The 72,089-nt window shown below is 37.5% G+C and overlaps 1 protein-coding gene and 1 long non-coding RNA gene across 3 annotated transcripts; one reads left to right on the top strand and one right to left on the bottom strand.

Annotated features, from left to right (window-relative positions):
- Window positions 1-31,956: 31,956 nt before the first annotated feature.
- LOC113329921 lies at window positions 31,957-32,525 on the top strand. The gene is made up of 2 exons (XR_003349998.1): window positions 31,957-32,157; window positions 32,237-32,525. It is a non-coding gene; the product is annotated as an uncharacterized LOC113329921 (long non-coding RNA).
- A 4,902-nt stretch (window positions 32,526-37,427) lies between these two features.
- LOC113329906 lies at window positions 37,428-40,475 on the bottom strand. Of its 2 annotated transcripts, none has more exons than XM_026576745.1 (7): window positions 40,226-40,475; window positions 40,055-40,107; window positions 39,475-39,550; window positions 39,029-39,114; window positions 38,581-38,733; window positions 38,399-38,464; window positions 37,428-38,315 (listed from the first exon to the last, which is right to left on the bottom strand). In XM_026576745.1, the coding sequence occupies exons 1-6, from the start codon at window positions 40,380-40,382 to the stop codon at window positions 38,420-38,422; spliced, it is 570 nt and encodes a 189-aa protein (XP_026432530.1). In that variant the 5' UTR covers window positions 40,383-40,475; the 3' UTR covers window positions 37,428-38,315; window positions 38,399-38,419. The 2 variants fall into 2 exon arrangements, with proteins under 2 accessions (XP_026432530.1, XP_026432536.1); XM_026576751.1 differs by having other exon boundaries at window positions 39,475-39,544.
- Between the last annotated feature and the right edge of the window lie 31,614 nt (window positions 40,476-72,089).

The following is a 72,089-nucleotide window of genomic DNA, read 5'->3' as shown; positions in this document are numbered from 1 at the left end:
GGTCTATATCCTTTGGTTGAAAATTATGTGAAAGCCAGATATTGTGACAGTCAACTGCTTCGTCGAAAGGTATCATGGTGAAACAGCTACTATGCACTTCCCGTTTGGCGAGATGACCTTGATCCCTGATGATGCTCAAAACATTCTAGGCTTGAGTGTTGCCGGCAAATCAATTGCAAAAGGAGATCATTGTCCGGAGCTAGAATGGTCGAAGTTGCACGCTCTTACTAACAAGTTGTTTGGTTGGGACCACAAAACTTCTGTGGAAAGCTTATATGTATCTAAGACTAGTAGGACAAAGACCATCAAGCTGACGCTGCTTAAGAAGAAGTTTGAAGACACGACGCAGAGAAAAGACAAGGATGGATGGGGCCCTGCACAGATTCGTTATACAGCCGTTGCATACCTGATATTCATCTTTGGGCACTAGGGTGTTCCCTGACACTAGTGGCAACATGGTTAGTGCAAACTACCTTCAATACTTGGATCTGTTGGAAGAGGTCTTTAGCTATTCTCGGGGCACCGTGGTAATGGCACATTTGATGACGGAGATGAGAAGGGCCTCTAAGGAGGTTACAAACCAATTTGTCAGGAATTTCACTCTACTCCAGGTAATTTTGTTTTTAAACTTATGTTCTTATTTATATTGTTCACATGTACCCTTATGATGAACTTAGAAATAAAATTTACTGATTTTTATATGTATCATTTCACATTTGTATAGGTATGGGCTTATGAACATTTCCCAACATTGTTCAAGGGCAACTCCTTCTTGAAGATTATACTCATTGATGACCCCGAGGAGTTTAGAGCCAAGAGATACCAGTTAAACAGTCATCCGAAGCCTGGTAACAATCGTCGACTGATAGATATGATATTGGCTCTGGATGCGATGACTACCAAAGATGTTGTGTTCGACCCTTACAGGGAGGCTAGAGAAAACCGCCAATATTTGAGGTTCTATAACGTTGCATTTTACAATGGGCCTTTGTTCCACCCAAAGGGATACGTTATGGCTGACCTTCGACGTGTGATGCGGAAACTTATATATAAGCAATTAACCCTCTTCATAAAAACCTCTCATTAAAGGTATCTGCTTGACCTTACTGTGTCTATGTCAAGTTCCACAAGGTTGAGGGTAGAGTATGATCCAATTCCAGAACCAACACATTGGAGGGATAGGGAACCACGTCGTTTGGTAGATGCTACTAATTTGGAGCTTGTGAACAACCGTGATGAAGCCGATCCCGCCTACATTGATAATTACTTGGAATGGTCACATCCTTTTGTCGTGCGCCCGGACGACGTCGAAGTTCCACCCTAGAAAAACCCTCCCGTTCCAACTCCTACAGAGGCACCACCTACGATGGCCCAACTTCATAAGACAGTTGGATTGCTAGTAAGTATTGTTAGTTGCTTAGTCGTTTAATTTACACATAATTTTATATCAGCAAATATATACTAATTATGTGTTGTATGTATGAAACTAGCGGTGTCGGCTTCGTAAGTTGAGGAAGCTGTTAGGTTGCAAGTACGACGAATGAGAGGTGAAGTCGTGGAGAAGCTTGATAAAATTGAAGACCCAAGTGCAAGAGCTTTGTTTGGGGAAACAAGGAAGGCTCCCGTTGCCAAGAAGCAGAAGACCAAGTGATGAACTCTATAGTTGTGTTTCGTTATTTGGATGGTGGTTTATGTTTTGAACAATTTCTAACTTGTTTTTGGTTGAACTCTTTAGTTGTTTGGTTTACTTTTGGTTTATGATACCGTGATGAAGAACATTTAAGCACGATTCAGTTGTTTGGTTTATGTTGAACATGTTTAGATTTCTAGTGAAATGTTTTCTTTGCAAGTTTTCTTTACATCAGAGTTGCCGGCATTGAAACATCTAGGTTCTAGAGTGCCGAGACTGCTTCCGGCGTGTAACAGTAATTATAATTCTATGCCTCCACTGGTACCGGCATTAAAATATTTTCCTAAAACCATACCGGAAAAAGGGGATGAAAGGGTTCAACTTCCTGTATAGAATTTGGATAGTACCGGCATGGAAGTATTTATTGAATCTATGCCGGAAATATGTGTTTTTTTAACACTTTGCTAGTTTTTCCTGAAAACCGGCATTGGAATATTTATTGAATTTATGTCGGAATTCTGATTTTCTTACACTTTGATAGTTATTCCATAAAACCGACACTGGTTTGGATAAAACTACAATACCGGTATTGATTATAAATCCGTTCTGAATGCTCTTTTATTTCATTCATAAGTAATATATTACATTGAATTTGAAACTTTAAATTAAAACATACTAAAAAACATGGAATGGAGCAACTTTGTTTAAAGATGATCTCATAATCTATTTCCATCCCTTTTCAACAATTGCGGATCCTTTGAGCCTTTCGCAAATATCTTCGAAGATATCGTCTGGAATGAGGGTGTCAAGGAAAATCTTCATTGGTTCATCTTCTCTGTCAAAATATTCCTTTCCCTTCATATAACACCCATCACACCCATCAATAGACTTGTATTGGCCCTTGTGGTTTTCTCTTGATTCTGATAGTGCAACAGCTTTGTCAAACCATTGAAACTCATCGTACTTTGGATAATTCAAACACCTTATAAACATTCTTCCATTTTCAGCATCATCAGTTTTTGCAATCCAAAACCGGCGTGTCCCATCACAGCTTCTACACTTTGAATAAATAAAAGGACATTACATTGCTAGATGAGAAGGTGACTTGCAAATTTGATAGCTGCAATGATGACTCTGTAAGAGAAGATTATATTAGTGATACGTCATAGTAGAGAAGATTTTAACTGTCCATATATAGTTAATAATGTTGAATCTATTTACTTTACAGTTAGAGCTTGATGATGAATCTCTCATCGGTTGTGAATCTTTAATCGTGCTAGATTGATCTGTTTTTTGGTGCTTGCTTTCTTGAGAGAAGGATTTTTGTTATTTGGTGGGTGATTTGTGTAGATTTTTACAAGGAATGGGAGGGTATTATATAGAAATGAATCTCCAACGGTCTTATTTTTCAATAAACTAGCCGTTTTTTTTTTTGAAATTCAAAATTACCGGCATGGTCGCAATTATATATGCAATGCCGGTATGACGTACTGGCGCTGAACCATGTTGTTCAACCATGTCGTTAATAGTTGCATATTTCTCTGTGAAGAAATTCACTTGTACCGGCATAAACATCTAACGGTGTACTATACCGGGACTGGGTGCCGGCATTCTATGTCACATTTACTTCAATGCCGGAGTTTGGGTGATTTCAAAGAAACTAGTCGTTGAGGTTTTTCTCTATATAAAGAGAGCTAATACTTGGACCCAAAATCCAAAAACTCGTGTGTTATTATATATCTCCTTGAGCCTCTTAACTTAGAAACCCTAAACCTTAGAAGAATCATCTATAAATAGCTTAGTATAGTACCTAATCCCACATACAACAAATGGCATCGTTCGACTCCGAGGAAGATTTAGCAATCACCCAAGCATGGTACGCCGAAACTCGTCCTTCAACTATAGATAACAACACGCGGGATTCCATGTGGTTGAAGATTTTTAACAAGTTTATTCACGATTACGGTAACCCGAAAGGAAGAACTGCTCAACAAATCGAGCAACAACACGATATCATCCTAAATGCGGTGGTTGAGTATCTAAAAATGAAACACCGGATCGATCACGCTACCCGCAATAGATTGTCCCCTCAACAACTTGTAAGTATCTTTATGATTAATTCGACACAATCCACTCTTTTTCAATTTTTAAGTACAAACTAAGTTTTTGTGTTGTTTTTTGTAGCATGAAGCCGTGAAAACGCGTTACTTACAGGAAAAGGGAGAACCATTCATGTTTGATGCCAATGTGAACCACATTGTAAGCAAAGTCACGGAGTACCACCAGCTGGGTGAATCGGAGACGAATTCTTCCTAAAAAAATTGATAGGTTTAACGGTATTTGGTTAGGTTTTTAGGGTAGTTTTTGGTAAGGTTTTGTGGGTACATCTCTATGTAAACCCTCACGAGACTATACCTCGTCCACTTGGGTCACCAAGTGGTTCAAAGGCTTGATGCACGTGCTAAGTGCATTTGTGCTTCCTGCGACAAGGATTACATTTGAAATAAATTATAGTTCCGTCTTACTTTGTTAACATAACTCAATACCGTTAGGTTTCCGGCATAGATACTATATACTATCCTATGCCGGAATTTAGTGTCAAAATGATGTGTGCAATAAACCATGTTCCGGCTTTAAACTCATATAAATTACAGTGCCGGTAACCGCTACCGGCATGGTCGAACATCTTCCGTACACTGTCGGAATGGAACATTCAATGCATAACGGCTATTTTTTTAAACCATAAACCAGTAAAGACCATTTTCGACGTGGGATCTAAGTTACTGACAATTCCAGAATGATAAAGTGGAAAAGAGCCGTTGTGTCCTCATCTATTTAAAGGAATCGATGCACCCATTGCACTTGATACCTCAAAAAAAAAAGTGAGCTCCAACACATATCTCTGATGGAAAATCAATCACCAACTACCGACTTCATCAATGGAAAAAGAAAAACTTAAGAAGAACAAATTATCCACTCCGATAGGAAATGAATCATCATCCACCACCAACTCAATTCCCATTATACTAGAAAAACTTAGAAGGAAGGAGCAAACCACCAAGTCAATTGCCGCAATGGAAGAAGAGATACTTAGAAGGAAAAGAAAAGAAGAAGAGGCAGCAATACAAGAAAAATATTGCAAATAAACTAAAGAGATAATCGAACGTGTAAAACAAGAGAAGATAGAAGCGGATGTTGAGGAAGAAACCGAATGGATTAAGAATTACTTCATAGTATCGGATTTGCCGGAAGATCACCGCCCTTCAAAACTTTTTTGGGGTCTTGTTTCCGATGGTCCTTATATGTCGAGGTTATATGACGGTAAGTGAAGGAAACTCGAAATGGATTACGGGGATGAGTTTGTAGCGAATCGGACAATTGCCCTCATAAAATTATGTCGCAAATACAACGAGTTCCTCGCAAGATACAGAGAGAAGGTGGCAAGCTCAGGAAGCATATACCAAGTGGAGAAAAGAGTCTTTTAGGCATTTCGAAGCCGCTTTGTTTGTTGAATCTCGTTACAAGAAATAATGTTAGTTGCAATTAACTTAAGACATTTCATTTTATGTGGAACGTTGTTTATGTGTTTAATGTTTTTTTAGTTTATTTCCTTAGTATTAATATGAAGGCCAATTTGGGTCAGTTTGCTTGCTTAAACCTTTTGGTGGTGCGTTAATAATGAATCAAGAATCACTACCGGCATAGATTGTTAATGACAAATCAACGTCGGCACAGTATAAATAAATTCAGTTAAATTCGTCAGACTTCCGGCATAGATTGTGATAGTTCGACAATGCCGGAATTATGAAGGTTTGTTACCATTGTAACTGTCGCCCCAATTATCCTTATTCTTTTCCATTGTAACTGTCGCACCAATTATCCCCCATTGTAACCGTTACAAACTCCCTCATTTCATTTATGTGACGGTTACAAACTCCATAATTACATAAAATTGACGGTTATAGAATGGGAACGGTTCCATCTTTCTATTTCTTTGTTTTCACTTCGTAATTCCAAAAGAACTTCCAAACTAAACTCCATCCTCTGAACCAAATTCATTCAATTCTTCAAACCCAAAGAAGAATGGGTCCTCGCAAACCTCCTGAAAAACCAAAACCTATTCCTGGTGGTAAATCGAATCAGAAGCATCTATTGAACAAGATGATGATGAGGAAATAACAGAGATGATGAGGTAAGTGATGTCTATGTTTATTTTAGCATTTTTAGGGTTTATTTCGTAATATAAAAAACACAAATTGAAACTTGCATGATTATTGTTTGTACTAGGTAAAAGGAAATTTGAAATTGAATTTAGTGAATTTGAAATTGAATTTAGTGAATTGAAATTCCAATTTTTAGTTTCGGCATACAATTAAATTACAATACAATGTCGGTTTATATGTCCTATATCCCCCTTTTATTGCATGCAAGTTATTAGAATACTGGCATAGAAACCCTCTAAGTTTAAACGCTGGCACTCCTGCCTGCAGTAGCGTAATGTTCACTATCCATGCCGGTTTTGGTTACCTTATTTTATTAAATCTCTGTATACAATTCCCATATTACTGGCATGGAATTTTATTTACATACAATCCCGTTACCGCAAAACCGGCATGGAAGTTCTTTAGAGTACAATGCCGGTACATATGCTGGCAGTATCGTTATGTTCACCTGCCATGCTGGTTTTTGATTACCTTATTTTGTTAAATCTCTGTAGACAATTCCCACATTACCGGCATAGGATTTTATTTACATACAATGCTAGAACCTTTAAACCGGCGTAGAATTCCTTGGACCACAATGCCGAAACGTGTGCCGGCAGAATCGTTATTTTCATCGGCCATGCCGGGTTTGATTTCCTTATTTTGTTAAATCTCATTTTGTACCTAGGTCCAAAGATGCAAAATTGAAGAAAGGAAAGGGAAAAGTTGTTGATGAAGGACAACCTAAGTCTTCTCGGCCTCGACGTAGTCAAGATGATCCAGAACGTGGTAAGGTCATGATTCAGGAGATTCCCCCGGAGGGAGACACAAGCAGCGATGATGATGCTGAGTGGGAGAAATTTGTACCTCCTGATCCCGCAGGTGGCTCATCCTCACATGGCTTAGGACAACCTGAAGTTGAAGCCGGTGAGAAAAAGGAAAAGGACCCACCAAAGCACCTCCCAAAACCATATGATATGCTTCCAGAATGCAATGATGGAAAACACTGGGGTCAGCGAGAGATCCGAAACTCTTATTTGACTACAAGGACTCTTGGGCTTGTTGGATCTATTCAACTTATGTAAGACGTTTGATCTTGTTGTTATATTGTTTATATATGATCAGGTGAATTGAAGTTTGTTTGATGTGTTTTTATAGGACCACAAGAAAGCCTTCTGTGTTTGCCTCCATCAACAAATGGATACATGGGATTTGGAAGGGGAGTGTGGGGTTGTTCAAGCGGAAGTAAGAGCATCTGGGTTGTATCCCGCGGTAGAAAACTATGTGGCCACTGATCAAGTGACGGCGAATTGCTTCTTGGAGAGGTTTTTTGCTTGAACTGATACCATCCATTTTCCTTTTGGCGAGATGACCATTATCCCTGAAGATGTCCAAGGAATATTAGGTATAGAGATCCTTGGAAAATCCGCTAAGAAAGAAGATGACGGTAAGACCCTAGAATGGTCCAAGATCTATGAGCTTACTAAAAAGTTGTTTGGTTGGGACGAGGCAACGACAAAGGCAAATATGTATGTGTCAAGGAATACCATGAAAAAGACTATTAAAGTCGTCAAGCTTAGAGATTTGTTTGGGAATACGATGGGCAAGGAATTGAATGCCGAACAAATTCATCAAACTGTCGCTGCTTATCTTTTGTTCCTCTTGGGCATCGCAATATTCCCTGACTCTAATGGTAACATGGTGCATATGAACCACTTACAATACTTGGATCTCTTGGAGGAGTTTCATGAGTATTCATGGGGAACTGCTTTCTTGGCACATTTTTTGGCGGATATGCGTATATCTTCTAAGGCGACTGCCTGTCAATTTAATGATAATTTCACTGTATTACAGGTAACGTGAACTAGTTATTTTGTTTTCCAATTAGTTCTTTTCTTATACATTTCATTGGAACGATCTTTCATTTGTATAGATGTGGGCTTATGAACACTTCCCAACATTGTTCAAGGAGTACAAATATTTGGAGTCGTCAACTCATGGTTTGGACCCACGGGATCCTGTAGCTAAGAAATACTTTTTCGACAAGAAACCGAAGCCCAACAACAGAACTCGGTTATTCGCCATGAGAGAGGCTTTGGACTCTATCGCTGTCGAAGATGTTGTGTTTGACCCATATAGGAACGAAAGCGGAGTTCACTTTGCAAGGCATGACAGTGTAGCATTTTACAACGGACCATTGTTTCATCCAAAAGGATTTGTTATGCATAACCCTCGTCGTGTGATGCGCCAACTTGGGTACAAACAGAAAAACTTACGGGTAAATCTGATGCCAAATTCTCTCATGACTTTCCTCAATGCCTATCAGATGAACAACATACGCTGGTAGTGTACAAACCAACTCCTCTAATTTTACATTGGAATGAAAGGGAAGAACAAAAACTAGTGTTGGATAAGGTTGGTTGGGAATTGGCGGAAAACAGTTATGAGTGAACCAAGATTCCTCAGAAGTCATTCGAGGTACTCCCATCCTTGTATTGTACGCCCGGCCACCGAAACAGTGCCTCCACAAGCAGAAACTCCCTCCACAACTCCTGAAAAAGTTATTGTACCCTTCTAATTTCCAATCAACTAAGGGCAGATCTATAGGGCATACACGAACACATACTTCAAAAGACCCTCATGTTGTTGGTACGTAATTCTGATTCACTTCCTATTATTTGAATGTATATCTATAAACTTATAAAAGTTAACATACTAATGGAAAAATATGACAACAACGTTCGCGGCTAGGAAAATTGGGATTCTGGTTTAAACGCAAGAACAAGAAAGGAGAGGTGCTGACCCCGGCAGAAATGAAGACAGTCGAGGAAAAGATAGACAAAATTGAAGATCCAAACACAAAGGACTTGTGGAAGGAAACGAAGAAGAGGGTTCACAAGAAGCCAATGACCGAGTGATCTAAGATGTTTGTTAATGTTTCTTTTATAGTATTAGTTATGTCTTTGAACAATCTACTGTCGGTTTATGTTTGTTTGTGTGTCTTGCTAAAATTTGAACATCTTTGTTTCATTTTTTTTCGGTTTGGAACATCTTAACTTTACATATATATGGTTTGTTAAACAATCTAGTCTTTGCTTATGTTATTTTGTGTGTCTTTCTAAACTTTGGAGATGTTGATTTCATTTGTTTTTGGCTTAGAACATATTATATTGGTTAATCTATGTCAAACATTGCAATTTTTATGTTTTTTTTTCAGAACCGGCACGGTCGAAATTGTAACAACAATGCCGGCATACTGATTTATTTTCCGGACCAAAGGAATTTAGAATTCTAACATGGATTCGCTTTTCCAGACAATGTCGATACTCTTTCTTTTCCTCACACATAAGTGATCTGTGTATACTTCCGGTATTATTAGGAAGTTAAATTCGACGCCGGCACTAAACCTGATATCTCTGTGTACTTATGGTGCTTTTCCGGCATAAAAGAAAAAAAACTTTCTAAGCCGGGATCAGTTCCCGGCATTGTAAAGTTTGAACTAAATCATGCCGGCATGTCCATAGCATATGGTTTAATGATTACAATTCAAACTTCCAAAAAAAAAAAGGTTGCGTAGTAGTGAACCACACATTTCCAAATTACTCTTTATCACTTTCTAATTTATGAATAGGAATTTCTCCCTTCTCCGGGATAATTGATAGCTTCAACGCATCCCACAATTGGTGGTTCTCTTCATACAATTTCATCCATTCCTCCGAGTGATTCGGGACTATATCCTTGTTTTTAGTCAATGGACAAATCGGTGGCAATGGACAATTTTCCTTTAGCTTCAGAATAATGAAATGATTCTCGTTCACGAACGCCAAGACAACTCTTCTCTTCTTAAGAGATCCTTCGCACTTTTTCCACTTTGGCGTATAAGTTGTTTATTCGGTGGGAGAAAAATAATGAACAACACAGTTAAATGTATCCGCCACAAGATGCCCACAAACCGGCATTTTCATCCAATATTCAGTATGAAGGAACTTCATCTCGTTCTATGTCCCTAACACCCGAGCATGTAAACTATCAAACCCTTCCTCATCATCTACCAATTGTTCATAACATCTCTTCTTTTTCATAAGTTGTTCGTCCATCTTCTTTCTAGCGTATCGGCATGGTGTCATCCCTTTACTAACCACCATATCAAAGATTCCTAATTGTTCGGTCACGACATGATAGCCACAATTTCCATCTCCATCGACATCATCTGTATATATAATATACTCGCGAATAACCTCGGGAAGTTGCAGTACATATGACTCTATTTTGGTATGGTAATGTCTATGAGTCTTACATGTTTGGGAATCCTTAAACATCTTCATATTACCAACTTTTATCTTAAGTATATCCAATCCATCCTCTGCAATCTCTACATTTCCAACGTCTTCAGTATGTGATGGGAGTCCGTACTTCCTTGGCCTACCTCTTCGCCTTTTAAAAGAGACTACACCATCATCGTGTTCTTGATGACTAGGCATTGGTCGCTTTCCTTTGCCATCACCTATCTTTGGCGTGGCCTCGCAATTTCCAGCTTGATGTACTTGACTTGATGTAGGTTTCTTATTCGGCCTTTCAGTTTTGATATGCAAAGCCGCCCCTTCAACTATGGGTGTGACTTAGGAATGCTCCCCCTGTTCAATCATTGTTGGTACCTTCCTAGGAATACCCCTTTTCTTTGTAACCTCGACTCTATGCGTGGCATCCGCTTCCTCGGCTTGTTGTTCTTGTTCCATCGATGCGGGTACCTTCGTCGGCCAACCCCTTTTCTGTGGAACCGACACTTCATCGGATTGTGGTGTGGATACGGAATTCCCCGTTTGTGTTAGACTTAATGGAAGTTCCTTCCTCGGCCTATCCTTTTTCCTTGGAACCGGCGCTTCCGCGAACCCTGCTTCTGAAAGCTCACATCCAGTTGGGTCTCGTTTCTTACTTGCCTCGTCTTCACATTCGCGTTGACTCATTGCTTTCAATTCTTTCCTTTGTTTTCTCCTAGTCATTTTAGTTTGTGGTCTACCGGGCGGATCTCCCTTTCTTGGTGTTAGAGCATTGCTCGGTCGAACTCGCATGCGTTGTTATCTCAAGCATGTTTGTCAATATTAGTGATCAAAACTATAAGTCTTGGATTAGGATAGAAAGTATAGTTGAGCTCAAGACTCCATGACAATCATCATACAAGACGAAGGATTACTCAAGGAACTGGTGGATCTTCATCGACTAAAAGGTATGTGGAGACTTGAACTTATCTGTCACTCAAAAGTCTATTTACTCCATCTCCTACTCTCGAGACAAAAGTCGTTTTGATATATAGACTTTCATTATACACATTTGCTATTTCGAGCCGAGTTTATCTCGCCTATCTATTTCTCGAAATGTGTGTTGGTAAGCTTTCGCTTTAGCCGAATTCATATTTACCAAGTGATGAATGTCATGTTATGTTTCAATCACTTTGAAAATTGCTCTGACGAAAAATGATCTGTGAATAACGGCTATATAACGTTCTCTGAGAATGTTTCAATGATTGAAATGAGAGTTTAGATTACATAACCATTGGTAGGATATAAGCATTATTGCGGAAACACATAAATGTGATGTGTGTCGTGAGTGCAATCAAATTAATAATCTTATTTCCACACAATTAACTGGTAATATAATGGAAGTAAGGATCGTTACCACGAAGAGCAGTGAGTTTTAGTTGTCAAAGTGTCACAAAGATATGATCGAGGAATCCTTCTTTGTATATAAACCATCAATGAGTTATTATACTTTCCTACTTGTCGTTAATCATAGATTATCACCAATCGTGGAATAACAGCTAGCTCAGTGTTGTTCCATAAATTCCTTTTATCACTGAGTACGGAAGCTCTCCAATATTAGATTCTATTCGTCTAACCACCTAGTAGTAGCTCACTCAAGGTGTAATTAGGTCGAATGATTTATCTTTTGTGAATTTATAGGTTGATCCTAATATTTAGACTCTTAGCTCAAGGTCAACTTTTTAGTCTTTCTTATACACACAATCGCTCCATAGAGTCCCTCTGCAAGGTTTCGTGTTCTCTACTTGTTTAAAGGTTATTCGACGATTACTTATCTACTAACTCAATACTAGCAATAGATTGAATCAACAAATCAATCCAGTTGGCCACCTAGACAATCTACCAATCAATCATAGATATTAATTAGTATAAAAAAACGATAATCATATGAAGAACTTCAAAGTAGATTAATATAATAACTCAAATCTTGATTACAACTTAGAATTCATACTCAATCAATAGGTGTTTAGCTACTCATGGATGTAGAAACATCCATGATATACATATGATAAAAGTAAGAGATAACGTTACGATTGATAATCGCTCCGTCTGATGTTTCTTCACTCCAAACCCTAACAATTTCGTGACCTAGTGATATATTGTATGATATTCTTTCACATAACCTAGTACATTTTTATAGGTTTTCATTGATTGGCCTTCACGTATTGGGTTTGGTTCAAGAATCCGACCCAAAATAACAGAATAACGTTCCCAAACGTGTCCTTAGGTCTTCCAAGGAGTAAATACACGTTTCCCCTTTGCTAAGTGCGCGAACCCAGTCCGCAAACTTCAAAATCCAGCAGAAAGTTTTGGAATTAAGTCTATGAACCCCGTCCGCAAACCCAGTTCGCGAACTGTACTGTCTTCGATATTCAATGGAAACTGTTTTGGCCACAACTTCTTCATCCGAACTCGGAATGACCTCATTCTTTTTATCTTTCAATTCTCTTCAAGATGGTGATGAGAAATCCTTAATTTGAATGAGTTAAGATCGGTCTTTGTCCTGTGTCTTGATTATGAGCGTTTTTCCCCTTTTCGTCGCACTTCTTCTGCTTGTCTTGGACTTGGGCACTTGAATACTTGGAATACTTCTCTTCCTAGCTCTTTTCAGCACTTTGTAGATCCTTTGTGGATGATTCACCTAATAGAGACAAATAAGAGAAAACAAGAGTAATAATACGAATACATACAAGAATAATAGCTAAAACAAGTATGGAATGGATACTAAAATCATACGAATTATGCACTTATCAAATTCCTCCACACTTAGATTTTGCTAGTCTCGATCAAACTAAATAAAACTAATCCTAAATACAACAACTCCATCTCGTTGAGGATACAATTACTCTTAGCATGAATAACATGCCTTTAAACCCCTAGGTGTCCCTAGTGGACGAGTTATAGTCTCGTGAGGGATTACAAGAGGTATTCCCACAAAACCTACTCCAATTTCTCGCCTTGGAAGAACTTCTAAAGATATACACAAAGTAAAAGGCCAAATATTTAGCTTGCATAAGTTCTTTAGTTCCATACATTCCAATCATCACACATAAATAATTACTTAGTGTGTCATTCAACCTGATCGCAAAACTCCACTAACATAGTCATTTTACTTGTTGCAACGTTTATCACAACACTCGCATACTGAAATCACATGGATAGATAAGATAATGGAAATGGAAAAGTGAAGTGTGCAAGTGTTTATTTAAGTGAAAAATGTTACCCACAATACTTGTATGAATGTCGTCGAAGGATATATATTTATAGCGCACTAGTTGAGAGAAGCACCCATTTAACTCGACCACATGATTAGATACTATAAGTGCATGTTCCTTTTCAGCAAGTACATGATAGTTTCCTTGGATCATGCACTCCACGCTTGCTTAGGCGACGGAGACAGGGACAACGTTTCACACATACTGCTATCAAAGTGTCAAGAACCTCATCAATAGTCTTTTGACTTGCCATATAATGATGATATGGTTTTTGTTTTCATCGACTATGATTATCCGCGATTCCGGACCTATCATTTATTAGTGTCGAGAAATGAAGAGGAGCGTTATTTATATATATATATATATATATATATATATATTAATCATCGGCTCACTCTTTACTCTTTAAGAGTGTAAGACAATTGTCTTATGGGGCTTTTATGTACTCAACCAATGATTACCTTGCTACAACATCCACGACAGTATCAGGATCCCACCAAATCACTTTAGAGAAACATAAAACTACAAAAATAAAAAGAAAGTGATTCAGTAATGATTAATTGTGAGGATGACTCTTTCAAACTACTACCATATCTTAGTTTCGCATTCAATTATGAACATATATTAATTAAGGATTGTGGAATGATAAAGTGGAACTCAATCTAAAGTCGTAAGAACTGTTTCAACCTTAAAAGGTTTAGAGTGTCATCGTAAATAGCTCAATATTAACTCCAAAAGATGAAGTCTCAAGAATTCAAGAAATCAAAGAGTACGATTTTTTTTATGTGTATGCATAAAGTATGAAACTAAATGCTCCCCCACACTTAAACTCAACATTGTCCTCAATGTGCAAAACCGAAAGTTCTGATTTCTAATATAACAGCCCTGAAAAACTCAAAACTGTACCAATGGGTAGGGAACTAAGAAAAACATCCTAAACTAAAGTTGTTTTCCTACGTCTTTTCTATAAGGTGTGAAAAGGGCTCAGTGTTTCGAAAAACGGTCTGACTTTGATGGCCTCCGGACTGACTGATATGCAATCTGAAAAGTTCTGGAAAATTCCAAAACCCAAATGTCCAGGCCTATATCTCAAACTTAAAAGACTCCAAATTCAAATTTTCTTTTTGTAAAATACAGGTATGTATGTCCTATTTAAAAGTTGGGGTCAACCACTCAAATCGGACTCCGAATGAATTCGCGAGAGCTGTTTTCGTAACAAGCGCGCAGCCAGAATTTTCTGACAAGAATTCGTCAAAACTTTCATTATAGATATAGGACTTGTAAAATATAAGATGGGAATGCAAAATATGATATGCAAAACTAAGAAAACTAAAAACAAAAGGTATATAGATACAAAACCGATGGGTTGCCTCCTATTTAACGCTTAGTTTAATATCCCCATCCCGACTTGGATTTCTCCAAACTATTTCTCCAGAGGAAGTAAATCATGAAGCTCAATTTCTTCCATGTTCACATAAGCAATGCTTTCATAATGTGGCTTCAATCTATGCCGTTCACCTTTAAATTTGTTCCATCTCTAAGACTAGAAATTTCAACTGCATCATAAGAGAAAACATTAGTAACAACAAACGGTCCAATCCATCTGGACCTTAGCTTCCCAAGAAATAGTCTAAGACGAGAATTAAATAAAATAACTTTTTGTACCACAACAAAATTCTTTCGAGAAATCATTTTGTCATGGAAAAGCTTCGTCTTTTCCTTGTAGATACAAGAACTCTCGTATGCATCATTACGTATCTCCTATAGCTCATTGAGTTGTAGCTTCCTTTGTTTCTCCGCATTGTCATAATACATGTTGCACATCTTTATCGCCCAATAAGCCTTGTTTTCAAGTTCAACCGGAAGATGACAAGCTTTGCCATAAACTAACCGATATGGAGACATACCAATCGGTGTCTTGTACGTCGTTCTATATGCCCATAATGCATCATTAAGCCTATAACTCCAATATTTCCGTGTAGTGTTCACGGTTTTCTCAAGAATGGATTTAATCTCACGGTTTGAGATTTCAGCTTGCCCACTAGTTTGTGGGTGATACGGCGTACCAACCTTGTGTGTTATGTTGTACTTCTTGAGTAGAGCATGGAAGGATTTCTGAAAATGCGAACCTCCATCACTGATAACCACTCTTGGTGTACCATGTCTAGAGAAAATATATTCCTTCACAAACTCACACACAACTTGAGAATCATTAGTAGGGGGTGGCTTTAGCTTCCACCCATTTCGACACATAATGCACAACAAGAAGTATATAATATTTTCCATAAGAATTGACAATTTGGACCCATAAACTCTATGCCCCACACATCAAAAATCTCTACGGTAAGAATAGGATTGAGTGGCATTTTATTTCGAACACCTAGATTGCCAGTTCGCTGACATCTATCACAAGATTTGCAAAAAATATATGCATCCTCAAATAGGGTAGGCCAATAAAATCCACTTTCAAGTACTTTGAAAGCGGTACATTTAGAACCAAAGTGACCACCACATGCATAAATATGACAAAAAGTAAGAATAGATTGAAATTCAGAATTAGGTACGCACCTGCGGATGATTTGATCAGAACCGTATTTCCACAAGTAGGGCTCATCCCACGCGTACTGCTTGGCTATTGTCTTAAGCTTAAGCTTTTGAAAATTATACATTGTACTAGGTACTTGTCTTGTAACCAAGTAGTTCACTATATCCGCGTACCAAGGTGTTGAATCTTCAATTGAGAAAAGTTGTTCTTCTGGAAAACAATCTTGTAAAGGAAGTTCTTCTTCGGAAACAACAAGTCTACTAAGGTGATCAGCAACAATATTTTCAACACCTCTTTTATCCTTTATAAATTTTTGTAAGGATCGTTCCCACACAATTCGTGTCGTGAGTGCAATCAAATTAATAATCTTATTTCCACACAATTAACTGGTAATATAATGGAAGTAAGGATCGTTCCCACGAAGAGCAGTGATTTTTAGTTGTCAAAGTGTCACAAAGGGGGGTTTTGTTTTATATTGTGAACAAAATAAATAATCAAAGCAAATAAAATTGTATTGTAATCAATAGAGAGAGATATGATCGAGGAATCCTTCTTTGTATATAAACCGTGAATGATTTATTATACTTTCCTACTTGTCGTTAATCATAGATTATCACCAATCGTGGAATAACTGCTAGCTCAGTGTTGTTCCATAAATTCCTTTTATCACTGAGTACGGAATCTCTCCAATATCAGATTTATTCGTTTAACCACCTAGTAGTAGCTCACTCAAGGTGTAATTAGGTCGAATGCTTTATCTTTTGTGAATTTATAGGTTGATCCTAATAGTTAGACTCTTAGCTCAAGGTCAACTTTTTAGTGTTGTTTATACACACAATCGCTCCATAGAATCCCTCTGCAAGGTTTCGTGTTCTCTACTTGTGTAAAGGTTATTCGACGATTACTTATCTCCTAACTCAATACTAGCAATAGATTGAATCAACAAATCAATCCAGTTGGCCACCTAGACAATCTATCAATCAATCATAAATATTAATTAGTATAAACAAACGATAATCATATGAAGAACTTCAAAGCAGATTAATATAATAACTCAAATATTTTTTACAACTTAGAATTCATCCTCAATCAATAGGTGTTTAGCTACTCATGGATGTAGAAACATCCATGATATACATATGAGAAAAGTAAGAGATAACGTTACGATTGATAATCGCTCCGTGTGATGTTTCTTCTCTCCAAACCCTAACAATTTAGTGACCTAGTGATATATTGTATGATATTATTCCACATAACCTAATACATTTTTATAGGTTTTCATTGCTTGGCCTTCACGTATTGGGTTTGGTTCAAGAATCCGACCCAAAATAACAGAATAACGTTCCCAAACGTGCCCTTAGGTCTTCCAAGGAGTAAATACACGTTTCCCCTTTACTAAGTGCGCGAACCCAGTCCGAAAACTTCAAAATCCAGCAGAAATTTTCGGAATTAGGTCTGCGAACCCCGTCCGCAAACCCAGTTCGCGGACTGCACTGTCTTCGGTATTTAATGGAAACTGTTTTGGCCACAACTTCTTCATACGAACTCGGAATGACCTCATTCTTTTTACATTCTTTTTATCTTTCAATTCTCTTCGTCGCACTTCTTCTACTTTTCTTGGACTTAGGCACTTGAATACTTGGAATACTTCTCTTCCTCCCTATTTTCAGAACTTTGTAGCTCATTTGTGGATGATTCACCTAGTAGAGACAAATAAGAGAAAACAAGAGTAATAATACGAATACATGCAAGAATAATAGCTAAAACAAGTATGTAATGGATACTAAAATCATATGAATTATGCACTTATCAATATGCATAACTCCTTATTCCTTGAACCAAAGTTTGCGAACTTTGTTGATCAAGAGAAATGGAAGTGGCGTGAGCCAAGTCTGCGAACTCAGTCCGCGAACTTGCGGAACTTCTCGGCCCGAGATTTTCTGATGGAGTTTGTGTACTCCTTCCAGGAGCTTAAGTCCGCGAACCCAGTCCGCGAACTTGAGCAGGTTATATCTAAATTCGGATGTTCTTGAACTAATGTTTAAATAAACTAAAGAATATTTTTTCAAACCGTGGATATAAAATTCATGAACTGATTCGAGTGAATCAAACCGATTTTTCTTCAATTGTGTCTTGTGTAGTTACATAAGATTTCCTTGCAATTGAACAACTCTCTAACTAGTTCATTTGAGTCATTTGAACTAGTTATGGTGAAGAAGAATAAGGTTGATATGAGAGTAATCATATGGCTAACCTTTTGGTTGACTTGTTGAACCAACAAATATTAATTTTTGGGTACGGTTCATAAACCAAAAATTGGACATTTCATTTGTGTGTGACAAGCTATGTTTTCGATCTAACGGTTGAGAAATATTAGCTTGAATCTAATCGGGTTTTCATCTAACGGTGAATATTGAATGCTTTGTTACTAAGCTAACATTGATTGCAAACCCTGATTTGAAAGTGTATATAAGGGAGAACTCTAGCAACTGGGAAACCTAATCCCCACACATTCTGTGTGATACTAGTTGTGCTAAGCTAGAGTCGATTCTCCTTTAACCTTTGGTTTCTTCTTCTAAACCAGGTTAACGACTTAAAGACTTCATTGGGATTGTGAAGCCAGACCGATACTACTTTTCTTGTAGTTGTGTGATCTGATCTTGCATCTTCTATCGTTACGAGTACGATTGTAATAATTGACTCGAGATTTTATATCTCCGATAGGCAAGATAAAAAGTAATCACAAACAAACTTCATCTCATCGTTTGTGATTCCACAATATCTTTTTCCGCTGCGTCGATTAAGATTATTGTGAGGTGATTGATAATACTAAGCTGTTCTTCGGGAATATAAGTCTGGTTTATCAATTGGTTCCTGTTCACCTTGATTTCTATCAAAAGACTGAACAAACTCGTAGGTTTATCTGTGGGAGACGGATTTATCTATTATCGTAAACTTTTCGGTGTGATACAGATTTGTTTATTAAAGTCTTCGACTTTGGGTCGTAGCAACTCTTAGTTGTGGATGAGATCAGCTAAGGGAATCAAGTGCGCAGTATCCTGCTGGGATCAGAGGTGTAGGAGCATAACTGTACCTTGGATCAGTGTGAGATTCATTGGGGTTCAACTACAGTCCAGACCGAAGTTAATTTGGAGTAGACTAGTGTCTGTAGCGGCTTAATACAATGTGTGTTCAATCTGGACTAGGTCCCGGGGTTTTTCTGTATTTGCGGTTTCCTCGTTAACAAAATTTCTGGTGTCTGTGTTATTTCAATTTCCGCATTATATTGTTTTATCTTTATAATTGAAATAATACAGGTTGTGCGTTAGATCATCAATTAGAGTAATCCAACCTTTGGTTGTTGATTGTCATTGATTGATCCTCGGATATTGGTCTTTGGTACCATCCGAGTTATTCCTTGTAATTGATTAGGACTCGCTGATTTCTATTAGCTTGAGTAAATTAAATCAAGAGAGAGATATTAACTCCTTGAGATACTTTTACCTAAATTGAGTATGACTGTCTAGTTGATTCTCTAGAAAGTATTTTGGAGTTAGTCCATACAGATTGCTAAGAAAAATATTGGGTGGTGTTGTTAGACCCCCTCTTTTTCAATTGGTATCAGAGCAGGCAAACACGTTCAAGACCTCACAAGTCTGTGTTTGTAGCGATCTGGCTCTATGGACAGAGGTGTTATCTCTATTAACGTACCACCAGTCTTCAATGACTCTAATTACTTATGGTGGAAAATTGCTATGCGAGCTTTTCTTCAAGCGCGTGATTTTCAATCATGGGTATATGTTGTTAATGGCTATGATCCTCCCGTTGTGGCAGTTGCAGATGTAAACGTTCCCAAACCTATTGGTGAATACAGCACTGCTGAGATACTTGCTGCAAAGTAGAACTCCGACTGTTTAAATGCGATCATACATGCCATTACCCAAAATCTTCAACACCATGTGACTAATTGCACTAAGTCGCAAGAAGCTTGGGATATCTTGGAAACCGTATTCGAAGGTAACTCCAGTAAAAATGAAGCTAGGCTTCAAAACCTTAATTCCGATTGGGAAAACCTTCGTATGGAAGATGAAGAAATATTTTATGAGTTTAATCACAAAGTGTCTGAAATTGTTAATGCATCTTTTGCATTGGGTAAGACTATTCCTGAAAAGGACATTATGATGAAAATTCTCAGATCGCTGCCATCTAGATACGATTCTAAGAATCATACCATCGTTGAGGGAAATAACCTTGATAATATTTCCAGAAATACGCTGGTTGGGAAGCTTAAGATCTTTGATCACGAATATTCATCAAAAACTAAGGATGTTGCATTCAAAGCACAAAAGGACACTAAATTACTTGATAAGAGTAAAAAAGTGTATATCTCTGAAGATGATAATTCTGAGACAGATTTATCAGATGAAGATATTGACAAATCAGTCTCGATGATCACAAGACAGTTTAGAGATATTCTGTTGAAGAGAAGTAAACGGTTCTCCAGAGATAAGCCTAAAGCATCAGTTAAACCTCATAATCGTATTCCTCCTAAAAACAGGGAAACAGGTGAAACTGATGATGAGGATATGCCTCAGTGCTTTAAGTGTAAAGGATTTGGTCATTTTTCAAACGAGTGCCCAAATCGTAGAAAATACACTGGGAACAAAGGTCTTGCTGCAACTCTTGATGAAATGTCTGACAGCTATGATTCTAATGAAGACGAGAAATCAAGTGTTGCACTTCTTGGTGAAAATATTGATTTTGATAACTGTAGCAATACATACATCAATTTCAATATTCTTTCAGAAGATAATCCAACTAATCTGGATGAAAAAATTGACCCATTTCTTGGAAACTCTGTTTGCAATATTTCAGGTTCCACCATGTGTCTAGCTGCGTGCACATCTCAAAAACCTGATTTTTATCCTAGTTTGACGTGTTCGTATTGTTCTCTAAAGGGTCATGAACTTTCAAGGTGTTACAAGTACAAACACCAATTGAGACACGTCAACAAACTTCAACGAAGAGCAAATCATTTATCAATGAAGCTTAAACTTGCTCAGAAGACCGCTGAGGTATGTGGGATCTTATCTTCGTCTAAGAAGTTAGTTTCCAAGGATAAACCAAGACCATTAGAGAAGAAAGTATGGTCGAGTCGGTTTGATAGACAAAAGTCTGAGGATTCGTCTCAAGAGGAAAATGGTGGACAAATTGTTGTTCACCACAACGCAACTTGATTGTGTTGATTTAGAAATCTTGTCTCATGTGCCTGATCAAAAGAGACAATGATTTTGTATTACTCAGGCTTTAGGAAAAGTTTTTTTTTCTTCTTTACTTAGTTTTTCTTCGTTTTGTCTATCAAAAGCAAAAGAAAGGGTATTATCGACAATTCTACTCTTCATAGGGTCAAGAGTTGATCGTGTACGAACCTAGTTAAAGGTTTCGAAACCCTACATTCCTGTTTTCCTTCAATGTGACTTCTTTTTATCTCAAGACTACTTGTTGAGCAATTTGTGATTTCCTCTTACAAACCCATACGTATGGATGCTCCAAGCATGATGTCTTCTGATGGAAAAGATGTTAATATGATTGTTAAGCTATCAATCATGGAGGAAAATAAAAATCTCCGCTAGCTCCGACATTGAAAAGAAAAAGAAGGAATGTGAGGAAGCCAAGAGCCGTTCCTTCAAATTCTCAGAAGTTTTCTGATGTTCTTGAAGTGTTGAAGGAGATGCAAAAGGAGATTCAACAAATAAAGGCTTTTGTGTATAAGACTCATGAGATTCAGAAGGCCCTGGTTCGACAACATCATCCAAGAAGGTTTATTGATATAAACTCCTACATTAATGAACCTTATGTTCCAATGGATGTTGACGACAAGGAGTTCGGGGACGATAAAGAATTCTTCAAAGGTCTTAACATCTAGTAAATCTTCTATTTTTCTGTTTTTGTTTAGAAGAATAACTAGAGGTTGGAATAGCCATTATTGTGATTACACATAGCTATGTCCAACGTTTTCATCTTCATGTTTTTATATTTATTGGTTTAAATTCTAAAATTGTTTGAAGATGATTTTTACAGTATTAATCTTTATGGTTTTATATATTGCAATATTGTTATGGGATATATGTGTTTGCGTCTGTGAAGTTGATTGTCCCATATCTTGTCAAAAGTGAAGTCGATTGATGAAAGAATGAATGGACTTTTGACAAATACAAAAGTTAAGCCTATATTGTCAATTATTGATGGAAGATAGGTTAAAATCTTTTGTTTACAAGGATTATGTCTATTAAATGTCGTTATGAAAATAGTGATGAAAAATAGAATGAATCCTTGTATATTCCGCAGTAATTGATCTTCCATGATCCATATTTTATGTATTACTGTGTGGCTCCGTAATGTGTCTTATGTTGAGCACGAAACAACCAAGTTGATTATTTTATGATTAGCCTTGTTGTTGTTCCGTAAGGTACTTTATGTTGATCATTTTGAACTAAATTAATCATCTTGTTTGGTTATTTAGTTATGACTCCATAAGTCTTCTTATGTTTGAGCGTTCATGACTGGGTTGATTGTTTCATGATTAACTTAGTCATTGCTCCATACACTCTCTTATGTGAGTATGACCAATTAAATTGATTACTTTTGTGATTAGTTTGATTGTGTATTTCGATTAGATCAATTATGGGTTTACTTGTGATTAATCTAATTGAGCGCTCTTAAGTCTCCATAAGTTTACCTGTGTTGAGCATTTTTGGTTAAATTAATCATGAACTTTTTGTGGTTAATTTAATATTTTGGATTCAAACTCATACTTGTATGTGATTTGTTTTGTCCAAAGAAATCGTTTTTTTCCTTTCGAAATTAAGGTCGCTCTTGTTGTTCCCTTGGGAATGACATTTTATGGGGGAGAGTTCTTTTTGAACTTGCGCTTAATTGCAAAATCTTTGTGGGGAGTGCGGTTGTGAAATATTATAGGGGTTATCTTGTATATTTAAACTCCTTGATGAATGCATTTAGCTTCGGCTTTATGATTGCATCTAAATAAGATGATGTGTGTTCTTTCTTTTGGTCATGAAATGTCTCTTTCGGAAATTTCATTAGGATATCGTTCTTGTACCTTTGCCAATTTTATTGACAAAAAGGGGGAGAATTAATATGTAGTTCACACTACAAATACATATGGTTTTCAGATCACTATGTAAGGGGGAGTGGTTTCCATGTGAGATTGAGTATTGACTAAGGTGAGTGATACATATCACCATAGTATTGTTGTTGAAGTTGTGATACAATTGAACTTTGACGATGTATAATGATACTATGACATTGTATAACAATGATTGAGAACTATTGTTTTCTTGTTGTTATAGCTACGGATTTTCAACAACGATGATGCTAAACTTACAACCTTTGGGATCATTGGAGTACTTGGAAGTGACAAATATTTCGAGTAATGTTGAATATTAGGCATGTGGAATAGGATCTACAAAAGTTAATTTTTTTATTTTTTTTATCCCATATGTATTAATAGTTTTGCCACTAAAATTGACAAAGGGGGAGATTGTTAGAGCATTTCTCGGTCGAACTCGCATGCGTTGCTATCTCAAGCACGTTTGTCAATATTAATGATCAAAACTATAAGTCTTGATTACTAGCCTATTAGAGCTAAGGTCTTCGATTAGGATAGAAAGTGTAGTTGAGCTCAAGACTCCATGGCAATCATCATATAACACGAAGGACTACTCAAGGAACTGGTGGATCTTCATCGACTAAAAGGTATGTGGAGACTTGATTGCCCACTTCTCTCACAAACCATCTCAAAATGATTATCTGAACGTTGGGTATTCCTCACCAACACACACATGTTCTTAAGAGCCGTCTCTTTTGCCCAAGCAATTGCTTCCTATGGAGATTTTATTCCCTACATAAGGACAACAATGGGAGATTATAAGGTTAATTACAAGCAATCCCCACATAAAGTTCTAAAAACTAGGTGAAAGTATTGTTTGGTAACATACCAGAGGCATTTTACAGTATTCGGACGTATCCGGACCAAGCTTGGAATTTGTTGGATCAATGTATGTCACAATCTAAGGAATGAATGAAAAGAAAATTGAATTAGTTCCAAATAAAATTAAATTACTATGCCGGGTACTAGTTCCGGCATGCTCGAAGGTAGTACCGCCAAAACAATCAAATCCGGAAACATGTGACGACATTCTCGAATAATGTTCGGGCATTCTGGAATTGCACTTGAAAAAGATGAGCTAATTTTAAACAGTACCGGCATTGTATTTTCTTGAACATTAATGCCAGGATTCGCAATACCGGCATGCTCGATATGTAAGGTTCCAAGCCGGTATTTTATGCCGGCTTTGTCCATAATTTATAAACACGCCGGTACTAGGTGCCGGCGTGCTCGATAATTTAAATACCACGCCGGTATTTAAGTTCAAAAATCTTTAACTCCTGGATGTTTTTCTTGTGGTACCGGCATAGTTAAGTTAGGAGCGAACAATGCCGGTTTGGATATTCCATGGAATATTTGGCGGCAGGTAAAAAGTTAACTGCGTGCCGACATGGAATTTTTGGGTTGAAGACCACGCCGGCAATTGATTCAAAATGGGGGATATTTTGGGCCGACATGAAAATAGTATGAATACCATGCCGGTTCTGTTGGTGCCGGCGTTGTATTCATACTACGAGTATGGCATAACCAAGATTTTTCAGAGAAAAAATGGCGGTTTAAGAAAAAAAAAAAACAAATTTTCGACCTCTTAGCAGCATTACCTGTGTGTTGGGATGCTTGTATGTTGAACTTGTTTACTTTCTTGGGTTGGTTCTTCAAAAAACACTTCATGCTCACGAAAATCATATTCCAAGGGTGTTGGTTCATCATATAAGTCCAGTTGTGAGTTGTTATCATTAACTGAAGATTGAAGATATGCTTCTTGTTGTAGTTGAGCTAAAGATTCAGCAGCTGCAATTCTCTCCTCACAATCATCTTCCATTTTCACAAAAAAATTTCCACTCAAAAATATTTTTCCCTCCTACTCTCACCTCACTCACACAAATTCAAATAAAAATACACACTAATCTATCCCCCAAATACTTAAGATTTTACTAAGTATAATTAAACACTAAACCTGATTAGTGAGGGCTATATTAGGAATTAAAAAAATAATTACATAAGGGATGACCCAGATTTGATATTTGGATCCAGTTTTTGTCATGTAGCTATATCCCCCAATTAGTTTTGATATCCCCCAATCGCGCGTTCCTTGAAAGGGAAAGTTCTACCACAAACTAGCAAAATGGTTTTAAACAAATTAGTTTTGGCCAGTATGGTTACTTTTCAAATGGGATATTTTATTCTCTCAAAAACTATAACTAAGAAGATAGATGTTATTCAAAGAGATTTCTGGTGGGGAAATGAAACTAACACTAAAGACTACTATCCTAAAACCTATTATTGTCTCTGTAAGCCTATGCATAAGGGAGGTTTAGGTTTCAGAAATGCTCATAATACTAATTTAGCTATGATATCTAAATTAGCTTGGAGACTCATCACAGAACCTAATTCTCTTTGGTCTTCTCAGTTAAAACCAAAATACTCCAAGAACAAATCTGTTTTTAGAGTTAAGATTGCCCCAACTAGCTCATGGAATTGAAAATATATTAGTAAAACTGTTAGATTAATAGAAAGAAGAAGAAAACAGTATTTGGGAGGTAGGTGATGGTAAAAACATAAACATTTGAGAGGATAACGGGATACCCCAATATAGGTGAGACACTGTCTCAATATAAAAACAATCTAAATAACCATTTAACACTTGTGATGTACCTTATTGATCCAATCACAAAAAAGTGGAATATACCCTTTGATAACTTCGATGTTCAATACCCAGATAACTGGAAAAATTTGCAACACTAAGATCTTCCCAGCTCGGAATCACATTACTAGACTAGATAAGCTAAGATGGTTGTTAACTGACTCAGGAGAGTTCACAGTCAAGCTCATATATGATTAGCTAAATGCGAACAAAATAAACTCCAATAATCTGAATATGCTAGATTCTTTTTGCAAAAGTTTATGGATACTAGATATATCCCAAAGAATCAAAATACTTACTTGTAAATTCTTACAAAATGATGTCTCAACCAATTCTAAGTTAACTGAATTTCGCAGAGATATCTCTCCAAAATATATTTTTGGCAGTGAAGCTCATGAAACAATATGACGCCTTTTTTTATTCATTATAGTTATGCCAAATCTGTATGGGCTCTCGCTCCCAACACTATAAACTACAACTAGGATAATACTCTTTCTTTTTTAAATCTTTATGATTCTTGGTTGAAAAATCCTAATAGCATAATTCCCTTAGAGACTATTCTTACAAATATCTGGTTCCTCTGCAAGAAACGATGCAACTGAGGTTTTCAAGGGAAAATATAGATCTGCAAACCAATTAGTCGCAGATATTCAAAGACACATTATTTTTGGGGTAAGCATGAAACTACTAAAGAACAGGGACCGCAACTGAATGATATTATTATAGAGACTTGGAAACCTCCAAGGAAAAACACACACAAAATCAGCATAGATGCAACATGGTAATGATCCTTCAGGCTTTGCCTTAATTCTTAAAAATGTGACATGTGAATTTTTTCAAGGAAGAGCATGACCATCAAGAACACCATCCCAAAAAGAAGTAGAGACAACAGGACTTCTACATGCAACAAAATGGGGAAAGGAGCTTAATCTTTCCAACGACAGCATAGAAGGCGATTGCAAGTATCTTTTTGACTATCTCAATAGAATCCAGTCATCCATCTTTTGGACAACCCAAGCAATTATGGAAGAAGCAAAATTGGAGGTCAGTGACTGTCCGAATTTTCTAGGCTTTTTCCTAGACTCTAGTCCCTATAACGGAAAATAGTGTATCAGACATTTTGACAAAGCCTAGACTCTAGTCCCTATAACGGAAAATAGTGTATCAGACATTTTGGCAAAAGACGCAAAATATTTTCATTGTACTTTAAATTGAGATCTTATCCCTCCCTCTTGCGTTTCCAATGCTTTAGAAATAGATAAATCTAATGCAGGGAAGACGCCCACCGCTTCCACATTAGATGGCTCTTCTGTTTGTGTAAACAGGTTGCTAACCCCTTTTGTTAGCCTTCTCTGATATATTTCCAATTTGTCGAAAAATAAACACGGTTGCTAACCCGTTTTGTTAGCCTTCTCTGATGTATTTCCAATTTGCCAAAAAAAAAGGCATTAAGAAATAATTTCCCATAGTGCTGACCACGGATTTGACCTACCGGCTTGGATAGTAATCCCACCCCCTTCTCTCCAACGGTACGGTCTTCCCATCGAGTTTTTCTCTTCAGGTCAGCAACACCACCTTCGTTCTAACCACCACCGCCGCCGCCGCCACCACCACTTTCAAGTTCAGCATCAAAACCCTCTCTTCTCCGCCACTTCCACCACGTCCATTCCATTTAGGTACGAATTCTTCTTTTATGTTCGTATAATCTTCATTTTTTCTTGATATTTTTTGGGGTTTCTTCGTAATTGTGTTTAGATATATCAAATGATACTCTGGTTTTTGAATTGGGTTGTATTTTCTTGTTTTTAATTTGATTTTTCTTAATTAGGGTTTTTTTGTATGATTCCTGCAATAGGTTCAGCTGAAGCAGAAATTCATGGAACTATTGCAATCAACTCCTTCAGTAAGTTTACATGGATGAAACTGATTGTTTATATTCATATATAGTTTTAAGCCTAGAATTTCGTATTTGATCCAGAATGTGTTTTTTTCTTGAATATCATAGTTATAATTTTGTTCTATAGAGCTTGATATTGTGATTAGGTTAGAGTTAGTGGGTGTTGTTGGTGGTGACTGAGTGGGGCTGGTAGTGAATGAGTATTTTAAAATTAGAGAAATATGAAGAAGGTTTTCCAAGGGTTGTTTGTGAGGAGGAATATGAAGTTTAAGATCGATTTTTGTTGGGTTTTTTTATAATGAGAACTGTAATCCTTACAGTGTAAAGACGAGTGTAACTTTGTGTTTGACTTTTGATTCACTAATCGGGTTATTGTCAAATCAGTTGCTACGTGCTTCTGCGTTTGTATCTCTTCTTATTATTACTTTGATGGTCGATGGATGTTAGAATAGTTAACTATCATCTTGTTGGATGGATACAAATTGGGACTGCTATAAATGGCTTGGCCTTTTCATTTTTACAGTATGAATAAGTGTGAACTCTTACCACTTAGCACACGTGGATGCACCGTGGCTTCGCCTTCACGTTTTGTTCAGATTTTCTTTTTGTTGGTTATTGTATTAACTATTAAGATATCGAAGTAGTGGTTTTTTAGCTCATTAGCACACCAGCATGCACCATATTTATGTTTTCAGTGTCCTAAAATAACTCTGAGTTCTCTAATTTGCTATTTTCTATATGCAGGCTTCTATTTTTTGAATCCGACGCTACTGTGGAAGACCCAAGTTGGGTCGATGATGAAGACATCTCTGTGCGATTAACCAATGATATGAATAGTTGTAAGTCCTGCAATATCTTTTGGTAGATTTATAATCTTGTAGATTTATGATCATATATCATTCAGAATGTTGATTGATTGGGTTTATCTCTCAACCTTTCTCAGGTTATTATTACTATGATCTTGTTTTTGGGGTTTCCATCTTTCCCTTTTGTTTTTATAAAACTGAGTCGATGCTTACTTGCATGGTGTCTCCGTTTGTTTTGGATGACTGTTGTTTGTTCAAGTGATCATTTTTTTTTTTGCTTTCGGTAATAATTAAAACAAACATGTTATCTGTCTCTCAATTTTACAATGATAATGGTGTTTTTTTTGAGTTTCACACTACTCACTTTTTTGTAAAGGACAAGCTCACGGAAACAATGCTGCTGCGCGGGCTGAATAGTAATGGACTATACATATTTGAAGGCTTGGACAAACTAGACAAATCAGAACTGCCACAGGCTCATGTTGCATTCTCCTTGCCGGTTTGGCATCAATGTATGGGTCATCCTATGCTCCGTACCGTCTCTAGCATTTGCACTAGGTTTTCTTTACCAGTTTCTAATAAACAGTTTGATTTTTGCAACTCCTGTCATGTTAGCAAAAGCAAAAAACTGTCTTTTTCTCTTAGCAGTACAAGTTATCAAAAACCTTTAAGTTTAATAGTTTCTGATATTTGGGTATCTCCTATACTATCAAGATCTGGTTTCCGTTATTACATGTTAATCATGGATGTTTATTCACATTTTACATGGGTGTTTCCACTAGTTCAACGTTCTAAGGCTTTACAAACTTTTATCCACTTCCGCAAGCAAATTAAAAATCTGACAGACCATAGAATTAAAGTTTTTCAATCTGACAATGCGTTGGAATACAAAAAATTCACAGCGTATCTAAATGATTCTGGCATTCAGCACAGATTCTCATGTCCTCATACATCACCACAAAATGGCATTGCAGAGAGACGCATTCGCCATGTAACAGAATCTGGGTTAGCACTCTTGTTTCAGGCGCATATGCCTTACTCCTTTTGGGATGATGCTTTTACCACAGCATGTTACTTAATTAATCGTCTTCCAAAATCATCTACAGAAAACAAAACTCCGTTAGAGCTTCTTTTCTGCAAACCACCAGATTTCACTTTCCTTAGGGTTTTTGGCTGCCTTGCATATCCCTGTCTAAGGTCCTATAACTCCAATAAAATTCAGCCGAGATATTTACCGTGTGTCTTTATAGGGTATAGCAATGCTCATAAGGGATATATTTTTCTACATAGAGAAACTGGTAGAATCTATATAACTCGTCATGTACGTTTTGAAGAAAAGTCCTTTCCATTCATGCCACAGCAGCAGCAAGTTCCAATGAAATGTCCAGGTATGGTGCCATCTGATACTAGTGTTCTTCTATCTCCTCCTGTTCGGAATAGAATATTAATGTGTTCACAGCAAGCAAGTGCTCCTTCATCTCCAGCACTGTCAAGGACAAATTCTCTTCCTATTACTATGGAGTTTCCTGAAGTTTCAGCTCCATCACCAGCTCAGTCTCATCACCAGCAGTCTGCATCACTTGATAACTCAGTAGCGTCAGCAACTAGCTCAGCTCAACATGATCTGTCAGATACGCAGTCTTCTCAAGCAGCACCAGTCTCTCATCCTATGCAAACAAGATCTAAATCTGGCATTAGTAAACCTGTACAGAAACTGTGTTTATCTGCTACAAAACACCCTCTCCCAGACTCAGATTTTATGGAGCCTACTTGCTACTCAGAAGCATGCAAAAATCCTAAGTGGAGAACAACAATGGATGTTCAAATTAATGCCCTTATTCGAAACGACACCTATTCACTGGTTAAGTATGAGACAGGGATGAATGTTGTTGGCTCTAAATGAGTATTTTGTGTAAAACAAAAACCTGATGGAAGCATTGAACGTCGCAAAGCACGGCTGGTTGCAAAGGGGTTTAACCAATAGGAGGGTGTTAATTACGGGGAGACATTTAGTCCTGTCATAAAGCCTTGTACTATTAGGCTTGTCTTATCAATTGTTGTGATGAATAATTGGTCGTTGAAGCAATTAGATGTTGAGAATGCATTCCTCCATGGCAAACTGGAAGAAGATGTATACATGAAGCAACCAGCAAGTTATGTGGATCCTAATTATCCCAACCATGTGTGTAAATTGCACAATTACTTGTATGGACTCAAACAAGCTCCGCGTGCGTGGTTTTCAAGATTAAGTACCTACTTGCTTCAACTAGGTTTCAAAGGCTCAGTGGCAGATACTTCTTTGTTTGTTTTGAAAACTAAACAATCTATTACATATGTGCTTGTTTATGTTGACGACATTATTGTCACAGGGTCTAATTCAGATCACATAGCTCAGCTTATCAAAGATCTTGGCGCGGAATTTGCAATTAAGGATATGGGTGACTTGAACTTCTTCTTGGGTGTTGAAGTTATTCGGCATGGTGGTGAACTTGTTCTTACACAAAGGAAGTATGTCACTGATCTTCTGAAGAGAACTAAACTTGATGGAGTAAAACCAGTCTGCACTCCAATGGCGCCAAACATGAAGCTGCGACAACAAGGCAGTGACAGATTTACAGACCCTACTTTGTATCGCAGCGTGGTTGGGGCTCTACAATATCTGCACCTTACCATACCAGATATCTCAGTGGCTGTTAACAAGGTATGCCAGTATATGCATGACCCATATATCGAGCATTGGGAACTAGTTAAGCGTATCCTCCGATATCTTAAGAACACAGACGACTATGGTCTGCATATTAAATCATCACCAGATTTCACCCTTCATGCCTATTCTGATACGGACTGGGCTGGATGTTTAGATGACCGCCGATATACGAGTGGTTACTGTGTATTCTTTGGAGGCAATTTGATTTCATGGAGTGCCAGAAAGCAAAAAACGGTTTCCAAGTCCAGCACAGAAGCTGAATATAGAGGCATTGCTATTGCGACTTCAGAATTGATGTGGATACAATCATTGCTTCTTGAACTGGGTATATCAATTTCAGCATCGGTGTTGTGGTGTGATAACTTAGGAGCCACGTATCTTACTGCTAATCCAGTGTTCCATGCGCGTATGAAACATATAAAAATTGGTTACCATTTTGTCAGGGAAAGGGTGGCTAGTAAAAAATTACAGGTACAGTTCATCAGTTCCAGAGATCAACTAGCTGACATATTTACTAAAGGTCTGGCTTCACCAAGATTTCAGATACTACGGTCCAAGTTGTACATTCGTAAACTGCAGTACAACTTGAGGGGAGGTGTTAGCACAACTGGCAGTCTCGCTGAAGAGTCTCAGCAGCAACAGTCAGATGAAGAATAATTCTGTTGTTGAAGCAACCTTGTATTTCGTTCTTTAAGTTACCTTTAAACTCGTTCATTATTTGTTAGCTTTTATTTAGCATCTGTAACAACTTATGAGTATAAATAAGAGATACAAATCACCACATATTTTGTGTGGAAGACATTCACCAAAAATATCAAGTTCTAACTCCTACAATATCTTTTGGTAGATCTATAGTCTTGGATTTGTGATTTTAACATATGTTTTGGTAAATTAGAGCTTTGGGGTGTAACTCCGGTGGAAACTACAGATATGTTTGGAACAATTTTGGGCTTTAAAATGATTGACAATGTCATTCTTATTGGAGTTGAGGAGCTCATCCAAAAATGTAAGTAGCAATCATTAAAACATTTTATTAGATTTCATCTTGTTTAAAACATAATCCTGTTCTTATACTTTTATAATAGGGAACAACGTTGTTATTGGTGTAGCTGCAAGTTGGGAGGGCACCCACAGAATTTTTAAATTTTTTGAATCTGAAAATAAGAGAAAAAATCCGCAATAGAATATGATGTCTTGGGTTTGAAGTATATTAAGAGCCTTAAACTAAGTAGGATTCAACATATAAGATATTCTTATCTTGTATACCCATATACAAGATAAGAATCATTAAAAAATTAATTTTCTATAATGATTTCATAATGTTTTATTGGAACTGGTGTAATCAGCATAAATTAAACCAAATTGTTTTATTTCTATTACTGTCCTTGAGGGTTTATTGGAAAATGGATTTAAACTCTTTTATCACCGAGGACCCAGGATGTTCTAGTTAAAAAAAACTCTAGCTGGTCATTAATAAGTCGTGTTCCCACATTTTAGGTCTGATGGACAACTAAATTTTAGCTGATAATCCTCAACTATATGAACTTTTAATCATCTGCTAGTTTTCTTCTTTTCGTCCTTTATGTTTTTTTCTCTCGAATGATTTCCCTCGTCCAAATCCATTAGTGATAAGCATATTAGTGTTTGGAAAATTACAGTAAAATAAGGAAAATCTAAATACCAAAAATCCATCAAAATTTTTAAAAGCATAATCCATAGCTCCCTGATTCTTGGTTGATCATGCATGTCATTAAATTGAAATAAACTTCCGATGGTGATGAATTGATGATTAAAGGCATCTGATGAATTTATTTGATTAAACAAAAATCAAAATTTATACAGAAGATAGGAGAAGAATTTCAAAATCAATGAAGTGCACCGGTGTTAGTGCCAGTCCTAACGAATGACTCTATTGTGACCCCTTTGCCTGAACTTGAAAATATTGCTGAAATCGATGGAAAATTTAGGTTTCGTGGTTGTGATTTCCTTGTTGTCCCACAATTTTCTACCGCTTTGGTGATTACTTGAATTGTCTTCGGGTCATAACCAATTGAACATAAGAAATTCACGTCATCTACATTGGTGATATCGTACACGGGTCCATTGCAAGATTAAGATTAACATCCACAGAGATGATTCTTACCAATGAAGCTCCGCAGGAATATTATTTGTGATTCGTGAAGAAAGGTGGTCTCCACAAAGATGATTAATGCTGCAAGTACAAGGGTAGTAAAGAAATAAATATTTTATGATTATAATGTTTTTATTTTACCGAAATTTTTATAAAACCAACATAAAGGTTATAAAATCAACAGAAAAAAATACAGCTCATTAATGCTTATCTTATATACCGATATATAAAATAAGAAGACCCCAAGATATAACAGTGTTAATAGGTGATGATTCTCTTAAACTATATCGGCTGGAAATGGACAAATAATAATGTTATCCAAGATTGCAGGTCTTTACTAGAAAGTTTTACAAGTTGGAAATGCACTTTTGTGCACAGAGAATCCAATGAAGTAGCTAATAATTTAGCTAAGAGAGTTAGGAATCTTAGAACAGATGAATATTGGAGCTCAGTTTTTCCAATCTGGTTGAAACCTCTTATAAGAGATGAATTTAATGTAAACATTTTCTACATTATTAATGAAGTATTTCTTTCTTATTAAGAAAAAATAACCATGATAATAACCAACTTGGTACGGTACGGGCATTGTGCTCCGCAATCATATAGGTATTTGTGAGGGAATCAAGGCACAACATTCAAATGGAATTTTAAGTCCAGAGGTTGGGGAATGTATGACTATATATACGTGAAGCTTTACCATAGGCTAAGGAATTAAAGCTACCCAAGATTCATAGTGAAGCTCATGTTAAACCGGTCGTTCAATCAATAATGGAGGACAGAAACAACCTAAAAGAGATCAAGCATTCAAGTTTTAATCATTGTTATTTTTGCTTTGTGAGACTAGATGACAATCAGGTTGTTGATAGTGATGTTTTTTCTTTGTGAGACTAGATGACAATCATCAACCTGATAGTGATGCAAAATCTGTTAGAGAAACAGCATCACCTGCGGTCTGTCGTAGTAAGCGAAGCTGCTACACTTCCCCCATTTTTTTCTCCCATCCCTTCCCCCATTAGATGGCAACGATCTTAGCCCTTGATTTTTTGGATTGGAGTTGATAGGGGCCCTAATGGGGAAGGGGGTGGGGAAAAGGAGTGGGGGAAGACTAGCATTTTCGCGTAGTAACTATTCTGCTCATATCTGTAGTCTTCTAGCAAGAGATACGAGCATTTCAATGATAATAAAATTCCTTCTTTTATCAAAAAAGAGGAAAAGAGGAAAGGGGTCGAGTCACTAGAGCACGAGAGATCAAGAACAAGATTCGGTGAAGTTCAAGCTAGAGAGCACTAAATTATCATCATCAAGAACAAGATTCGGTGAAGTTCAAGCTAGAGAGCACTAAATTATCATCAGCAAGAAAGAAATTAACATGGGGGATGGCCATTGTACCAGCAGCTATCCTGGTCCTCTTAAGAGACCGGCCATTTATTCTTTCTTGATTTTGGTGTAGAAAAACCAAGTAAGCATCTAATGTAATCTTTGCAAGCTGAAGAAACTAAAAGAAAATATCTGCCAGAAAGCAAAGACTCAAGATACAGAGAAAGTATGCGGGCAGTCACGAAGCCAGATATTTTTTCAAGTGGGGGAAAATTCATATGGTAAAAATCTGTATATATTAGCTGGTATGCGGCCGAAGGCCGCCCGATTTTTTTGTTGCGTTTTTATTGACTTTTTACAAATTATAAAATATTTTAGTTAAATGAGATATAATAATTTAGATCGTTTTTTTGTTTTTACGTCGTACATTTGATGTATTTTTATTGATTTTACATGAGTTCTATAATTTTGACCCGTTAAAAATAAAATTTCAATTTTATAAAGCATATTTACTCCCACAAAACATGTAAATTACAAAAATTATAAGCCTAAATTTATGGGATTTCAGAATCAAGTGGGGTCGGCGGACCCCATTTGTCCCTACATCCCTCCGTCCCTGTATGCTGGCTAAGCTTCCCATAACATAATCCAGTACCTAGTTAGCAATTCGGGGTACAGGTAGTGGTTCGGGATGGTATACGTACAGAAATTATACGAATTCGGATAGGTTGGATTCGGTCAAAAATTCGGTCAACGGTTCGTTGTTCGGACAGTAGTTCGAAATGGCATAGGTGCGTGCATATTCGTTTTATAAATGTGAGTTCGGCACTTAAAATTCGGCTTACATATATGATAAATTGATAAGTATTATGACCCTATTACGAGACTAATTTTATTTGTATTTAATTAAGATGGAACGAAACACTTTAGCATGATTACTTAACAAGAAGTAAACAATTTAATCGTATAAATGCATTAAAAAACTAGTTTATAGACTTTTAAACAAAAATGAACACATAAACACTGGTTAAACAACTACCAATAGAAAATTTTAATGGAATAATTGTATTTAAATATAAAGTATATACACACGTCAAACAAAGTTCTAGTTCGGAAACACCATTCGGATTCGGTCAGTTCGGATACGTTCGCAAATCATTCGTGAGGCCCATATAATCCGGGAACTAGGTTCGAAGTTCAAATAGTTCGGAAATATCATTCGGATTCGGTCAATTCGATACGTTCGCGAATCATTCGGGAATGATTCGGAATTACTAACTAGGATCCAGTACAAGTATATTACACACAACTGCAATTTTTAATCTGGAGCAGGAGAACAAAAGATAAGTAGCCAAAATTCGACTACAAAATTCTTTTTTCTTGACTACAACGTTCAGCTTCACAAGTGATGTCGAAAACTTATGCAGCCTGGTGCTCCAGCTCAGCCTTCCTCCGCTTCAAGACCCTGATGGCGATCTCCGCTCTAGCAGCATGTTCCTTCAACAGGAAAAACTCCTGACGAACATCTTTAGCCATCTGCCACATTCAAAACTATTGAATTAGCTCAATCACTACCCTGAATCTCAATTATCTCCAACGTAAAATCACATTTTAACCAAAACAGACAGGTCCAAAACCCCCTGTCTAGGAAACAAATTTGCAAAAACAGAATAAAAAATCGTTGGACAAACCTTGATCTTTGCCAACATGACCTTGAACCTGTCAAAGTCATTCAAGGATGCTCTTTTCTTCTGAACAATAAACTTTCTACCCCAAGAGCTGCTTTCCCATTTCTTCTTAACATCTATACAACATTTAAACAAACAGTAGGATTAGTGATAAGTCAGATGCAGTGAACATGGTTATCAATTTCTATGAACACTAGGAGGAATAAAGCTGGCAACTTGCCTGCAACCTCCATGGAGCGAATCAAAACCTTCTTTTTGGGGGTTCTACCAATGTCAATCTTGATGTCTGTTAACGAGAGCCTTTTGAAGCTCATTTGGCTTCTAACCATATCAGGAGCATCAACAAGTGCCTGTTCTATTCAGGAAAAGTAATAATCAAAACATCAGGAATCCAGTGTTTCCAGATCCATCAGGAGCATTCAAGAGTTTTTTTTTAATGTAATAAGATGATACAGTAAAACCCATCGCAAACCCTTCTACCGGAAAGAATATAACCACAAACGGAGATATGAAAAAATTGCGTAGCTCAGATTACACATTCATAGAGCAAAAACAACAAATCGATCTGAAATAAAAAGCTTACCCTGTTTTGGTCGATGACATCAACAATGACTACAAGTTTACCATAATTTTCTCCGTAGTTAACGAGAGCACTCTCCCGATCTCAACATAACGCTTGAAAGGCTACGAAATCAGAAAAGATAACACCACACATACTTTTAAACCCTAGTTTGAAAAATTGAACTATGAGATCACCCAAATCAAACATAAAAAAATAGAACTAAGAAATCACAGAAATCAATCCCTGAAATAATGAATTATCAGATCAGAGAATAAGGGGAACTAGATAAAAAAGTTTACCATTTTGAGATTTCTGGCGGTGGGAACCAAGGAAGGAGGAGGCCTCTGAGTTTGTTCGGATCATGGATTAGGGGTTTGTTCTCACATTTTATTTATGAATGTACGTGCAATCCGCACGGGTCATTCATGGCAGGCCGGGCATTATCCTTACTTTGGAAAGCCCTGGCGTTAGTTAGTTACTTTGGTGGCCCTGTCGGCCTTTTGCTTTTGTAAATTGGTTCAAATCCTTGTAAATTTTTGAGGTTGCTGATAAAAATTTTGACCTAGCTAAAAAATAAAAATTGACCTAGCTAAAAAATAAAAATAAAGAGTAGATTCTGTTCATGCCTGCCTACCAAAATCCCAAATCAAAGAGTATATAGGCTAACATGGAAGAATAAGAAAAACTTGTACAAGTATGTAACTCCTTCACAGCAAACTCTACTCTTCCAAACCTACCTTCAAACTCTCCAAGTTTTTGAGTGTAGATGTGTTGCCTTTGCCACGAACGGCAATGGCATAACTCTCATCAACACTTTGATTACTCAACAGTCCCTCATCAAACACACCATACATATCCATCAGTTCTTTTACCGTTATGTAACGGCGTTCAACCTCCCCAAGAGCATACTCTTCATGTCTCTTCTTTTTCTTTCCCACTTGTGCTTTTGGTGTTGCAGGTGTTTTCAGACTTATCATGCAAATCTTTGTTTTTCCTGCAGTATGAAAATCATTTAAACAAGCTCTCCAACACCCTTTCCAAACTTCTCGACGACTTTGTCAACTGTATTACATCTTTTTTGCGTCTCTACCTCCAAATCTGCATACATTCTTCCAGTTCCTAAGGTTTCAAACCTTTCGACTTTATATGCACCAGATTTGGTTCCAACCCACATGCTTGGAACAATTTCTCCATTTTTCCCCTTATCAAACCCAGCGCAACATCATGCAATTTTCTGAATCCAATATTTTTTTGTTTATCTCTGGGACAAATCTCATCAAAATAAAGTTTGACCCATCCAGCACACTCTTGCATAGTCGCTCTTACATGTCTTTTCCTATTCCTTTGCTCTTTCAAAATCTTTTTCATCTCTTTGATAATATCTGCACAAATATTCCCATCACCAGCTGCACCGAAAACATAATCTCCGTCTTCCACAAGCTTAAAGTCTTGGTCTAGATCACTCACTGCAATATAAATCTGTACATTAAGGATTCGATACACCTAAATATAATTATACTAATTCAACTTAAAATATATAGTTACTTACAGATTTCGTTGTACTACCAAGCTAGGAATATTGACCCATGACAGTTGTACCATGCCCTTTCAGTTCCTAATAAAAGTTAAAGCAGTTCTCATTAGCCAAAATAGTTCTTCCTGCATCAAGCAAGTGATCGACATAATATTGGTAATAAAGGGTAGGGTTGTGAAATTTAGAGAAATACACACCTCTGGCATTGAAATGGGTGGACCACTGACGGAAGAATCTGAGTTGCTGTACTTTGTGGGGATCCATTGTGTTGCATGGAAGGGTGAGTATGGATCATCTGACTCTGGTGCACATTGGACTGTTGGAGACAATAAAGATTTTGGATTCGGCTTCTGTAGACCACATGTGAAAAGTAAGATGAGTCTCAAAGGCAAGATGTGCCCAATTTACAAATAAGATGAGTAAGTGGAATGCTACATTGATAACATGCATCCCTCCTAAGTAATTGCATCAAAACTAAGTGAGATGCACCCCAACTACATTTAATACCATCTAATCAAAAGGACAAAATGCATTTTGTTTATTTTGTTAATTTGTTTTCTGGTGACGCCGCATGTTCGTCATCACAGATGACCAACAAGTTAATTGCACGTTTGAACAAAATAAACCAGGAAGTCAAAAGCAAACCTCTGCTTGTTTATCTTCTGATATTTTATCATTATCAAGCTGGCCTGTTGAATCTTTTGGAGTGCCCTGCGTGGACAATGAGAGAGCTGCAAGCAGGAGCAGGAGGTATTCGGTAAGAATATATATGAAGAAATGGGAATCAGTTGACAAAGTCCAATGACAAAGCAGGAGCAGGAGCTGGTCTGTTCCACTAAATGGTAATCAGATCCATTGCCCTGCGTGGACAATGAACTGCAAATAATGCAGCCCAGGAGGTTTTGTGTAGGTATCAAGGTGCACTACACAACATGAGCTGATCATGTCCATTATAGAAATGACATGTCAAATAGATCAAGTAGGGGAAACTAATTAAAGAATCACACGCAGTTACTGGGTATAACAAATGGTCCAACATAGTAAGCCGGGCACCTTTATAAAAGAATCTGTAGCATAATGTAATAACTTACCAGGTGCCACTCCTCCCACTGATATTCCACTGTATGAACTAGAAAGATGGGCATCCACTGCTGCAAGTTTCTGTTTCTATTTAAGAGTTAGACGAAAATATAAGTTAATGCAAGACATACTCCGACCAATAAAACAGAAAAGTACTAAGAATTTATATAGAACAAATGACCCTAACTCCTGTCAGGAGGCTTTTCGAGCAAGGAAACAAAACTAGAGATGGCAATGTACAAATCACTGGCCTCTGGTTTATATTTGCAATGGACTTGCACCTTATGATCAAATGCATCAGCAGATTAATTTTGACTCAAATGAGAGACACAGACCAGTGGGAGACAAATGGTACTCTGAATTGGACTTTTGAGTCAAATTCGTTAGCAATTCAACTTTAAGACATATGAGAGACCGATAAGCGACCACATAAATGTAACAAACAAGCAAATATATTGGTGGCAAAGGGCAGAAATCTGAAGTTTAAAGATAAAAACCAAAATAAGATCAGGAGCAGCATCAATAGAAAAATAAATTTAAAAGAACCAAAGCTGAGAGTAAAATGCAGAACAAACAAGAAGTAACCCGTACCTCCATTTTAAGAGGTGTTACGAGAGAAGCCTGTTCTTGGTCCCGTCGTTTATCTGGAAAAAAAAAGAGAGCAAATAGTCATATTGAATTACATACCGGTTTCTTAGTCTTTTTCTCGACTACGATTTTTTATTTTTTTAAAAAAACTAAAATGGAACTTTAGAAATTAACCTGCAACAAGATTCAGACTCGCAAAACTCCCCGAAGAAGAAAATCCGGATGAAGACATAGAACCTGCTTTTCTTCCACCGGTACTTCCAGAAATTGTTCTTGACAATGATCTAAGTTGATCTAAGCTTATCACCCCTGATTTTCTTCTACACCTCATTTTTGTTAAACCCTAAGAATTAAGCTTTGTACTCTAGAATTCTCATATCTCTTGAAAAAAAAGAAAAGAAAAAGCTACCAGAGTAAGTACGGATACACTGTTACTCTGCAAAGTTTTTAGAGTTTAAAGGTCACACTTTATTGTATAATTACGAAAGGGGCACATTAGTAGAGACTGTTCTGTTCTCCCTCTTCGCTTCTTTGAGGTAGTTGTATGGGCTTATTAGAAAAAGCAAGGGAACCTAGAAAAAATAAAAAAGAAGGATTTTGAGGCACACCAAAATCTTCCGAGAGAGTGACAAAATAAGGGATAAGCAAATAAATTGAACTTACAACCTAGAGTCATCTCATTTCTTCTACAGTCAGCACATAAGGAAGGGATAAGCCAATCTAGTAGAACAGACCACATTATATGGCTAGTGTTTTTCTTAGCCCATTGGGCAAGTTCACAAGCTGCATTATTTGCAGTTCGATTAACATATTCAAAGAAGAGAAATTGAAATTTCGAAATTAGGTTCTAATTCCTTCGAATGGAAATGGGTTCTCTGGTCACTCAAAAACTGCTTCGTCTTGATTGTTTCAATGATGACAGTTGCGTCACTCTCAATAACATTTTCACATCCTTTCTCTTCCATGTTATCTTCAAAGCGTCTCTAATCGATCGTGTTTCAGCTTCCTATGCTGAAAAACATCCAAGGTGAGTAAAATTCTAGTATGTGGTAAACTCACCGCCCCTTTTCAACCGTATTAGTTCTAAATAATATGATTGATTGTTAATATTAATGATTTATTAAGCTTATTAAGTATTACTGGTAAAGTAATAGATAAGTTATATTTGTGAGGGATTGTTTTGAGAGGAGAAGTAGAAAAAAGAGCTTGGTTACTGAGATTTTTATGATTTTGGTGATTGGAAGTGACAATAATGTGTAGTTCAAATAATGAAGGAGAATCTTCATCTCGTAAATCCAAGAAGATATACATCAACTACAACGAAGATCCGGGTTGGCTTATTTTTTGGATAATGAGAATGATTTTACTCAAACTCTGCCTCAAGCTCAAGCTCAAGATGATGATTTTTTATGAGCCAAATCCAGAAGATGAATACATTAATGAGGAACCTTATGCTAATAATACACATGCATACTTGTAGACTATGTTTAGTCTCCTTTTTTAGGTTGAATTCTTTAAAATATTGTACATGGAAAAAGATAAAATGTCGTTAGCACGTGTGCCACCGATTAATATCCTTAGCAAATTGAAAGCGGGTTGTAATAATAACAAGTCGGCTATGCATCTACAACGCCAGAAGTACTTTGATAAGGAAATATTTGCAAGGTAGGATGGTGATGCAACAATTGATGTGGTTGGCGGTGAAGCACAACTACATGATCTAAAAGAGATTGGATGAGTTCGGACAAATCTCACACCTTCTTGGTGACCCGAATTGCGTTCAATTGGCTATATGCTTTACACAAGTTCTTATAATGGATTGCACGTACAAGACCAACAAATATGAGATGTCGTTGTAGAACATACTTGGGCGCACATCAATCAAGGCACCATTTACCGTGGCCTTTTATTTTTTGAAAGACAAGACGGGAAAAAAAAATATGTGGGGGTTACAACAATGTAAGTTAATTTTCCATGAGGATGTTTTTCCGAAGGTGATGGTAACCGACTAAGATCAAGTATTGTGTATGCTATTAGTAAGGTATTTCTGGACGCCCAAAATTTTATTTGTGCATATATGGAATAAAATTAGGAAAAAAATGCCAACCACTAATTCAACTGCTTAAGTTGAAAGACCAAAAGAATATTTTAAAACTACCGGATGAAGAACGAGAAAACAAAAATGAGGAATTTATGAAGGATTATGATGAGAATTAAAGGTTGTGGGCTTCTTTCTTCCTCGAATGGGATTATATGACATGGTCAATCACTGAAGATACATTTTTTGTGGACTAAAGATGAGACGGAAAAGAAATGGATATATAGAAGCGTGGATCAGCATGTGCAAGCCAAAATCGCAAGGGGGTCTAGGTATTAATCAAAAACTCCTAGTAAATTCAACATAGCTATCTTAACGAAGTTGGCTAGTCGGCTAATGGCAGAAAAAAATCAACTACGGGTGAAATTTCTTGAAGCAAAATATTATTATAAATCCAACCCAATGAAATCAACGAGAAACTATGAACTCTCCTGGATTTGGACAAGTACACCAAAGGGCCTAAGTATTATTAAGGATGATTATGTTTGAAAAGTGAAAAATGGAGCTTACACAAAGATATGAGAAGACAATTGGATACCCAATTCAGATAAACCACAAAGGTCGAGCAATAAAGAAGAACCGTTGCCGGAAAAAGTCCAAGAACTAATAAATTCTGAAGGATATTGGGACAATGAAAAATTGGATGATCTTTTTTCTCCCGAAATAAAAGAAAAAATTCTAGTTATATCCCCAAATAAAGGAGAATCAGATAAAATTAGATAGAAACATCATCAGTCAGGAACTTTTTCGGCAAAAACATTTACAATTTCATCATAAACCAGAGTCAGGCAAATGAAAATAACAGTGATTTCCCTTGGAAAAAATATGGGAAATGCAAGTAATTCCAAGAAATAGACTATTTGTTTGGAAATTATACCATAAGGTTTTTCCTACGACAAGTAGACTAATAGCACATAATCCGGATATTTCACCAGAGTGCCCAATATGCAAGTAGACTAACAACACATAATCCGTAAATTTCAGCAGAGTGTCCAATGTGCAATATGCAAGCTACGGAAATGAAACAACGTCTCTTCAGAACTTATCCTTTCGCAAGATTGATATGGTTTGGTTGTTCGTTGGACGCAGTAAACTCCCAGATTTGCACATATTCGATTAACAACTGGATTGGAAAATGGATCTCATATTTAATTTTTTCGCAATTTAGTGATATAATTGCAACAATACTATGGCTCATTTGGAAACATAGGCGTGAGGTTGAAAACATCAATCCAAGTTCAACAGGGATTAATTGAACAAATTAAGAAATTTACTATTTCTTCGGATATTAGAGATTAGGTTACAACACATTGCATCCAGAAAGTAAAGAGTACAAAACCTTCATGGTCCAACATAAAGGAGGATTGGACAATATTCATAGACGCTTCATATAAAAATGAAAATTTATCAATGGGATATGCTTATATTATGTACTATGTGAAACAAGAAGCCTTTATGCACCTTTCGGCGGGATCGAAATGGGCATCTTCAGCCATTCATGCAGAAGCAAAAGCTCTTCTAAAGGCTGTAAAATGGTTAGAAGAAAACTTATTGTCTAGCGTTTCCATTGTAACATACTTAAACTCCTAGCGGAATTGTTAGAGCACTGCTCGGTCGAACTCGCAAGCGTTGCTATCTCAAGCTTGTTTGTCAAGTTTAGTTGCCAAAACTATAATTCTTGACTTCTAGTCTACTTATATCTAAGTCCCGGAATAGGATAGTAAGTGTAGTTGAGCTCTAGACTCCACGGCGTTCATCATGCAAAGGCGAATAACTACTCAATGAACTGGTGGAACTTCATCGACAAAAAGGAATGTGGAGACTTGAACTTATCTATCACTCAAAAGTCTATTTATTCTATCTCTTATCTTGAGACAAAAGTCGAAGTGCTATATAGACTTCGATTATACACATTTGTTATTTCGAGCCGAGTTTATCTCGCTTATCTACATCTCGAAATATGTGTTGGTAAGATTTCTCTTTGGCCAAGTTCATCTTTACTCGTGACGAAAGTCATGTTGATTATTTCAATAACTTGAAGATCGCTTTGATGAGAAATAGTTTGTGAATAACAACTATATAACATCCTCTAAAAAAATTTCAATGATTGAAATGAGAGTTTAGAATATATAACCATGATTGGATATAAACATTGTATGTGAACTCATACTTGTGTAAGTCCAAAATCCTTGAACCAAAGTATGCGTACTTTACTGGTTTAGGATCTCCGGAGCTAAGTCCGCGTACATGTACGCATACTGTCGGAAGTTCACATCCAGTGAATTTCTACTGGAGTTTGTGAACTAAAAACAAGCTCAATCATGTACTTAAGTATGCGCACCGGTATGCTTACTTAAGTGGGTTATTTTCTAAAAATGATTATTCGTGAACTAAGACATTTATAAATTAAGGAATGCAATCTTTACAAACCGTGGCTATAATGTTCATGTATCGATTCGAATGAATCAAACCCGTTTTTGCTTCGATTGTGTCTTGTATGCTTCTATGAGATCTAAGTAATTGAACAACTCTCTAACTAGTTGTTAGAGCATTGCTCGGTCGAACTCGCATGCGTTTCTATCTCAAGCATTTTTGTCAACGTTAATGATCAAAACTATAAGTCTTGATTTCTAGCCTATTTGTAGATGTCTCGGACTAGGACATAGATAGTGTAGTTGAGCTTAAATCTCTCGACGTTCATATTTTGAAGACGAAGAACTACTAAGGGGAACTTGTGTAACTTCTTCAGCAAAAGGTATATGGAGACTTGAACTTATCTATCACTTGGAAAGTCTATTTATACTATCTCCTATATTGAGACATAAGTCGTGTTACGATATAGTTTTCTCTATACACATCTGAGATTTCGAGCTGAGTATATCTCGCTTACATATTTCTCGAAATATGTGTTGGTAAGCTTTCTCTTCGACCAAGTTCATCTTATATCATGAGAAAATTGCCAAGTAACATCTTACATGGTTTGTGTGATTCAATCATTTTATGTAGGCTTGGAATGTTTCAACAATGATTATTTCAATATCTTGAAAATTGCTTTGATGCTAATAGTGTGTGGAAACGACTATTGTCATTATAGAAGAATGTTTTAATGATTGAAATAAAGAGTTGATGATGTAACCATCTTTGGATATAAGCATATATAATGTGTTCGCACATTAGTGTATAAGTTCATAAACCGGGAGCCAAGAGTATGCATATGTGTGTATACGAAATTGGTGAAGGAGACAGGTTAAGTATGCATACTCGTACGCATACTTGCGGAAGTTCTCGAACCGAGAATTTCTGCTGAGTTTGGTTTTGGCAAAACTCTTAACTAGTCACCTTAAATATGTGTACTCGTACGCATACTGGCGGAGGTTTTTGAACCGAAAATTTCTGCTGAGGTTGGAAACTTAAAAAACTCAAAACCGGTTGCTTAAGTACGCATACTTAAGCTGGTTACTTTGTCAAGTCGGTCAAGTTCATGGATTAAATATTTAAATCATAAGGAATGCAATCTTTGCAAACTGTGGCTATAGTGTTCATGATTGATTCAAGTGAATCAAACCGATTTGATTTCAATTGTGTTTTCTAAACAATTGAACAACTCTTAACTAGTTTCATTTGAGTCATTTGAACTAGTTATGGTTAAGATGAATAAGGTTGATATGAGAGTAATCATATGGCTAACCTCGGTTAACTATTTTTGAACCAACATGGTTTACACGTTTAGGCACGGCTACATAAACCTAAATGAGGATACATTTCATTTGTGTGTAACAAGCTAAGTTCGATCTAACGGTTGAAAGATATTAGCTTGGTTGAATCAGGTTTTTCATCTAACGGTGATTATTGAATGCTTTGTTACCAAGGTAACTAAGATTGCAAACGCTAATTTGAAAACTATATAAAGGAGAACTAGCAACTGGGAAACCTAATCCCATACCTCATGTGTGTTACTAGTTTCATAACTAGAATCGATTCTCCTTTAACCTTAGGTTTCTTCTTGAGACCCCGTAGGTTAACGACTTGAAGACTTCATTGGGATTATGAAGCCAGACCCAACTATTATCTTTGTAGTTGTGTGATCTGATCTTGATGTTTCTATCGTGTTGAGTGCAATTTAAATAATTGGTTCAAGATTTTATATCTCCAATAGGCAAGATAGAAAATTAATCACAAGCAAACTTCGTCTCATCGTTTGTGATTCCACAATAACTTGTTTCGCTACTCGATTAAGTTTATAGTGAGGTGATTGATAATACTAGGCCGTTCTTAGGAAATATAAGTCCGGTTTATCAATTGGTTCCTGTTCATCTTGATTTATCAAAATACGGAAAAAAAACTCTTGGTTATTTCTGTGGGAGACAGATTTATTCAATCATATAGACTTTTCTGTGTGAGACAGATTTATCTATCAAGTCTTCGACTTTGGGTCATAGCAACTCTTAGTTGTGGGTGAGGTCAGCTAAGGGAATCAAGTGGGTAGTATCCTGCTGGGATCAAAGACGTAAGGAGCACAATTGTACCTTGAATCAGTGTGATATTGATTAGGGTTCAACTATAGTCCAGTCCGAAGTTAATTGGTAGTAGGCTAGTGTCTGTAGCGGCTTAATACAGTGTGGTGTTCAATATGGACTAGGTCCCGGGATTTTTGTGCGTTTGCGGTTTCCTCGTTAACAAAATTCTGGTGTCTGTGTTATTTCTTTTCCGCATTATATTTTGTTATATAATTGAAATATCACAGGTTGTACGTTGAGATCAATCAATTAGAATATCCAACCTTTGGTTGTTGATTTACATTGATTGACACTTGAACACTGGTCTTTGGTACCTTTCAAGTAACTCCTCTTATATTCAATCAGGCTCGCAGATTTCTATTTGCTGATTGCGGATTGAATTATAAATATAATTGTTCCTCTTATATTCATCTTGTCCCAATGGACCAGTTCTTGATTATAAATATAATTGTTCCTCTACTTACAATGGCAAAAGGAACAAGGTCATATGGATGACTGATAACTTTGAAAATCCTGGAAGAAGTAAAAGATGTTGAAGAAAGAAAACTTCTTCAAAACCCTATCTTTCGCTCAACAATGATCTTGCCTCTGAAATAAGTGTCCCTGATTACATTCATATTAATAATCGTGTCTCGGAACCCAAGACCACTATCAACGGTCTCAAGCGCAAGATCAAGAAGGCAAGGAAAGCAGCTGATCCAGGTAACTCTTGTCATTCTCTTATTAATTCTAGTATAGGGGAGGAGAGTAAAAAAGAGTGTGTCAATACCTCTGATGAACTTCATGTTCATCAAAATACAACCTGACTATCCGTTTATGTGTATCCTCTTTATAAACCAATGAGAAGATACACATAACTCTCAATGAAGATCTTCTTCTGGACACATGGTTTATGTTGTATTGTGATGATAGTATTCCTTCTTCCTGTAGTTGCTTGAAACGGTTTTAATTCCTACTTAAGACACACTAGTTCTTCTTCCTAGAATGGCAATGTTGATGGTGGTTTTTAGTTTAGGGCTAAATTTTTTAAACCTTGCATTTAATGTGTCGTCACTCTGCAAAGAAACAGAGCCATGTAAAAGTGATGAGTGCTCAACCTCTCCACTAGTACATTTATTGAGAAATTCAATATATTCACATGAAATTTATCCAGAATGGTGCATGTAGCAACAATCCCAGATATTCTATAAATTTCGACACCTTTCCTGTATTATTCAGTCAATATAAGCTTCTTTTAATGCTTTATGTGTTATGTTCCCCGGCTGAACCCTTGTGTTCACTCGTAGCAGAGTAGCATGAATTTCCCAAAGTATCAAGGTTAAGGTCCTTGCATAAAAGTACTCCATCGGAAAGTATACTGCTCTCTGGCAATAAATTTAAATAACTCCGTGTCAACACACAGAATTCAATCAATTTTGTGATAATTCACAAGATTCAAATATCAACCTGATTAATTTGCAAAAATTAGGGTTTTGCACCCTGCGCAGTATATTAGACCTCGCCTGTCTAAACTAAGCCTAGGCGAACTAGGCAATTAACCCGACATGGATTAGTAGGTGCAAAATCCTATCCACAATCAGAAAACAAGGAATAAAAGGAGCCGCGTTATAGGAGCAGCAACAAAGGGAGGTGTGGCCATTCCATAGGCCAGCCGGCGTCATTTGCAAGTGGCCACACCCCATGCTGCTTGAACCGGCCCTTATTTCCCATCGACCAATCAGGTCGCTCTAAATCCGCCACACGCACACTAGAAGATGGCCACACCCATGATTGGCCGGCCCCTCTTTTTAATCGACCAATCAGGTCGCTCTAAACCTGCCACAGTATATAAATAGGCAAAGTTGCGCCAGATGGTCACAATACCAAATTGGCTTTCCTAAAGTCGCACCAAAACGCTAATTGGCATGCCAAACATGCCAAACGTGCCACTTTACCACAGAAGCATGCCGAACGTGGCGACGTACTATAAATAGCGCGCCAATGTGCTAACCCACTTCTTGTTCGTAGCCAAATGCCATAACATTTTCCGATTAGGGAATTCTAAACACGGCTCTTCCTTAGTGGCATTAGTCGAAACCATAATTTTCAGTCGTGGCCCAATTACGCTACTTTGGCCCTACAACATGCCACAAGCCATGTGGGACACGCCAAACCCTAAAAACGGCGCCATTCTATAATCACCCGTTGTCATCCTTGCGCCTGTGGTTATTCTCATATTATGGCCTGCCATAATTCCTTTAATGTGGTCATGGCACCAATTGCATAAAGCGCCACCTTGTCGCGGCCATGCGCTAATTAGGGTCTTGATATGCCAAACCCTAATTTAGCTAAAGTTGTTACGGCAACTAAGTCAAGTAATTATCCTAAGGCCTTAAGTTTGATATAGCAACAGGGCCAATGTTTCCAGAGCCATATTTGGGTCTAACACCAATATGCCAAAACAGCTGCCATGGCTACACCAGACCCCATTATGCCACGGCTATACCATGCGCTACTATGCCACTGACATGCCGTTATATGCCACTACACCATTGGCATGTGCCAATGACGCTACTGTGCTACCATCAGACACCAACAGAATGTGATCATAATCAATGGCCACCCTTTCGCATGAGTTACGATCTCAGCCGTCCAAATTCGTCACAGAATTGACAGGCATGTGGCAAGTTTTGGGTGACCAACTAAGACAAGCCAAATAGCATCACGTGCTATTCTCCAGTGGCAAGTGTCCTGACTTTGACTAGCCACACATAGCAACCTGCTACATGTTTTTCATGAAAACACTCGAGACATCAAACATGTCACAGACTGGGGGTTGCTCATCAGGGTATTGGACTGGCGGTTTACAACGTTCGGCGCTCAACACGCCCATTATAAGAAAGTGTCAGAAAGTAGGGAAGTTAGTGGCGGCAAGAAGTAGTGGGTGTAAACTAACCAGTTTCCTCCATAGTGGGAACGTGGTTTCTGACAGTTACACACAACCCCACTTCTCCATCACTCAATCACTCCTACTTTCTACGAGACCAGGGTGCATTCAATATGACTTGTATAAATAGGTTTCACCTATTTTCGACCAGACAACAAGTTTTGGTTAGAACAACAATACAGTATCCAGAAAATAAAAAAGAACTGATACTTACATTCCGTAAGCCAGTTCCACATTCTGATACAAGTCATAAAATAGCCACACCTTCAGAATTAACCATTCTAGTCTCAACACCTTCTTCGCTTCCCACCCTAAGACCAACCCTTCTCCTTCACTTTGTGACCGAAACAAGACTGAAACGGCCATTTCTTGGTTTAGGCCAGGATTGTACAGATTGATCTCTCAAATCTAAAGTACTCACGTGCAGTGCATTTTTTTAAGGTTTAGATTCGTTTCTCATCCAAAACCAGCAGAAATGGTTTTTACCCATAAACAGGCAGTCGTCACCTTGTATCAATGGTTCCTGTCATTCTCTCAACTTGCTTACTCCATCTGTTAATCGACCTCATCATGGGTTTTAACCATGTATTTATGCACACCGGGCCGTTACCAAACGTATACAAGAAACCCTGGTTTCTCTTGTGGAATCTTTTTCTTTAAATATGTATCAAGTTTATGATACACGTATACCGGTACGGTAACGCCAAGAGTCCTACTAGGTTTGGTTGAGCAAGTGCACGATGGAAGGAAGCAAAAAGGAAGACAACTTTGATGAGATGACCTTTGAACTTGATGATGATCCCATTCCCGTTATTTGCTATAAAGCAATTGATCATGAAAAAGATCTTCCAATCCAGATGTCTATTCAATTGGTTGGAAATCTTCTTCAAGACTTTGAGGTCGTGCGTGAACATCTCGAGATTGCATCAAAGGATCTAGTGTTTTTGAAGAATGAGCTAAAGAAAGCAACTGATGAACTCGCCTTGTCTGTTCCATGGTTTTGTTATCTACCTAGATGTACAATAACATGATTTGGATCATAAACACTGATAATATCTCAATTCTCACGAATCAAGTCTATTGGTTCCGAAGAACACAACCTAAAAATCGAATAAATGATTCAATTAATTATAATTAGCTTAAGAGATTCATTACAGACTCTTGGATTATATATCTAGGTCTACCATACATAAGATCCAACGACCACTGGCAACCCAGATGGTTACATCCTAAGCCACCCTTACAATTGATAAAGACAACCAAAATAAGCTAAGTACTACTATTATCTCTAATACTATATTTAATGACACTAAATGGGATATGGGCACCTCCTCTCCTAGCCAGGTACATGACAGGTTGCTGATCTCATCTGATTTTATTATCTAGTAAATCTTCTTTTTATGTTTTTAGAGGAACTAGGCTTTGGAATAGCCATTATTGTGAGTACACATAGCTATGTCCAACTTTTTATGTTTATTGTTTTTAGATTTATTTATATAAATTCTAAAGTATTTTTTGGAAGATGATTTTTTTTTGCAATTTTAATCTTTATGATTTTATATATTGCAAATTGTTATGGGATATGTTGTTTACGTCCGTGAACCTGTGATTGTCCCATACTTGTTCAAAAGTTATCTCTATTATGTCGATATGAATGTATTGATGGAAGATAGAATGAACTTTTGGCATTACAAAAGTTAAAGCCTTCTATGTCATATTTTGATGGAAGAAAGGATAAACCTTTTGTTTACAAGTGTAGATGGTGGATTTTCGATAAGGGCTAAAATCGTAAAACCATAATTATATGTGCTCCTGATCCAGCAATCAGATGAGTATTGAGGTTCATGTCTCTTATCGAAGCATGAAAGCTCATGCCACAAGAATCTCCGACTGAGAATATTGTCTCTCATAGTATATGTAGATGTGTAGTCTCTCAGCTGAGGCAACGTCATATCTCATGAATACTGAGCAATTTCAGTAATTACTTCTATATAGAATCGAAAGATTGGACGGCTCCTAGACAGCTTGTCTGCTAGTATAGAGAAATAACGTCTTCAGGATGTAACAATGTTTTCCTGACTATATAAAAGAAATATGACGCTTCAACAAGCTCATATCACTCAATTCCTGAATAATTAATGCTCCTAGACGATCGTACTAGTATAGAGTCATCAATTAATTATTCCTAAATTATCAGATTCATTAACTGAATCCCTGGAAAATATTCTAGGTTTTTCATAATATTTCGTTACTTCAATTCATGGTTCTTCCCAGTAGAATTCCATGGGTTAGTAATAAATATTCAACACACGGGCATCTGAGCCACTATCGAGTAAGCCCCGACTAAAATGGTGCAAGTGTACTCAGCAATAATGCATTAATGACCACCTGAATGCAGGAACGAGCATTCCAAAATACGAAGGAACGATGAACCTATGCAAAATATGAAGAAAATAATAAATAATAAAATATTAATCAAGACGTTGGGGGAATGGGCCACCGACCGACCGGTCGTGCCGTGGCCAGACCCAAGTACAATTTTATATTTTATAATATTTTTATTATTTTCCTTGATCTCATGAAAATTCCCTCATTTGAACTAAATTCCTTCGATTCAAGGAAACTCCTCAGTTTTATGGTATTTCCTTCACATCAAGGAAATAATAAATAATTAGGAAAGGTGTGCGGGACCAAGCCTATTAGCCAGAAGGTCATGCCCTAGTTGTGTCCGGTCCCACACCTTGCATTTCTTATTATTTTATTATTATTTCCTTCATCCCATGAAATTCCTTGATTTCATGATGTTCCTTCAAATCATGGAACTAATACATAAAATTAGGGAAAACTCACGGGACCGGGCCCTAGCCGGCCATGCCCTAGTGGCCGATCCCACATGCCCTTATTTTATTATTATTTTTTTTATTTGTTTCCCTCATATCATGGAAACTCCTTCACTTTACAGAAAACTCATTTATTTCAACAAACTCCTTGATTTCATGGTATTTCCCTAAAATCATGAAAAATAATATAAAATTAGGAAAAAGTGTCATGGGACGGGCTTATTGGCCGGCCGGCCATGCCTTGTACATATCCGGTCCCACACTTCATGATTCCTTAATTTTATTATTATTATTTCCTTCATCTTATGAAGTTTCCTCAGTTTGAGCAAAAACCTTGATTTCTTCATATTTTCTCAAAGTATTGCTCAAATGCGCACCAGAAAATATCAAATTTCTCAGGACTGAGATGCGAGCATTTTGGCTACACGAGCATATTACCTTGACCGACCAAGGTTGGCTCTTTGGCTTGCAAGAGGCCGGTCCCGCATACTTTCATCATTTGACCTAATTTGGTCATATTAGGTTCAAACTCTTCCAAACAATGTTGGAACTTCATAAAACGATCGTCAGTCGATCCCGTGACCAAACATGGACGGTTTCATGACCCCTTGGTCGGTCCTTCATCTCTTCATAATTTATTAGGTTTTATCACCTAAGGTTCAGACGAACATTGTTTGAATAAATGATTAAAACAACATTTAATTATCTTTTCGTCTTCAAGAAACTTTAGTATTTTGTTCGCTCGAGCATCTGGGCTCTACATGGTCGATCCATCATCTCATGTGGCCGGTCCCTTCTTCACTCCGTGGTTGATTTTCAACAAATCATCAATTGATCAAAATTAGGGTTTTGAATCCAAAGCTTTGCAAAACATAATTCTGAGCAGATTCAAACACTAATAATTTTACGTTGATCCCGTGATCAACATTCTAATACTCGGTTCGAGTATTTTAAATTAATATTTTATTTGGTCTGTTACCAATAATTCATCAAACGAGCAACATTTGCTCAAATGATCAATATTTGCTCAAACTAAGGAATATTGGTTCAACTATCAATATTCAACAATCCATCGAATGAGCAATATTTGCTCACCTTAACTATCAACATTTACTTGAGAATCATACCTCTGTCTCAACAGACATGTTCAATTCATGAGTCTCAGAACATTTTCAAATCATGTTCGACTCAGCAATACAAGGACTCATCGTCCCATGAAGTCAGCAACTGATTAAATAAATACACGTATGCCTTGCAGACTCCACAATCACGAGACATCAATCGTGTTACATGGGGGGATATTAACTAGGGTTTTGGTCTGGCGGTCTACGGCACGTGTGTTCATACACACGATGAGAATTTGAGCAAGTCGTGCAATCAGTTGAAGGAGTTAGCAAAGTAGTGGGTAGAAAATCAACCAAGTCTGCGCACGATGAGCAACTGGTTTTAACACGATTTCCACTTCCCCACTCTTTGACTCCAGCAACTTTCACACTTCATGGGATCAAGGTGTTTACAATTCTAGCAATATAAATAAGTCTCTGAATCATGATTGAAAACAAGACAATCTTTTCGTAAAACAGACAACACGAGATTAACAACTCAACGTCTGAGAAATTACTCTCAACAGAGCGAATTCAATCAATCATAGCTTATCTTATTCCTTTACGCAGAATACACAATACACCCACAATCTTCGATCAACATTGATCTCACACATTTCTCAGCTTCCCTCCTACAGATCAACCCATCCTCTCTTGTGACCGAATTGACTCTGGAACGGACATTGTCTTGGTTTAGGCCGGAGTCCTACGGATTGATCTCTCGAATTCAAAGCACTCCCTTTTTGCAGTGCATCTGTGTAAGGTTTAACAGTTCGCTCGGTTCAAGGAGTTTCCTTCGTACGGTCGTCTCCTCAATTCCGTAAAAACCAGCAACTCGTTTTGCCCCATCTACAGATTGGCGACCGCAGTGGGAGATCATTCTCTCGGTTGGAATCTCAGTTCTCACAAAGATGGTTGGCCTTAGGTCTGGTTCAGTTACCAATCCGGGTTCAATAATCGACCCCAATATCGCAAGATCTAGTGGTAATGCCAACACTACTCCTCCGGCGCAACCTTCCACTACCACTCCTCTGGCGCAACCTGCCACTACCACTCCTCCGGCGCAGCCTGCCACCACTACTCCTCCAAGTATTGGTGCTCCGGTGATCACCCCTACAAGTGGCGGTACTGGTGCCATCAACAATCCACTTTTTGGTCGGTCTCTTGAAGAAATCAGAGAAAATCCTTCTACCATATGCGGTCTCATGAAGGTGAAAGAGACTCTTGCCAAATATCAGACTGACATGGCTACTACTCAGAAGGAATTATTTAATTATCTCAAGACTCTTACAGACAAGATGTCAGAGAAAACTCAGGAGAAAGGCAAATCTAAAGAAATGTCTTCATACGTTGATCCCGAAGTCACTCCAACCCATGTAGTATATGATGAGAAGTTCCTAAGGCTGCAGACAATCCACCAGCGAAAGAACCATCCAGTTTTATCACTCGTGAAGACCTGGAACGCCTTTTGGAGGATCGTGGAAAAGACAAGACGTCTTCTGTCCAACGTCACCAACCTCCATACCCTGCTGCTACGCAAAGGATTCCTCTGCCAAAAGGTTACACCTCTCCAACATTCACCCTTTATGATGGAACGGGCAACGCCCGAGAACATGTCTCTCGATTCTTGGAAGCATTTGGTGAACATGAGCACAACCATATTGTCCGATTGAAGGAATTTTCAAAGTCTCTGAAGGCAGGGCATATACGTGGTACAACAACATAGCGCCAGGAAGTATCAAAAATTGGGGGAAAATGGTTAATGCTTTCTACAGAAAGTATTTCTTCGTTTCAGAGCAAATCACCCTCTCTGATCTTGGAAGGATGTTTCAAAGGATTAACGAACATCCTAACGATTATGTGAAAAGGTTCAGAGTTCAAGCTTCGGACTGCCATGATCCAAATGTTACAGAGCAACAACTTGTGGACTTGTGCATCAACGGAATGATTCCAGTTTACAGAGCTTTACTGGAGAATATTAGGTTCCAGAATTTCTCCGAACTTCATGAAGCGGCTAAGAGATCGACAACTATTGCACCTTCTTTACTGGAGAGAGGGATAAAACTACAAAAACCGAAGAACCACGGGAAACTCGATGTAGCAGACGTTTGATCAACAAACAGTACAACCTCCAACCTTCTATAAACGCTGTTGCAGAAGAGGGAAAACAAAAATACGAGCCACAACGCAAGCATACTTCCTCAACTCCTTCAAAGGCGCAAAGGAAGGATAATACACAAGTTCCTGCTCAACACATAGAATTTACCTTTTCCATTGAATAAGTTATTGAAATGCTAGATGCCTGGGTTCAAGACGGCGCAATCAAGTTGTCGTATGTCAAGAAATAACCAACTGAAAAAGTCATGGAAAATCCTCGTTACTGTCGCTTTCATTGGATCATCAACCATCCCACAAGTGATTGCAGAACCTTAAAATGCATATTTTAGGAAAAGATTGAATCAGGAGAGCTTAACTTGGGGACTGAAGGAGTCCACAGAGATCCTCTCCCAGTCAGAACATGCACTCTTTCTGAACCACCTGTCAAGGAAGCAGTTCAATCTTTAATCGAGCATGTTTGTGATTGCTATATTTATCAAAAGCTCAAAGGGGAGACATGTTTACTGCATTGAACCACATCGTGTCAGGAAAGCGCTTATTGATTCAGGAGACGCCTCATGAGCCTTCAGCAGCAGACAAAGAAATGTACGACTGGGGATTTCTCACCACAGTCCATCTCAAGGGAAAAGAATTCAAACGAGCATTGATTGATGTCGGCACTGCTGTTAATGTTATCCCTATGAAAACTCTCAGAGTTGTTGGTATCACACGACAAGAAGCCATTCATGCTCCATTAATAGTTATGGATCATGAAGGAACACCCAGAGATGCTTATGGACACATTACTCTCAAGGTGAACATAAACTCAGCCTGGACAGAAACAAAATTTTACAAAATCCGAGAAGATCCAAGATATGATATGATCCTTGGACGTACGTGGATTCATGCTAGAAAGGTAACCCCAACACCTTCAATTGCACATTTCTCTGTTGAAGAAACCTCTGATTCAGAAGAAGAAAAGAAGATATTTCACCATTCGAATATCTGAAGAAGGTCAAAGCCTTGATAGAGCTAACACAAAAGCCTGAAGAAAATGCAAATGCTTTCATCAAAATATTTCGTACTCAGGCAAGTCTTATTCCTTCTCATGTGTCCATATCATCGGTTTTCAAATATGCTTATTTAGTCCGAGGGATTCACTCCACCAACAACTTAGATATTACAAAATGTTATGAGTGGATAACCTCACCTCAGCAATATTTCACTAAGTGGCTGGACGCATAACCTCTCCGAATCGAACACCTCACTAATACAGTCATTGCTGAAATAATGGCTAAATTCGACAAACAGTATCCCAAATATTCTCCTTTGCACGAATGTCCACATTTGCCGCAAGGTTGGAAGACTTCAACAACATGGAATTCCACTTCACGAAGAATTCCAAACCAACAGAAGATATTCAGGGCACGGAGGATCAAGTCTAACAAATTCCAGGAAGGAGATTTAGTTCTCAAAGCAACTAAGCGTAACTTTCATTCTGCAAAGAACTCCAACTGGGAAGGACCTTTTATGATCTCTAAGTTTGTTGCTGGTGGATACTACAAATTAATAAACATGGACATCAAGGAGATTGTGGCCGTAATGCACGAGAATTGGCTCAAGGCCTTTGACGTTTAAGGTTTTGGATATTCGAGGTATTGGATGTTCAAGGCACGAACACTCCAAATATTTGGCGTTTAGAATTTTCTTTCATTGTATATCAATTCCTCCAAAATATTTGCAATACTTGCATTCAATAATTTGAATTCAGCAATTTATCAAAATTCGGTTTACTTAAAGAAAATCTCTATCAAACCCAAAGAAAATCCTCAATTATCTGCTTATCCAAAACCAGAAATAAAACCTCACATCTCTCAGAAGTTCAGAAGTTCAAGAGATTATGAAAATAAATCAAATAAAATCAGCAAAGAAAGACTTTTGCTCCTCTGCATCCTTCAAGACTTGTAAAGCCGCCTTCTCCATGTTCAACTCTTCAGTTCGCCTGGAAATCTTGTCTTCCTTCTCCATCACAACGTCATTGGGAAAGGGTATGTTATTCTCACATGAGCCCCTAATAGCATTTATCTTCTTACGAAGCCACTTCACATTGAAGCCAAGTCTCTCAGAATTCTCCAAGTTGAACTCCCAATCAAAGAGTACATCTGGAGTGACAGTATTTCTGGCCCTAGCGCATATATCACTTACAACATGCAAGATAACACTTACTTGCATTGTTAAAGAATAATCACGCTTGGGATCTCTGGTAACGATGATGTGACCAAATTTCTTTCATATCTTCTTGTACATGCCGACATATATAATAAGAACGCTGAATCCACCAACCAGTTCGTGATATGGGAGTGATGATTCAAATGGAGGGTCAAAATAAATCCCTGCACTCGGGTATTCATGCACTACTATACGATTATCGATTACTGGAGCAACTTCCACGGTCATGGCAACAGTTTCTTCCACTCGTGGTTCAGCTTCTTCCGCCACTAAAGCAGCAACTATTGAAGTCTCAACATCAGTGATAACCCTCTCATGGACTTGAAGTGCAGAGATGGTTGTCTCTTCATCAATTACCCCAGGGTTGCTCGAGTTATCATTATTAGCTCCTTCATTCTCAACTTCGGTATTTGACACCTAATATGAATATTACATGAGATTAGGATCATCCAAGCATGAAACCGAAGGAAATCATAAAATTTGGCATGGAAGTGAACTAATGATACTTAAGTTCTTCATTTTACATACTAGACATCAGCAAATAATGTGAAAGTCACAAAAACACGTTTTACAACAAGCTCGTATGAGAAGATTTTATACTGCCCTGTACAAAACAACGAACTGGGAGAAATTGGTGAAGAATATAAGTATGAGTTATATACCATTATCTTTTTATGGATTTTATTTACAACATATCAAAATTTCATAACAATCGGATGAACGAGCAAAAAGATGTGGTCAAAACATTGGACTACATGACAGCTGAAAATTTTCTGGAAGTCACCTGGAAGTTTACTGTTTCGATGATTTCATCCCCTAAACGTGATCAAAACTCTAAAATATTCTTTGCAAAATCTTGGAAATTTCCTGGGAATAAGGATACATTGGTAGATTACGAAAATCCGACATCGTATGAAGATTCTACAACGTTTGTTTTCTAAAGGGCTGAATTCTGAAATTTCTGGTGACGCATTTCGACAAAACTTTTCGTGTATTCACATGAATTCTCATTCATTCGTTCATAAATCAAGAAATTTATGATTATATGGATAATATGCAAGAAAAATACTTACTTGGGTGGACTCTGAATTGTTCAAGGACCCTGGATTGCCCGTATAAATATCAAGAGCACCATTGCTTTCATTCGGTTTTGAGCTCTGGGAATTTTCTTTATCACCATTTTCCGAAGATGAACGAACATCACCAGTACCCTCCACTTCCATGGCGACATCCTCCTGGATATATTTTCAACAATTAGCATTAATTATGTCTACAAAGCATCATAATTGGTTATACGAAGAAATACTTACGGCCTCTTCTTCACTCAAGCCAGAAACTGTTTGCCCAGCGGCAGGGAACTGAAGACCGTCAATACTTGATGGAGTAAAATTATGTAACAAAGTAACAAACATTGGTTTTGCGATCCTAATTACACGGATGAGAAGAAGTCATGGTGAAAGAAATATTGACAACTCACCAAAGAAATCATTGGGGACTTAACGGTGTTAGGTAACATCTTATAATTCTTATTCCTGCCTTCTCCACCATGAATAGTTGCTTCAGTTTCTGAGAGGTCTACATCGATGCGAGGTCTTACGTTATGACCGTCCTGTGGAAAATTTTGATGCAATAATCAAAACACAATTATCATAATATTATGAAGATTACACAAAGAATACTTACTTGTGAACATCCTGGAGATGTTTTCCCTTTATCACCACCAGGGAAATGCTTCAGTTTTGGTCGAGTAGCAATCATCTCAGCAGAAGGAGGCTCCTTTACTAAAGGTTGGTCAACCGTCACGAAATCGAGTAGACGCCCGAGTTGTTGATCCCAAAAGTTTATGTAACCTGGAGTTACATATGTAATTTGCTCAGAGTTAGGGAACCAGTATTCACTTCCTTCTACATGTGTGCGGTCTAAACGGGTCATGAGATGTTCAACCGATGGTTTCCTTCTTCGGAAAGTCGGAACACACTGATCCATACCCATTTGTCGAGATGCTCTATCAATATTGTATTCTTCCACCAAGAATTCACCATGTATTATTGATATCAGGTGACCAGGAGTGAAACTCAACATAAAAGACCTCTCGCCGTCACTCAAATCAGCACCAGATTTCAAAGTCATACTCTCTTCAGCATTGAAAGTTGTCAACTGAGAAATATAAGAAGGAACTGACACCCATGGGCGAAATTTGAATTCAGATTCACGGTCTAACACATCAATGAAGCGAGTCTTGAGTCGAGGTTGCTTTATGGACCAACGCATGATCCTGGCATTGGTCTTTTCATAGAAAACATGGCGAGGATCAGCATTCAATCCTTGCAAGATGGTACGTGGAATGGGTGCATAATTCTTGAAACGTTCCCACATCAAAGCTTGAAGAAACATTGTATTGGCATAACATTCAATCTTCATAAAACCATTCGAGATGCTGGAGTCTATAACCAAGGAGTCTAAGTTAGAGTACAAAGAACCCAAGAATAGACTACCTATTGGGAGTTGCTCACCCTGAGCCATCTTAATTGCAAAAGGAATCACGAACGACTTCAACAAATTTCCAGTATCTTCAAATACATCTCTGGACAACCATAAACACAAGAAAGCAGCAATAGATAACGTACCATCAACAGGCCACTCCATAGGAGTATCTCTCAGCCACCAATGTATTAACCAATGAGCATAAAAACCTTTGTTATCGGATGCCTTATTGATCTCCTCCATTGTAGCTGTCAAGATGCTAGAGATTGCAGTTTTCTCTAAGGAAGAAAGACCTTCAGGAAAGTTACCCGTGATTAGAAGATGCAACAAAGCAACTACATCTTCTAAGGTAATGGTCAACTCTCCCCATCTGCATATGAAGGAGTGAGTTGGAATACACCAACGAGCAAGTAGAGCTACCATACCTCGCGGATCATGAAAAATGAACAAGTCTCCAGAAGCTTGGATAGCCCGTATTATTTGTGCATCATGCAGATTGGCTCGAACACGAGGAAAACCCAGCATATACCTCGCCCATCCAGAAAAATTTTCTAAAGGCCGTCGAGAAAGCTTGAATTCAATGATTGACGCAGAAAAATATCCTCGTTCAAGACAGAACCGAATGGCTGCCTGAGGAGTCACCAACTTTTTCTGAGTAACCTCTCTAGAATTTATCAGAAGACGAAATGTTGGAGTTCTGAGACGCTTTTCAGGCCCTTGATCCACAAAGAGTGCATCCTCTATGTTTGGAACGTTCTTGATTCCAGGTGTTTCATCTTCTTCTTCGCCAATGGAAATCTCATCCATGCATGTATCATCCCTGGAGGCATCATTATCTATGCATGTATCATCTCTGGAGGCATCATTAGCTTGAGAATCAGACATCCTTGCGAAATAGCTGTAAGGTTCACATAACATTCTACTTCAGTATATCATCCATACGAAATGCAGACTTCGACAAGATGATGAAATTATGCACATGGCAAAACATCTACGAAAATGGTAATTCTTAACTCTTACCTTTTCACGATTCCACTAACAGTAGTGATTGTGATGCAAGAGTTAACACTTCAAAACTCGTTCGTTTCTTCGAAATCTACAAAAAACGAGTGAAACTCAGGTTTTCATAAAATCATAAACACTTCTATTGTGTGAACAATCACCATAAAATCATGAAAACTATTCCATAAATAATTGTTTACCTTTAAACACTATTCAAAAATCATATTTTGGTTTTCAAAAAAAAAATATATATATAACGTGAATTATTCACGTTAAAAATAAATTTTGTTATGTTAATGTGAGTAAAACTCACGTAAAAAAAAATCCGTGAACACGTCACGGTTTTACATCCAAAAAAAAATCGTGGATATTCCACGGTTTCATAAAAAAAAAAACTTTTCCTTCGAACGATCGTCCGTCATCGAAACGAAGGATTATTTCGGTTTTGTGAAAATTCTTCCTTTTAAGATAAAGTTTTGGTTTCCATGAAAGCTCATCAACAAAATTTTATCACTATACACAGGTCTATATATAAAAAAAATCTCTCCTAAGTCAGGGATTATTACTAGTTTCTCAAACTAACGATTGAACGAACATACGCTTTCTAAAAAACAAGTTTTTCTACGAAACTCACACTCATACATGCATATGTATATAACTTCAGCGTGAACAAAACATGAACAACTCATGAAAACAGCAAACAAACAAAAAATTGTCGCGTACCTGGTCGATGTCGGCCGGACGGTGGCGGTCGGCGGCGTTAAAACTCCGGCGAAAATTCTGCTCCTCCCTGATGGCGTGAAGGTGATGGAGAGATGAAGGTGTTGGCCATGTAGGTGAAAAAAAAGGGGATTAATTCCTTTTATGTCAAATTTTATTCCCAAAACCTAATTTCACAAGGATTTCTTTTTTGGGTCCGGACCCGCGAATCCTAAACCATCTTATGCTCGTTAGATGACGCTTTATCATGCCACTTGGATCTTCGTTCAAGCCGTGGTTTGTTCGCGCAATCGAAAATCTGGTAACATATTATCTTACGACTAAGTTCAATTACTTATTTTGTTTGTAACTGGAAAATCACCATCCAGTGCTGACTGAGGAACATGACTGTCCCTCACTAAGCAGGGGACTTAATGTAGATGGTGGATTTTAGACAAGGGCTAAAATCGTAAAACCATAATTATACGTACTCCTGATCCCGCAATCAGATGAGTATTGAGGCTCATGTCTTTTATCGAAGCATGAAAGCTCATGCCACAAGAATCTCCGACTGAGAATATTGTCTCTCATAGTATATGTAGATGTGTAGTCTCTCAGCTGAGGCAACGACATATCTCATGAATACTGAGCAATTTCAATAATTAATTCTATATAGAATCGAAATATTGGACGGCTCCTAGACAGCTTGCCTTCTAGTATAGAGCAATAACGTCTTCAGGATGTAACAATATTTTCCCTGACTATATAAAAGAAATATGATGCTTCAACAAGCTCATATCACTCAATTCATGAATAATCAATGCTCCTAGATGATCGTACTAGTATAGAGTCATCGATTAATTATTCCTAAATTATCAGATTCATTAACTGAATCCCTAGAAAATATTCTAGGTTTTTCATAATATTTCGTTGCTTCAATTCATGGTTCTTCCCAGCAGAATTCCATAGGCTAGTAATAAATATTCAACACACGGGCATCTGAGCCACTATCGAGTAAGTCCCGACTAAAATGGTGCAAGTGTACTCAGCAATAATGCACTAACGATCACCTGAATGCACGAACGAGCATTCCAAAATACGAAAGAACGATGAACCTATGCAAAATAGGAAGAAAATAATAAATAATAAATTATTAATCAAGGCACTAGGGAACTGGGCCCACCGGACGGCTGGTCGTGTCGTGGCCAGTCCCACACCCAATTTTATATTTTATCATATTTTTATTATTTTCCTTGATCTCATGAAAATTCCCTCATCTGAACAAAATTCCTTCGTTTCAAGGAAACTCCTCAGTTTTATGGTGTTTCCTTCACATCAAGGAAAAAATAAATAATTAGGAAAGGTGTGTGGGACCAAGCCTACTAGCCGGCCGGTTATGCTCTAGTTGTGGTCGGTCCCACACCTGGCATTCCTTATTATTTTATTATTATTTCCCACATCCCATGAAATTCCTTGATTTCATGATGTTTCCTTCAAATCATGGAACTAATACATAAAATTAGGGAAAACTCACAGGACCTAGCCCTAGCCGGCCATGCCCTAGTCGGCCGGTCCCACACGCCCTTATTTTTTTTTTATTTTTTTTATTTTTTTCCCTCATCTCATGGAAATTCCTTCACTTTAAGGAAAACTCATTTATTTCAACAAACTCCTTGATTTCATGGTATTTCCTTAAAATCATAAAAAATAATATAAAATTAGGAAAAATTGCCATGGGACGGGCTTATTGGCCGGCCGGCCATGCCTTGGCCATACCCGGTCCCACACTTCATGATTCCTTCATTTTATTATTATTATTTCCTTCATCTTATGAAGTTTCCTCAGTTTGAGCAAAAACCTTAATTTCTTCATATTTTCTCAAATGATTGCTCAAATGCACACCAGAAAATATCAAAATTCTAAGGAATGAGACACAAGCATTTTGGCGACACGAGCATATTACCTTGACCGACCAAGGTTGTCTCTTTGGCTTGCAAGAGAACGGTCCCACATACTTTCATCATTTGACCTAATTTGGTCATATTAGGTTCAAACTCTTCCAAATAATTTTGGAACTTCATAAAACGATCGTCAGTCGATCCCGTGACCAACCAGGGCCGGTTTCATGCCCCCTTGGTCGGTACTCCATCTCTTCATAATTTATTAGGTTTTATCACTTAAGGTTCAGACGAATATTTTTTGAATAAATGATTAAACCAGCATTTAATTATCTTTTCGTCTTCAGGAGACTTTGGTATTTTGTTCGCTCGAGCATCTGGGTGCTACATGGTCGATCCATCATCCCATGTAGTCGGTCCCTCCTTCACTCCGTGGTTGATTTTCAATAAATCATCATTTGATCAACAATTGATCAAAATTAGGGTTTCGAATCCAAAGCTCTGCAAAACATAATTCTGAGCAGATTCAAACACTAATAATTTTACGTTGATCCCGTGATCAACATTCTAATACTCGGGTCGAGTATTTCAAATTAATATTTTATTTAGTATGTTTCCAATAATTCATCAAACGAGCAACATTTGCTCAGACTAAGGAATATTGGTTCAACTATCAATATTCAACAATCCATCGAATGAGCAATATTTGCTCACCTTAACTATCAACATTTACTTGAGAATCATACCTCTGTCTCAACAGACATGTTCAATTCATGAGTCTCAGAACATTTTCAAATCATGTTCGACTCAGCAATACAAGGACTCATCGTCCCATGAAGTCAGCAACTGATTAAATAAATACACGTATGCCTTGCAGACTCTACAATCACGAGACATCAATCGTGTTACATGGGGGGATATTAACTAGGGTTATGTTCTGGCGGTCTACGGCACGTGTGTTCATACACACGATGAGAATGTGAGCAAGTCGTGCAATCAGTTGAAGGAGTTAGCAAAGTAATGGGTAGGAAATCAACCAAGTCTTCACACGATGAGCAACTGGTTTTAACACGATTTCCACTTCCCCACTCTTTGACTCCAACAAATGTCACACTTCATGGGATCAAGGTGTTTACAATTCTAGCAATATAAATAAGTCTCTGAATCATGATTGAAAACAAGACAATATTTTCTTAAAACAGACAACACGAGATTAACAACTCAACGTCTGAGTAATTACTGTCAACAGAGCGAATTCAATCAATCAGATCTTGTCTTATTCCTTTACGCATAATACACAACACACCCACAATCTTCGATCACCATTGATATCACACATTTCTCAGCTTCCCTCCTACAGATCGACTCATCCTCTCTTGTGACCGAATTGACTCTAGAACGACCATTGTCTTGGTTTAGGCCAGAGTCCTACAGATTGATCTCTCAAATTCAAAGCACTCCCTTTTTGCAGTGCATATGTGTGAGGTTTAACAGTTCGCTCGGTTCAAGGAGTTTTCTTCGCACGGTCGTCTCCTCAATTTCGTAAAAACCAGCAACTCGTTTTGCCCCATCTACAACAAGGATTAAGCCTATTGTATGTCATTGTGCAAATAGTGATGGAAAATAGGATGAATCCTTTGTTTATTTCGCAGTATTTTTGGTCGTTCTACGATCCACAATCTTTGTGCATATACTGTGTTGTTCCATAAGGCTTCTTATGTTGAGCACAATCGACTGAGTTGATCATTCTCTTATGATTAACTTAGTTGTTGCTCCGTAAGGTTCCCTATGTCGAACATGATCAACTAAATTAATCATTTTCATTTATTTATTTTACTTGGTGCTCCGTAAGTTTCCTATGTCGAGCATGACCAATTAAATTGATCGCTTTTCGTGGTTAATTTGGTTGTATATTTCAATTAAATTAATCATGGGTTCTCTTGTGATTAATTTGGTTGTATTTTTCGGTTGAACTAACTGTGGGTTCTCTTGTGGTTATTTCAATTGAATATTTTTGGATTCAAATTCATGTTTTTCAAGTAATTTGTTTGTCCAAAAGAAATCCTTCTTTTCTTGTTAAATCAAGGTCGCCTTTATTGTTCCTTCGGGGATGAAATTTTATGGGGGAGAGGTCATTTTGAACTTGTGATTAACTTCCAAATCTTTGTGGGGAGTGCGGCTTTGGAATTTTTAGGAGTTATCTTGTATCTTCATTAACTCCTTGATGAATGCATTTAGCTTCGGCTTTATGATTGCATCTAAAATTGTTGGTATGTTAATACACCTTTTGGTCATGATGTATCTCTGTAGAAATTTCATTAGGATCCCACTAATTTTCGTACCTTTGCCAATTTTTTGACAAAAAGGGGGAGAATTAATGTGTAGTTCACACTACAAATACATATGGTTTACGGATCATTATGTAAGAGGGAGTGGTTTTCATGTTGAGATATGTATTGACTAAGGCGGAGTGATGCATATCACCATAGTGTTATTGTCAAAGTTGTGATACAATTGAACTTTGATGCTGTGTAATAATACTATGACATTGTATAACAATGATTGAGAGCATTTTGTTTTCTCATTGTTATAGATACGGATTTTCAACAACTGTGATGCTGAACTTACAAACTTTAGGATCATGGAGTACTTGAAAGTGACGAAGATTTCGAGTCGCGTTGAAGATGCCAAGGATATCAAGCATGTGGATAAGAAGCTATATTTTTTTTATCTTTTTTGTAATCCATATGTATTGATAGTTTTGTCACTAAAAATGAAAAAGGGGGAGATTGTTAGAGCATTGCTCGGTCGAACTCGCATGCGTTGCTATCTCAAGCATGTTTGTCAATGTTAGTGATCAAATCTATAAGTCTTGATTTCTAGCCTATTTATAGATGTCTCGGACTAGGACATATATAGTGTAGTTGAGCTTAAATATATCGACGTTCATCTCTTGAAGATGAAGAACTACTAAGGGGAGCTTGTGGAACTTCTTCGACAAAAGGTATGTGGAGACTTGAACTTATCTATCACTTGGAAAGTCTATTTCTACTATCTCCTATATTGGGACATAAGTCGTGTTACGATATAGTTTTCTCTATACACATTTGAGATTTCGAGCTGAGTATATCTCTCTTACATATTTCTCGAAATATGTGTTGGTAAGCTTTCGCTTCGACCAAGTTCATCTTATATCATGAGAAAATTTCCGAGTAACATCTTACATGGTTTGTGTGATACAATCATTTGATGTATGCTTGGAATGTTTCAACAATGATTATTTCAATATCTTGAAAATTGCTCTGATGTTGATAGTGTGTGAAAACGGCTATTGCCATTATAGAAGAATGTTTCAATGATTGAAATAAAGAGTTGATGATGTAACCATCTTTGGATATAAGCATATATAGTGTGTTCGCACATTCGTGTATAAGTTCATAAACCGTGAGCCAATAGTATGCATATGTGTGTATACGAACTTGGTGAAGGAGACAGGTTAAGGATGCGTACCCATACTGGTGGAAGTTCTCGAACCGAGAATGTCTGCTGAGTTTGGTTTTGGCAAAACTCTTAGTTAGTCACCTTAAGTATGCGTACCCGTACGCATACTGACGGAGGTTTTTGAACCGAAATTTTTTGCTGAGTTTGGAAACTTAACAAACTCAATACCGGTTGCTTAATTACGCAAACCCATATGCATACTTAAGCTGGTTACTTTTTCAAGTCGGTCAGTTCATGGACTTAAACATTTAAATCATAAGGAATGCAATATTTGCAAACCGTGGCTACAATGTTCATGATTTATTCAAGTTAATCAAACCGATTTGATTTCAATTGTGTTTTCTAAATAATTGAAAAACTCTTAACTAGTTTCATTTGGGTCATTTGAACTACTTATGGTTAAGATGAATAAGGTTGATATGAGAGTAATCCATATGGCTAACCTCGGTTAACTATTTGTGAACCAACATGGTATACACATTTAGGTACGGTTACATAAACCTAAATGAGGGTACATTTCATTTGTGTGTTACAAGCTAAGTTCGATCTAACGGTTGAAAGATATTAGCTTGGTTGAATCAGGTTTTTCATATAACAGTGATTATTGAATGCTTTGTTACCAAGGTAACTTAGATTGCAAACCCTGATTTGAAAAATATATAAAGGAGAACTATAGCAACTGGGAAACCTAATCCCCACACATCCTATGTGTTACTAGTTGCATAACTAGAGTCGATTCTCCTTTAACCTTAGGTTTCTTCTCGAGACCCCGTAGGTTAACGACTTGAAGACTTCATACCCAACTATTATCTTTGTAGTTGCGTGATCTGATCTTGATGTTTCTATCGTGTTGAGTGCAATTGAAATAATTGGCTCGAGATTTTATATCTCCGATAGGCAATATAGAAAAGTAATCACAAACAAACTTCGTCTCATCGTTTGTGATTCCACAATAACTTGTTTCGCTAGTCGATTAAGTTTATTGTGAGGGTTGATAATACTAGGTTGTTCTTCGGGAATATAAGACCAATTTATCAATTGGTTCCTGTTCACCTTGATTTATCAAAAGACGAAACAAAAACTCTTGGGTATTTTTGTGGGAGACAGATTTATTCAAACCTATAGATTTTTCTGTGCGAGACAGATTTGTATATCAATTCTTCGACTTTGGGTCGTGGAAACTCTTAGTCGTGGGTGAGATAAGCTAAGGAATCAAGTGCGTAGTATACTGATGGGATCAGTGTCTGTAGCGGCTTAATACAATGTGGTGTTCAATATGGACTAAGTCCCGGGGTTTTTCTGTATTTGCGGTTTCCTCGTTAACAAAATTCTGGTGTCTGTGTTATTTATTTTCCGCATTATATTTTGTTATATAATTTAAATATCACGGGTTGTGCATCAAGATCAATCAATTAGAATGTCCAACCTTTGGTTATTGATTTACATTGATTGACACTTGAACATTGGTCTTTGGTACCGTTCAAGTCTCCTCTTATATTCAATCAGGCTCGCAGATTTTTATTTACTGATTGCGGATTGAATTAAGAGTTAGAGATATTAAACTCTTTGATATACTTTAATCTAGATTGAGTCTGACTGTCTAGTTGATTCTCTAGAAAGTGTATTGGAGTAAGTCCTCTCAGATTGCCAAAATAATTGTTGGGTGTGGTTGTTAGACCCCCGCATTTTCACTAGTTCTTTTGAGTTATTTGAACTAGTTATGGTGAAGATGAATAAGGTTGATATGAAAGTGCTCGTATGGCTAAATATTGGTTAACTATTGTTGATACAACTAAGTGTGCACATTTAGGTACGGTCACTCAAACCCAAATGAAGTTACATTTCATTTGTGTATAACAAGCTAAGTTCGATCTAATAGTTGAAAGATATTAGCTTGAATCTAATAAGGTTTTCATCTAACCGTGAATATTGAATGCTTTGTTACCTAGGTAACTTAGATTGCAAACCCTGATTTGGAGACTATATAAAGGAGAACTCTAGCAACTGGGAAACCTAATCCCCACACCTCATGTGTGATACTAGTTGTATAAGCTAGAGTTGATTCTCCTTTAACCTTGGGTTCTTTACGAAACCAAGTAGGTTAACGACTTAACGACTTCATTGGGATTGTGAAGCCAAACCCCAACTATTTTCTTTGTAGTCGCGTGATCTGATCTTGTTGTTTCTATCGTATTTGAGTACAATCGTAACATTGGCTTGAGATTAATTTCTCTGATAGGTAAGAAAGAAAAGTTGTCACAAACACCTTCGTCTCATCGTTTGTGGTTCCACAATATCTTGTTTCGCTAGTCAATTAAGATTATTGTGAGGTGATTGATAGGCTGTTCTTCGGGAATATAAGTCTGGTATATCAATTGGTTCTTGTTCACCTTGATTTATCAAAAGACAGAACAAACTCGTAGGTATTTCTGTGGGAGACAAATTTATCTATTTCTGTAGGCTTTTCTGTGTGAGACATATTTGTTTATTAAAGTCTTCGACTTTGGATCGTAGCAGCTCTTAGTTGTGGGTGAGATCAGCTAAGAGAATCAACTGTGTAGTATCCTGCTGGGATCAGATACGTAAGGAGAGCAATTGTACCTTAGATCAGTGTGAGATTATTGGGGTTCAACTACAGTACAGACCGAAGTTAGTTTGTAGTAGGCTAGTGTCTGTAGCGGCTTAATACAGTGTGTTTTCAATCTGGACTAAGTCCCGGGGTTTTTCTGCATTTGCGGTTTCCTCGTTAAAAAAACTTCTGGTGTCTGTGTTATTTCTTTTTCGTATTATATTTTGTTATATAATTTAAATATCACAGGTTTTGCATTGAATCGGTCAATTGGTAAATCCTTCCTTTGGTTGTTGATTGATCCTTGAACATTGGTTTACCGTTCAAGTTTGTCTCTCTTATATTCAATCGGGCTCGCAAATTATTATTTGTTTGATTGCGGATTGAATTGAGAGATTGAGATATAACTCTTTGATATACTTTTCTTAAGATTGAGTCTGACTGTCTAGTTGATTCTCTTGAAAGTATATTGGAGTTAGTTCATACAGATTGCTAAGCGAAATATTGGGTGAGGTTGGTGTACCCCCACTTTTTCAGGAATCTATGATCAACAAAGAAAATGATGCCTCTTGGTTAGTGGAGAATACTATTGAAGAAACTATTACTATTATAGGAAAACCTCTTCAAGCTCAAGTTAGATATATAAGCAGAGATCACAATGCAGTGGCGGATTCAGTTGCAAAAGAAGCCATGATAATAAGAACTCAATACAGGTCAATGCACTTACACCAACGAGTTCAAAAAGCGAGCATTATTTCAATGTTTTTGATAAAAATGAAATTGCAACCTTCTTAAATTATATTGTTTAATTAATATATATCTAACCTTCTCATCACAAAAAAAAAACACTAAGCATAGTATTATTGGTGACACATTGGATGTCTCTAAGGCACTCAGCATAATACAGAATGATGGTGGTGTCAGGGGTTTGATTTTGAAGTTCACCGAAACAGAGGTGTTTTGGCATTCGCCAGATCCTAGGAGTTTTGCAGATGGAGTGTTTCCTAGTAATATAGGCAGAGCTAAGGGAGGTGTTAAGTTATTTGGTGGCTCTGAGCTTGGATACTCAATATTGCAGTGATTTGGTAATGTCCAGAGTCAATAAAACTATACAGCTTATGAACTCGGTAAGGAAGTTACAAGATCCACAATCTGAGCTCCTACTTCTGCGCAACTGCACTGGTGTGTCCAAGCTCTACTTTACCATGCGCACCACCAATCCTCAAGTCTTACAGGTTGCGTCCAATCACTTTGATCACCTCCTGTTTTAGTATTTACAACACTTAGTCACAGGGGATGGTCCTGGGTTTGGTCCTTTTCAGCGACGGCTCGCTACACTATACCCATTAAGGATGACAAGTTGGGAGTTTACACCATGGCAGATACAAGTCAGTATTGCTATCTCGCGTCTTGTGTCCAGACTCAGAGCTTACAAGGTACTATCTTAAGCTCTACAGACATTTATGCTCCCAGTCACTAATTCCTGTCAGCCCATAACATGTATATGCAATCTTGTGGCCTTACTTCTTCTACTTTCAATATCAAAGACATTGCCCCTCACCCTACAAAAACATTGGCAGTTCGTCACTTTGGTGTTGTTAAGAGAGAATGCCTACCAGGTTTGCGATGTCTGCAAGAAATACAGTTCTTTGGTTGAGTAACAAGGTGGCTCATGCTATGGATTTTTTAATGGCGATTCATATTGTTGGGCCGAGACAGTTTAGGACTGTAATCCAATACCGTCTTGGTGTGCCTCTTTTTGCTGAGGATAGTGTGTGCCCATGTTGTAGCCGCAGTATGAATACTTTTGGTGATCATTCCGTCCATTGTGCGAACGAAGTCGGCCTCAAATTTAGACACGATCTGGTTCGCGATGTGGTCATGGATATATGCAACAAAGCTGGTGTAGCTACTATAAAGGAGACTTCTCTGGAATTTTTGGCGAATGGCAATGGCTTAAAACCAGCTGACATTCTTGTATATAACTGGGAGAATGGTCAAGACACTTGTTTTGACATTACGGGGATTTCGCCCTTCACAGGTGGAAGACTTTGTAGCTTCGTTCCAGGACGGGC

Source organism: Papaver somniferum, chromosome 1 (genome assembly GCF_003573695.1).
Source record: "Papaver somniferum cultivar HN1 chromosome 1, ASM357369v1, whole genome shotgun sequence".
Taxonomy (NCBI): Eukaryota; Viridiplantae; Streptophyta; class Magnoliopsida; order Ranunculales; family Papaveraceae; genus Papaver; species Papaver somniferum.
This window is presented reverse-complemented; position numbering and strand designations above follow the sequence as displayed.

Coding starts and splice junctions, on each gene's coding strand:
- LOC113329906 (XM_026576745.1), bottom strand. CDS start 40,382: ATGAGGTGTAGAAGAAAATCAGGGGTGATAAGCTTAGATCAACTTAGA. Junction 40,108..40,225: donor GAGTCTGAATCTTGTTGCAG/GTTAATTTCTAA, acceptor TTTTTTTTCCAG/ATAAACGACGGGACCAAGAA. Junction 38,465..38,580: donor CACCCATTTCAATGCCAGAG/GTGTGTATTTCT, acceptor AACTTTTATTAG/GAACTGAAAGGGCATGGTAC.